The following is a 72,089-nucleotide window of genomic DNA, read 5'->3' as shown; positions in this document are numbered from 1 at the left end:
GTCCAGAGAACCTGGAGGTGTTGGTCTTTAATCCTGCTTTTCCATTCTCTTCCTGCAGGCTTCATGCAGCTTTTAAGGACAAACGATACATCTACATGGTCATGGAGTTCTGTGCTGGAGGAGAGATCTGGACCAAACTCAAAGAAGTGTGAGAAAACACAGACAACGACTCATTTCCTCATTTAGATGTGTGTTTGTTCAAGCAGAATATGGGTGTGCTGTTACTCAGGGAGATCAATGCTCAAAGTACAGTAAAGTTGCACCTATAGCTGCCAGTATCTGACAGAGAAATACAGTTGAAGCTGTTACCCAAAGAGCAATCTGCAGTGCTAACAATTAAATAAACTTCAGTTTTTCAGAGCTGTTAGTGCCCAGACAAATAAAGATAGATAGATAGATAGATAGATAGATAGATAGATAGATAGATAGATAGAAAAGTGATGGAAGGTAATGAATTAATTAACAAATTAAAGCGAGCAGAGGAGGAAGTTGTTGGAGAGGGGTGTTTGAACTTTCCATGTCTCTGTAATTTCAGAGGGCGTTTTGACGAGCCCATGGCTGTGTTCTGCACTGCCTGTGTGGTGGAGGCCTACGCCTACCTCCATAAGAAGAACATCATGTACAGAGACCTGAAGCCTGAGAACCTGATGCTGAACATAAAGGGCTACGTTAAACTGGTGAGTACCAATCTGTGTACAGTATGTGTGTCCGTTTCTTCAAGCTCGCTAGTGTTTTCACATGTAGGTGCTTACCTACCTGCTGGTATGATAATGTGCCTGTGTGCATGTGCATGTGTGTGTTTCTGCAGGTGGACTTTGGTTTTGCAAAGGAGTTGGTGCGTGGTGAGAAAACCTACTCATTTGTGGGTACTCCTGAGTACATGGCCCCAGAGATCATCAAGAACCAGGGACATGACTTTGCAGTTGACTTTTGGTCCCTTGGCATCCTGATCTATGAGCTATTGGTGGGAAGGTATTACATATTCACCTGCCCTTATTTGGAAGCAAGCATTTCTGCTGTCTCGTATGGTTCATATCTGACAAGCTTGTTTTATTACATGACCTAAGATTTTTCATTTTTAAGTAAAAGAATGATTTTATGTCACAAGAGGGTCACATCACAAATGTTAACCAGTAGATGGCAGCAGGGAAATATGACATCTGCACAATCCAGTATCTGCAGTCGCAGGTTCAGGTTGTTTTTTTTATGTCAAAACATTAAAACATCACTCTTCTCTCCTTTTAACTTGTCAGCCCTCCATTTTCAAGTTCAGAGCCTCAGAAGATTTATGCCAAGATTTTGGACGGGGTGCTTAAGTATCCACCTTACATGAGCGAGGCAGCAAAGTCCATTATCAGCAAATTGTGCAGGTGAGAAGATTATATTGACTGCATGTTAATTAAGATGTAATTTACTTATAATCCCTTATGAATGAAAATGAACTCAATGTGTTGCCTGATAACTTTCTAATAAAATAGAGATCATATAATATGTATGTGAAGATTATGGATTATTATGGATGTTTGAGTATATCATACAGTTACACCCAATGTGAATTATGAATTATGGAACATATCTGCACTGTATCACAATATGCACTTTTAGATGCAAATCCCTTGAAAAGTGGAAATAATTGGATGTAAATGTTGTCAGTCTGAATGATGTCTTGTGTTTTTGTATGCAGACCTCGGCCAGGTCAGAGGTTAGGAAACACCAAGAATGGAATCAAAGATGTCCGGCATCACAGGTAACCATGGCAACATGTCACATGTTGATTCCTCATAACCCTAGGGTGAAAAGGCACAGAAAGCACCAGTTGGCCTATTTTATTTATTTTTTGTTTTTGCTCGTATATTTCTCCACTGTTGACTGAGCTTTTGGATTTTAGTTATTTCTCACTCTCAGCATGTTTGACCTGTAATGTCCCTCATCTTTCCGTTCAGGTGGTTCAGCAGTATGAACTGGCACAAGCTGCGAGTAGGTCAGCTCGACGCCCCCACGGTCCGGCTCATACGCAAGGCGAGTCAAACCTAGCGGAGTTTCTTTTACTATTGTGCCAAAAGTGACTTATACCATTTGTTTTGGTTAAGGAAAACAGAGCCAAAGAACAGCTGGTTTACTTCCAGAGATGATTTTGTACAGTCACTTTTAGGACTTTTAAAGCCCTTTAAAACGTGGTTTCAAATAATTCCCTATGTATTTATAACATTGAATATGCATTACTAAATGTGCAACAATCAAAGTTACATTTTGAAATAAAAATCTTTGGCAGAAATGTCAAATAAATTGTGTGCTAATATTTTCATGGCCTTTGACTTTAATTTACATCAGAAGAAACAGGCTGGCAGGGACAGACTAATAAGTCACGGTTAACAAGACTGTGTGCATCTAATACATCCTCAATTTTCAATGAACTATAATCTTTTCCTCTTTCAGGGCCCCTGCTACATCAACTTTGATCGTTTCCCTCTGGATCAGACTAAAGCAGAGGAGGAGTTCTCTGGTTGGGACTGTGACTTCTGATATTTTGACTCCTGATATTAAAGGTTCAAAGGCTTCACGTGTTCAGGATAACCTCAGTTTAAAAGAAAACATGATGGCAGTATGAGCTTCATATTGAAATAAACATAACCCATTTCATACTAATTTGATTATTAAATTAGTGTGGAACAGCAGAGAATCACCTCTTCCAAAGTATGTATTTGAAGCTTCTCTGTTGCCATAGAGAGAAAACCATCTAGGTGGCAAAGAGCCAGATGTATGAGGAGGTGTTGAGAAAGCATAGGACATTCTGTTTCCAAATTCAGTACAGGGAGATTTGGTGCCTGATGAAGTAGTGTGAATAATGTCATGCATATGACACTCTTCACTGATTAGAATAAAACTCCTGTCCATGTGCTTGCTAGCTGAGAAAAAAAAATCGCTTGAGTGCTTTTGTACAATCTGTACAAACGGCCAGCTCTTACCAAGCCAACAATAAAATGGATACTGATGTCATATCTGTATTGTACTCCATAGTGTATTGTTCTTTTGGATCTGTGTTAGTTTTAGTGATGAAACATTCTTAACGGCTTTTAGCAAAGCTTGTACATGCTTTAGTATTGTTAAAGTTGTTGTTTTTTATTGTTAACTGTCACTTTCTTGAGGAGTTTCTCCTATGTTTTTGGATAATCTGACCCTTTTTGTGGATTATTTTGTGGATTATTTTCATGCACCTTGATTGTATCTTAAAAAGATCATAGAAACATTTCTACATTACTCAAGTTTACTAAATAAAAGTGCTCTTATTTGCTTGAGTTAGTGGTGTTTGTTTCATATTTCTTTTCCACCATTGTATTACAATAAAATCCCAAGTGTGAAACGTTGCACATTTATTTTGCTGTTATGGGCAAATTGCATAAGCAATGGATGAGTGAACAATACAAAAGGGGAAATATTGTGCTTATAAAGATATTATTAGAGAAGGAAACTATGTGGAACAGAGTGCAGCGTTTACAGGTTTAATCTAGTTGGTTGCATCTGTTTGTTTGACTCTGGAGGGGTACACCTGTCTTTAATGGCAGCAGGATTTAAGGCAGGAGGAAGGAATCCTTTTTTCCTTCCTGTTAGTGCCTGTAAATGTCCTACTGAGACTATTTTTCCACACCAGAAAAAGAAAACTGACATGAAAGCAATCATATCTTCCAAAGGGGAAAGCTACAATACCAGATGTTTCCCTCCTACAGAAAAATAGAAAACACCTTGACGTCTAACGTTTCATGCATTGACAGCAATGTCTCAGAGGATGTACAGTGTAGGACAAAATGATCTCTCCACAGTAGTGAACTGTGGTTTCCTGCTCCCCTGCATGTATCAACATTTGTTTGTGGACAACCTTGTTATACCTGTAGTGCCTGTGACATGAATGAAACCAGAGGAAAAAGGATTAAAGGATAAAGCTTGTGTAAATCTATTCCACAGGTTTCTTGCTGTTAACAAATCCTGTGAAAACACCAAACAAACAAACAAATTGTTAATCACTTTCTCAATCTCTGACTTCCCTTCTCTGTATGTGACACTGGCAAAGTAATTTCCTAAAACAGCTGGGCACTGTAGTTTTTAACAGTGGTTACTCAAGCAGAAATCAATTGTGTATTTGTTAAGGACTATTTTCAGCCACGGATGAGTATGCATTTGGTGCTTTTTGTGAGTATTTGCAGCACCAGGATGTTGTGTGTGGGATTAACTCAAAATAAAGTGCCTAGGTTCATTATAATGAAACATCAACCATCATGCATCATACAACAATGGAGCTCTACGGCACAGAAGAACAAGATATATCAGGCTTGGATACTTGCTGGGAGGATGAATTCATTGTTGGTTTTGGTGTTATAATGGTGTTTATTGACAATAAGAAAAACATTGACTATCTTTGGTATCTGCCTTGCTGAACACAAACAGTAACATTCCTATAAAAGAACCAAACAAAGGATTTAGGTGGTAGCTTATGTAGTGCTGTCAGCCCAAGAAGACAGCCCCGCCTGCCAATTACATGTACCTGCAAGAGTAGAGCAGACAAGGTGCAACCAAACAGGGTAGAGGGGCGTCACAATGAAAATAATGTGATTTTAAGTAAAGATGCAAATAAAAGATTTTCGACCAATGAAACTAAAATTTGAAGTAAGGATAGTGCATTAAGCTATGGATAAATTACCAAATGGGCAAAGCATGCTGTGCAAATGCTTGAGGTCATTTGAAGATCCCCAACATCATTAGAAAGGGTTCCATCCAAATGTAGCACAAATTTGAATGAATTTTCCGAAAATCTGCAAAATAAAATGCAAATGTATGCGCGTTGAAAATGAAATAAAAATGTTTACTGAGGTATTAAAGTAAGAAGTAGGTTAATTTTCTCATAAACTTCTATACAAGCCGACTTCTTTTTGGAGCCAGTGGAGTCGCCCCCTGATTTAAAAATTAAATAGAATGCAGGTTCAAGGCACTTCCGCATTGGCTTCACTTTTCAGGCCCGGAAGCATTGTGTATTATTTTTTACAATCTATGGTTGTATCATCATGTTAGCTGCTATTACCTTTGGCTTGTATCTATCTATACTAATATATATAATCAGTGTAAAAGCCTCCTGGTCATTGAACCAACCTAACAGTGAATGTGTTGACTAGACTGTCAACATTTTCACTCACAGAACAACAATTCAATCAAAGGTTTGATGGTGTTTGCTCCTGGCTTTCTTACTCTCTGTGTGGGACGTTTCTGCTAAACCCAGTGTGAAAGAAATGACTTCCGCAGCCTGAGGTTTGCTTTAGGATCACAGCTGGGTGGTATTTCAGAAAGCAGGTTTAGTGAAAACTCTGAGTTTGTTAACCCTGAGATGAGGGAAACTCTGGGTTTTCTGTTTCAGAAAGAGAGGTAACTTCACCTCAGAGTCAGTTACTATGGTAACTGAGCCTGTGAACCTAACCTGGTCGGGAGCAGGTTTTCTTCAATAAACCTCCAGTTTCTCTCAGTCTCCTCCCTCTGACACAGCACTCTTTCATTTCCTCATTCATTCATTCAGTCTGGATCAGGCGCATTTTAGCGCAGTTTGTTATCGGCATGAATAAAAAAAAATATGTTGGTTTATTAACCATGTTAGGCAGACTATAAAACATTTTATTTCTCAAAACATGGCATTTCCTTTTGTCTACGATCCCGTTGAAGAAGAAGCTGCTTTACTTCACAGAGAGTTACGTCGGGAGATGATATTGAAGCCCCAACATTTTAATTTTCAGATAACTTCCTATTTGAGCGGTAGCCTATCGTTTTTCTTCCCAGTCGATCAGTTATGTAGCCTACATAACCTTATCTGTCCTCATATCACTAACGTCACCCATCTAATGCTCTTACATCCCAGCAGATTCTTTGTGTCGCATTACGTTTTTTTTAACAGCATTTGTCTTTACAACACTGGTGATGCGGAGCATTTTAGTAAAGCCACTGTATAGTAAAGCGCCGTCAGAAGAGTGTGACTCGCTCTGAAACGTGTTTTAAACGTTTTTAAAAGGAGTTCCACAGTATTGCAGGTGAATGATGTAAACCCTTTGAAATAAAAGATTATGGATTATAATTCTGATAATGATGGTGCTGCAACCTCAGAATGGGATTAGTAGGACTAGGACTTTTTCGCCCGCAGGATTGCACCTGTTGAAATAGATTATAGGTTCAATACCATTTCACCAGTAATGTTAGGCTATACTTATGATTAAAAATGATGTACACTATATTGGAATATACACATTTACTCTAGCAGCAATTTTCTCCCACGCAAATTCTCTCTCTTTTGCAGCAGCCGCTGTTTTGCTTTTTTTTTTTTTAACTCACTGTATGTGCGCAGGAGTATTTCCGCCGACCAGTTTGTTTGTGGTTGTTACCATGGTGAATCGTAGAATCATGGCTCCATTCATGCTGCCTTTTTATTGTGGTGGTGCACGCGCGTGAACCTACTCTGAGTTGATTGAAAACTCAGAGTTTCCCATCTCAGGGTAAATCAACTCAGGCATCAGGGTTAGACTCAGAGTTTGTTAAACCTTCTACCTGAAATAGGGCTTCCTTGAGTTTTTTTCCTATTTGTTTTGTCACTATACTGTAGATGTTCTTTCTGGTTGAGGTTTCTCTGCTGAACAGTCTGGAGTTAATTAGACTCAGTGTTTTCACCTGTGTTGATTAATTATTGGTTGCACCTGTGTTCAGTCTACTTAAGCGCTGCTGTGTGCTTTCTGCCTGGGGCTACCTCTAATGTTCAAGAGGTCTGAGTGGGCATCTGTCTGTCCTTATAAACGATTAGCTAGGCTGCAGTGATTTTATTTCCCACAATTTCTGTCATTTGCTCAGCTTTGTGAGAAAGACTACAATACTGGCCATCATTTCTGGTTGGTCGAGTCTTCACAAAACGTCTTACACCAACACCATTCATCTTTCTACAATCTTTTCAAATGTCTCTTTTTGCTCTTATGCTGAGTTTTGTCTTTAAATTGAGCTTTTCCTTCTCAATTTCCAGCTCTGCATCATCACATTGCTTGTTTGTTTCCCCCATGTGGATTGGCATTTTATAACCAGGGTCTGCAGGGAAGCTGACATGTTTTTTTATGCTTATGTGCCCAAACATGCATGTTAATGTATCATTACATTGCTTGTGATATGCAATGAGCCTTATGTGTGTAGAGTGCACAAACCTGTTCGTGCTAAGCATCTTGTATAAATGTGCTTATGTAACCACTTCAATCAACAGTCTGAATCTGCATTCACATTTTATAGGACTCAAGCATAACAAAATATAATTTTCCTCTTCACACAGATGATTAAGTGTGGGAGCAGTAAGAAACCACCATGTTCGATGACTACATTACAAACAACACTTGTAAAGAGAGACTACAAATAATCTGCACACTTTTAACATCCCTCCGCTATCACTTAAAGTGCCCATATTATGAAAAAATCACTTTTTCTGGGATTTGGGGTGTTATTTTGTGTCTCTGGTACTTCCACACGCATACAAACATACAAAACATACGGTTTCTGAATGTGTCCTGCCTTCAGTCTCCGGTTGTTCAAAATCTGCACGGCTTTCTACGTAGCCGAGACGGGGGGCCTAGGGGGCTAACCGTTAGCATGCTAGCGCTAGCATGCTAGCTCGTTCTCAATGGCAAAACACTGCTACAACACACACAAATTCACCCTAATCTACAAAATAAATTGTATAGAACTACTTACATGTCCCTGTTCTGCAGGTATTCCACAAAAAGTTGGAAGTGCGCCCTAGTTTAGAAGAAGTCTCCCGGCTAATCCTGCCTTGTACAGGCCGAAGTTGGAGCTAGCTCCTTACCTAGCTACTGCTCACGTGCGACTGACAACAGAGATGTTACAGAAGTTAAGAGGTCTCACTTTGTAGCTAAAACAGAAACCTGACAGCGTGTGAAAGGAGGAGCTGCAGCAATGTGCAGTAGAACAAAAATATGGTGTTTTTTGAAAATTAAACCATGTAAACCTATTCTGGTACAACCTCAAAATACAATTATGAACCTGAAAATGAGCATAATATGGCCACTTTAATACCCCGTTTATACGTACATGGTTATTTTGAAAAACTGAGACATTTCCCTTCGTTTGTGCCCTTCGTTTGCAAGTTTGCATGTAAACAGACAAACGGAGGTTTAGGCAGCCGAGGAAGTGAGGAAGAGAAGAGAGAGGAAGTGATTCGTTGCTGTTGTTGCTATTTTCGGGATTCTGATTGGCTAACGTGGGCTTGAGCTTCTCGTTACACTGCCACCTACAGGTTTGGCATGCTCTTGACGGCATTGACGGCATACGTGTAAACAAACACTTTTCTGAAAACTGACAGCTGTTCACGATGTTATTTTTGAAAACGGAGAGGTTGAAATGTCCGTTTATGAAAATAGCTGGCCATGTGTAAACGTAGCATAAGACTTGATAGAGTCGCCTTCTGTCAATATCCCAAATGCTGCCACCAAATTGTCTGAATTCATAGAAAAGTAAAAGAAGCTAAATTATATCTGAAACCCTTTAAAGCAACATTTATTGTTTTTTTTTCTGGCGACTTGGGGACAGCGGAACACGACCTACTAACATAAAGGGAGGTTTTCCGGTTCTTCCCTACTTGCTAATACGGCATGAATGCAGCAAAAGTCCAATACAGTAACTACTCTATACATTTAGCTCTTTTTTTGGCCTCCACCAACTCCTGAGGAAAATATTTGGCTCTAGCAGCTAAATACTCCACTATGTTCACTAGCTAGTCCCTAACTTTGCCTCTCTGCTATTTTGTGCTAGCCAAGTAGCCTACAGTGGGTTAATCAGATGATAAAAGTTGCCTGCTGTGGCTAAAAACTAAGTTGATGAGATTGACCCAAAACAAACATGTTAGCTAAAAGATGCTAAAACACTTGCAACATCTTTCACATTACAGAGTAATTTGTCATTGTTAATATAAAAACACCAATGCAGCTTTACTGTGAGAGAGCACTCCCAAGTTTTTTCATCCATGCAGTAAGTGGGCATGTTCAGGAAAGGTAGTAAAATAATACTAGAAGGGCACTCTAAGAGTGCAGACATCCGCCTAGGCCAATAGTACAGTCTTCTATGATATGCAAATCTGCAAGCGCAACCACTATATATGTCTGGATATATATTTCCAAAACTATTAGAATTATGTCCAGAATTATGCCCCATGATGACTGCCTTCTGTTTGAAGTTTGGGTAGCCAACATGTGTAGGCTACCCCAGAGGATTACTGGTACCCGTGAATTTGGATTGTGCTATAAATCATCTTATTTCTACAATTGGCTATGTTTTAGCGCTGTTGGACTGTACTACCATCTCCTGGATTTTAAGATGTATGGCCAAATGCCCTGTCTCGCAATGTTAACGAAAATCTGCCCTGTGATTCAGATCGACTCCAAAAATTCAGGCCAATAGCTTTTTTGTTATCCTGTTGACAAAAAGACAAACAAACAAACCGAACAGAAACATAAGCTCCTTGGCGGAGGTAAAAATAGAACTTGAAAGATACATTTTGATGTAATGCTGTCTGTGGATGCTCTTCCTCGCTGCTCACTTCCCTTCTGTGTTTAACTGTGTAAAATCACCTGTTCCAGTTTACAGTTAGGACTCTCATCTTGTGTCAATTCATGTGTGATATTTCCTTAGAGACTTCTCTCTCTGTTTTTCTTATCTTTTTTTGAGTATTGAAATAATTGCAGTCTTGACTTAAACTACTTTTGTTTTGTGTGTGTGCTACGTTTGAATAAATGTCTCATTTAAGCTCTTCAGACACTGGTCACAATAATTGAGTTGCTCATCAGTGTATGTTTTCTGAGTCACTGTGTTTGCTGATTGACCTTCTTCTCTCTTGGTAGGTCTACTGGTGTGATTGTGTGTATAATGCAAGCGTTTTGCATGCTTCTGTTTTCCCAGAGGACAGGGAACAGTTATTTCAAATTTCCCAACAGGCCAAACCTTTTTGCACACCAATCAAAGTTACAGGAGTTTGGTCGTGCTTGAATTCTCTGTGTAGGAAGATGGATCTAAAGCTGCTTTCTCATTTGGCCTCAGTGATTGGTTTCCCTCTGGAACAGCTGCACTTATCAGTGCTTACAATGTCTTATTTCTATTCTTCAGCACAAACAAATTGGTTTACATACATGGGCTGAGGAGGTATACATAGAAAGTTAAAAGGACAGGAAAGAATAGCTCTGTTAATCATCCCAGGCTATAAAGGGCAGCTGCACATAATCAATGGGCCAAATTTATATTAAAACTCAAAATTGTTAATACATCTCGACCACAAGTAAAAGGGGACATAAGCATGAGAAAAAGGGGGGACTTAAAGATAGTAAATAGTTTGACATGTTAGGAAATATAGAAACAAATCTGATTATTACATTTTTTACTAAAAGTTAGATGAGAAGATAGTTACCGCTGTCATGTGCCATGAGCAAGGAGGTGCTTTGCTTAAAGGCTGGAAGCGGGGGGAAATGGCTAGCCTGGCTCTGTCCAAATTTAATTATACAGTATGCCTACCAGCATCTAGCTATAATTAACACATTGTTTGAATATGTGCTGTGACTATTTCTTGGCGAACTGTGGCCGGGTACCAGATGAAGTCAGTTTATTATATATATATTATATTATATAATATGTCAGATTTTTTTATTCTTTATAATTCATTACAGTCTTTATATGACATTTCTAGCTTAAATGTTTCCTGATCATTAGTTAATAAGCTCTGTGTCTCATGAACTGATACCAAATTAGATTTTTGAATTAAATTGGTGACCAATATCTAAGCGTTTTCCTTCACTTCAAGTCCAAACCAAGCAACCCTAATTATCCCTTACAAACTATTTTTATGATAAAATGAATGCAATCAACTCAAGACCCCTGGTAAGAAATCAATCGTCTAAATAGCTAAGAGATCTGTCCCAAGAGCACTTTTATGAATTGTTTAAAGAAGGAAGAACTGGAACCAGCTATTAATTTAACTTATCTCAAAGAGATAGTGAGACAAAGAGTACTTCTATACTCTTTGAGTGAGAGCCTCGCCGTTCCACTTCCGAGATTGCTCTGGTGCCACAGGAAATTCGGCTGGATCCATGTCTTTTCGTTTCCTTCTGCTTTCTTTGTGTTGGAATTCTAAACTCCGGTGGATTTATGAGGACTAACTGCTCTTCAGATCTCTGCATGGTAAATTGAGACAGCTAGCTAGACTATCTGTCCAATCTTGTTTTCTCTAGCACAACTTAAACAACTTTTGAACGTACACATTTTCCACCAAAGCAAGTTCCTTCCCTTTACAATTAGGACTCTCATCTTGTGTCAATTCATGTGTGAGATTTCCTTAGAGAGTTCTCTCTCTGTTTTTCTTATCACATGTCTCTCTCCTGAGTGCTTGTGCTGATGTGGTTGAAAGAATTGGCAAATATAATGTATTCTTTATGCTTTTCCCACCTGTTGTAATAGTAATAGTGTGACTTTACTGTGATTTTATATCCTTCTAAACTATTTGCTTCGCACTTGTAGTATAGCCTTTTGCCAATTGGTTATCAGTTGTTAAATACATTCTGATCACTGGTCTCAGGGGTGAAACTGAAAGGTTTCCTTCCAAACAAATACACAGTAGTATATCTGCTTTGCTGCCTATAATTTGCAACAGCTTGTGTATGCAAAGTATAAAGTACCTGCAGCATAAATATTTTGTATGCAGAGCCTCAACATACTTTGCTTTCCCACCAGTAATCATTGTATAACAGTAGTTTGAGTATTGAAATAATTGCAATCTTGAATTAAACTACTTTTGTTTTGTGCTTGTGCTTCTTTTGAATAAATGGCATTTAAGCTCTTCAGACACTGAATTATTTTGCAGCAGCTCCGTGCGGAGCTTAGCGCCGCCCATGTGTGATTGCTTTAAAGAAATGCCAATAAACCAGAGCACGTTTGTCTCACATCCCGGAATGCTGTGTGGACTAGCCGGACCCTCCTCTGCAGCGCTGTGAAGGAAGGTCTGGCAAAGGGAGACTAGCAAGTTCCCAATAAATGTCAAGGGCACAGAAGCACCCTGACATCTGTACTGTGCTGTCAAATCCACAAATGTGTCTAATGAAGTAGAAACCTGTCCAGACCTGAGCTTGTGAAGTCAACTTTAATGCCTTGGGCAATGCCTCCTGCTGCACAGCCTCTCAGAAATGCTTCAATCTCTCATTAATCATCATCAAATCTGCAAAATTGTGAGGTGAAATCAATGAAATACTCATGTACATGTAATAAGCCCTGACAACAGTGTATGATGATGGACTGTGGTAACACTTGTTTCTAAATGTACATTAGGAGTAATTTTGAGACTTTTTATCTTTCTTTCAGCAAATTGGGTAAATATGAAAATTAGTATTCAAGGTATGTTAAGAGTCATGGTTGGTTGGGTTGCTACCATTACTATTTATCAAGGACGCCTTCTCTAACTATATATATATATTCATGCTCCATGGGGAGAATTAATGCAGGAAAGGTCAAGATGTCACTTATCCTCTTAACGTGAGAGGATATCCTATCTGCAACACCCTGGACATGACAGGAAAATGCTGTTATATCCAAGATAAGGTTGTAAGTTCAAATCATTCCCCTCTGGATTGTAGAGTTGGTCTTTGCTGTCAGGTTGACTTTTAGACTAAACTTTCTGATATATGATTGAAGGGTCAATCATTATAAGGGGGCTTGTTTAATACAGGTTTTACTTTTCTTTTTTGTTAGAAGAAGCAGAGCTGAATACCAAACTGATTATTGTTTAGATATATTATTGTTTGGATCGTAGATGTGTCTTTACAGTAAAACACACAAAAAAAACGTAATCTAACTTCTAAAAATAATTCCACTAGTACTTGATTATATTTTTAAGGAATAGTTCAACATTTTGAGCAATATGCTTCTTTGCTTTCTTGGAGTTAGATGAGAAAATTGATACCACTCTTATGTCTGTGCATTCAGTGTGGAGCTGAAGCCAGGAGTCAATTAGCTTACAGTATCTTAGCATAAACACTGGAAGCAAGGGGAAATAGTTAATTTGGCTCAGTCCAAAGTAAAGGAAATATGCCTACCAATACCTCTACAGCTCACTAATCAGCACACATTGTATCTTATTTTTTTATGTGTATTTAAACAGAAATGTAAAAACAGCAATAGTTTTAGAGGGAGCTAAGCTAATGATGAAGGATCTCAAAAACTATTACAGTAAATGGATTGGCATGACATTTCGTAGACATTCATTCATGGACAGTGTCTCTGCATCAGGGCCAATCACACGGAGGGGACCACACATTTCAATTTACATCCATGCATGAAATGTTGACCAAACAAGGCTAACATAGGGAACCACCTGCCCTTAAACTGACGTTAGGAATTAGCACAAAGTACAGTTTACAGAGCCACTAGCATGACATGGCCTTGTCTACCTTTGGACGGAGCCAGGCTAGCTGTTTCCCCCTGATTCCAATGTTTATGCTGAGCTAAGCTAATTGACAAAAGAGTCGTGTCATTCTTCCAATCCAACTGTTTGCAAGAAAGTGTTTTAGGGTTGTACGTCTCGAAATGTTGCACTATTCCTTAAAAGCTTTATTGTCTAGACAAGACAGATATCGGTAAGCATTGATTGAATTACAAAGAACCTGCCTTTTCATGTTTCTGCAGTTACACACATCCTATTCAGCTGAGGTCAATACATTAGCTGGGTTCCACATACTAACAAGGCAGTAAATGGGTGCCACTGGGTGTCTCACAATGGAGGCAATCGAACAGTATTTTCAAAATCAATACTTAAAATGCAATTAATAGTGTGTTTTGTGGTGACAGAAGCTTGGCACAGCAGTCTGTAATAGGTGCAAAGAAACTAAATCTAAAAAAAGCAAAGCAAAGGAAAAGACATTATGAGGCCAATTATAAGCTGAATAATACTGTTGAACTTGACAGTGTGCAAAGGACCTGTCACATTGAGCCATCACACACACACACACACACACACACACACACACACACACACACACACACACACACACACACACACACACACACACACACACACACACAGTTCTAGCTCCCTCTCAAAGTGTGAGGTAACCGCCACTCTCATCATGTACCTCTTTAGCTCGAGAGGGTATTAGTTGGTGGCTGAGTCACCATTTTTATCTGATGCCACTGCAGACAGAATCTCTTATTATCCAGCCAATTTCCAACAGGCCCGGTTCTGTGGTCGCCTGTCTACAGGATACAAAATACTCTCTCTTTGCATCCATGTATGTCTCAAACAGCCATTTGACTGCATGGGTTCACTAATACAGTTATACATAGTAAAAGTCTTCTCCCTGCTATATGTACAACAAAACGTTTAAGGGTTTCACAAAACTCTACCCAAAATGAATACCTATGCTTTTTTAAGTTACCATATGAAATGAGTCTGTAGTTACAGCATATTTAAACGCTCAAAAAAAACAAAAACAACAAAAGAGCTCAAATGTGTTGTTTTTTGTGTCTATATAAAGCCAGTCTACAATCAACTAAGCAGTGAATCATACTGGCTCCCATTTGAAGGGCAAAGAGTCGTGGCTTGTGTCCTCTCGGTGTAATGCAGCATCTGGGGATGTGCTTATGGTCCTGTCTGTCTGTTGACAAGGCAGAGGCTGCGAGGTGACGGACAATGTCACTCTCTATCTTCAGCGTCATTAAGTAACCTGTCAGTTTGCATTAAGGAAAACCGTCACAGACCCTGATCAGAATGGGGGTTGTCTAATGGTTGCAGAAATAGGAATGTCGTCTTATACTGTACAAAGGGTTCAAAGAGAAATCCTCAAAACATATGAGGTAAAGACATTCAAATTAAGTGAAGGTGTCAATGCAGAGACTCCTGAGGGGGAGCCTTCTTGGTCCACGCTGTGCTTGTGAACCATGAAGAACATTTTGTAACTTGTGACTCAGATCAGTTTGTCAGCCCTGATTCATTGTCATGTCTGTCATTGTGTTCATGGAACACCATTGTGCTTTGTATTATTATTGAGCTGCACAGTGCTGTTTAATTCTTATGAAAAATAAGAGTTTTATGTGGGAACCCATCATTACAAATTACTTAAAACATGACAGCATAGGAATGCAATATGCAAGTACAAAACAAAACAGTTAGGATTTTTGTACATTTTAGTCCATACACACATTGTCTTTTTAAATTAGTAAGTCTTAGAGGATGAAGCTAGTGATATTATATAGCTTTTGTATTGCCAACAAACTCTACTGAAAGATCAAAACTAACATGGCCATTTTGAACATGCGACTGTAACACGGGACCGGGGTTTTATCATGTGACAGTTCTGTTTAAGGTAACAGTCGCACTTTTAAACGCGTAGTTAACGTTGTGAAAAGGAACTAAAAATACTTACGGTTAGCAAAACGTCCAGGGTTGGCTTAAAATGACTTAAGTAAAACTATTAAAATGAGGACGTAATGTGACGTCAGGGACTAACTAACTTCAAAAAGTAAAAGTTGACAGTAGGACACGAACCCTGGCCCCCTAACTCCTTATACTTTGTCACATCACTTTCTTATTTGGTCTCGCAATAATTACTACGGATACAAGAGTTCACCGCCTAACAACAATCGTAAATATGAATCGTTATGAGCTGCTTGCAAAATCGACCTATACAGTCGTTTTCTGGGTGAGGATGGTCTTGATTTAGGTTATTGTTCTGTGCAATAGGCATATAACTATTAAAAAAAGATAAATGTACCACATTGTTGCACTAAGTTACATGTTTCTTTATTACCATGAACATGAGCACTGTAGTTTTGAGTCAATCCCTGATAAACTGTCCTGCTACTAGAAATACTCACAAGAGCACCAAATGTGTATTAATCCGCCGTTGAAAATGGTCCTCAACAAATATACTATTTACACCTGTTTAAGTAACATTTGTTAAAATCCACAGTGCCCAGATGTTTGGGGCAATCTTTCTCATCCTTTTTTAGAACTGAAACAATAAATGTGTGAGCTATTTGTACCGATTTATATCTTCAGTAGGAACCTCTGGGCTGAGTGTATTCAGTGTAGTCAGAAAGTATTGACAGATGAACTTACACATTGTTTTTTTGGTCTTTCCATGGTATTTGTTGACAATAAGTAGAATTACGCCATATTTGTCCACGTGTTGAAAGAAAACAGTGACCTTCAGTTTTTTGCATATAAATATTTTATTCTAAACCTTCTGAAAAGTTTGTGAGATGACATACCCACATTAACATATTAACATACTAGAAACACAAGGTTGACATACCATTATCAAAAGCAAAGCCTGCTATTAAAGACACATCTGATCTATAAACATTGGAAGTAGCATTTGAAGTGGCATGCAAAACTTACAGATGGGTTTATTGGGAATTTAAAAATTACAAAGTAAACTGTTTATTTTGTTTGCCTTGACATAAGGGTCTTATTAAAAATATTTTCATGCATACATTTTAGAAAGTTGACCAAATCCAAAATTAATGTTGCGGTTTATAAAAGTTGGATCTGGATGTCACTGATGCACATTTTCATTTATGATTCTCTGAAACCAGATAACCCTGTTATCGATTATGATCATTAAGATGATTTATACATAATCATGTTTTTATGGCATTGTTTTTTTTTTTAATAAAATGAGGCCAATGGCTTTAAAAAGCCTGTAGTTGTTTTCACAGCATACCCACTGAGCTAATTGAACTCTACTTTGCATACATAAATCACAATGTTAAATCATGAATGTGCTTACATTCATAATGAGGCTCATCTCTGCTGTCACGGATAGGTACATTCAACATGCTTGAACTGGGATTTTAATGCAGCCGCAGACTTAATTAAAAACTGTCATCCTGGAAAAAGAAGCCATGTGAAGATGCCATGTGAAAATGCTGTGGGTGGAAATTAAATGAGTTTTGTCAATGCGCATTCACAGGTTCATTCATACACACACAGCTAAACACAATCGTGCACAGGTATCCTCACGTGTTCTAGCATGGCCTGACATATTACATCACGCTCCATCCACAGCACTCCTTGACTTTCTTCAGCACTGACAGCTCGCCTCTCAGTGGCTGCCAATCACAGGGCCGACTTCTCTTTGAGCAGCTGCACTAAGACATACAGTGCTTTCCCCCAGGCATTAATGCACTCATAGTATTTCTTTCTGTATATTGAAAGTCAGTACAACATACATATATGTCTTGATGTTTGTGATTGCTTTTTAGAAACGCAAGAATAAGAAAATGATAGTATTTTTTAGAACATGTTTGAAAGAGTCTCTTATCCTTATCTTATTTTCTTCACCATCTCTTTGTGACTCCGGTTTGACTTGATTACACATGGCAGCTGATGACCTTACAGTACAGTCAGTGAGTGCTCACACTTAGGACAACCTTTTTAAGAAAACCCGAGATATAGAACAGAAAAAGAGAGCAAACTTGTAACTGACTAATACTGTCGTAGACTGGTTTGCACCGGATTTGTAAATTCAGTTTGTGTGTAAAATCTTTCCTTATTTCTTAGTAACTGCTCGCTAGTTTCACACTTGAGTTGGAGTGAAGTCTTAACTAGTAAAGACTGTATTAATGTGCAAATCGGTTGCTAGGAAACATCTGTGATGCTTTCTAATCAAAAATTACAGTTTTAGCGATATTAAACATAACTACCGATCTTTTCTTAATGTAAATATTACTTTGTTTTATTTGTATATGCGTGCATGAGGAAATGGGTTTCAGAATTAATAGTATGTTTATGCGGTTTAGAATGAGTGGGGATAAACATCCGGCTATGCTAACCTAGCTGTTGTTGTCATTAGTCTGGCTTACCAGATGTACAGAACTGGGATAAAGCCTGGCATCCGGCGCGTCTCTCACAATCAATCAATCAGTGAATTAAATCTATCCATTTTTATTTGACACATGAAATCGTACGAGGTACAATTGCAGTGAAATCCATTTGATGTATCTGCTTCCGCTACCGCTTTCGCTATCTCCGCTATCTATTTTGCAAGGGCACCGTCGCTGCATCCAGGGCATAGAGCTGCCCAGGATGTTGTGATTGGCTTAAAGAAATACAAACAAGCCAAAACGTTTTTTTCCCTGGATCCCACAATAGATAAGCGGTGTAGCCAGACCATACTCCAGTGCTGACACAGCGCTGTGGTCTGTCAGTGTGAGACTACAGTATAATAAGTTTAACTGTATTGGTGTATTTTTTATTTTTTTTTACTTACAAAGGGCTGGTGCAACTGGTTCCTCCTGCCACACAAAACAACACTCTTTTCTACCTGATAACCCATACATTATAGACATTTGGTAAAGCAGATGAGTAGGCTTGGTTTGACACATACCGTATGGCATTCTGTTTTGTAAATTACATTTCTACTCTTCTTGTAAATATATTTTAGTGCTACAAACTGTAAATAGCACTATCAAATGTATTGAGAACATTACAGCATATCATTCTGGATAAAAGCATGAAATAACACTGTAAGACACACAAACCATTCAAGTGCGAGACACAACAACCCAAAATATCCTTGCATGATGTCATCAAAAGCAGTCCATCCTGATTTTTAAAAAGGGCCCGTTTAAAATTTGAAATAAAAATGTACACGCTGTATTAAGAATCAAAGTGAGATACTAACTGGGCCATGACATTCCTACCTTTTTTAATAATCTTTTACTTTCAATAATCAACACTAAATCAGCCGCAGAGAGGCATTTAATTAAACTCATAGACATCTAAAGTGTTAAAGGTCCCATGACATGGTGCTCTTTGGATGCTTTTATATAGACCTTACTAGTCTCCTAATACTGTATCTGAAGTCTCTTTCCCGAAATTCAGCCTTGGTGCAGAATTACAGCCACTAGAGCCAGTCCCACAATGAGCTTTCCTTACTATGTGCCATTTCTGTGTCTGTAGCTTTAAATGATATTGAGGAGGAGAGAGGGGGGGCAAGGTGGAGGGTGGGGGGTGTGGCCTTGACCAACTGCCACTTTGCTTGTTTGAAAGCCATGATGTCTCTCTCTCATGGGTGGGCCAAATTCTCTGGGCGGGCAAAGCAAAGAAAGTGGAGGTAACCTTGCTCCTCATGACCTCATAAGGAGCAGATTCCAGATTGGCCCATCTGAGCTTTCATTTTCTCAAAGGCAGAGCAGGATACCCAGGGCTCGGTTTACATTTATCGCCATTTCTAGCCACTGGGGGACCATAGGCAGGCTGGTGGAACGCATATTAATGTTTAAAAACCTCATAAAGTGACATTTTCATGCCATGGGACCTTTAATAATTTTGTCACTGCAGTGATAAACAGCAAATAGAGCTTTCTGGTGGTGTACATTCAAAATTGGCGAGGATCAAATCTTAATCCGATGACTTTATATCTCAAGGTAGTGATGAGAGCTGCAACATAAACAGCAGTAAGGGGAAAGATGCAGCTTTCTTTGCTACAGTACTATACATGCCGGGTTATAATATCAGCTGCAACCCCTGTTCTGTGGTATGTACTATTGGGAAAAAAGACGGTGTTGACACACCAAGATTTATGTTTCAGTCTCATGAAGAAAAAAAAAAAACACAACGGTGGGTTTAATTTCTAAAAATAACAGAAAGCACTCCTGGTCATTTGATCACACAGAAGACCTCTCTGATTCTTCTGTCAGATTCATGGATCATTACTTTGGTATAAGGGAGAATGGGGTCTGATCAGTGAGCCTGGCACTGAGTGGTTAATGTAACTCTCTCAACACATTAAGACTGGTAGGCAATGGCTAAATCACACTGGCAGACAGAAAGCTGACGTTTTCCCAGTTGTTAAGAAATTGTTTCTCCACTCGGTTGCCATGCATACTGTAGATTCCTCTTGAAATGAGTTAAATAAAAATCTCCATGTCCTCTCTATCCATTTGCTTCCTCTTCATACTATTTTTATTCCAAGATGCCCTCCTGAATATATGGATTTTTTTTTTTTTTCTGTGCTAATATAACAAGTATGAGAGCGTAAGTGGACAGACAAAGCGTATCTCAGTCCTTCATGCATCACCATCCTCACATGTTCAGTGTGGTTTTCAGTAAGGCACAAGTGGATTATTCCTTAGGGTGAAAAGCCAAATGTCAGTCTTTAGCGAGGGCAGACTGACCGGCGAATGCAAGGCATACAAGTTCATACTGGAAGAAGTGTAAACTAAAAAGAAAAATCCCCATTTCTTTGTGTTAGCACAGGACTGCTGCCTCGTCAAGAAAAAGCGTTCATTGTTGATTATGGAGTGTTTTTAGCAGTGAGGATCCTCTTTTTCTGATGCAGATTTCAGGGCCTCTGGAAATTCAACAAGAAATGAGCACAGATACATCTATTGCTTTCTAAGTTTGATGAATGTATTTATTTATGTGTGTTCACAGGCTTGTTTGTGGGCATATGTGAAGAAGAGGTGTTGCTACCTCAATATGGGCTTTCATTTCCTTCCTGCTCATGAGATAAGTTTGTTGAACGCATGCCTCTGATACAATCATTAGTTCCATTCTGGAGCAGGCTTCTAATTTGGCTCAATCGCTTGCACAGCTGTCGATCACGTTGGCACAGACACAAAGAAAGGAAGTCGGCTTCCTCCTCTGATTTGATGGGACCTGTGAGCGAGCACTTCAAATGTGTTTATTTGAGTTTTGACGATTGATCTGTGTTTAAGTCAAGCTTTTCAAGGTTTTCAATCAATGATTGGAGCACAATCCACTTAATGAATGCACACAGGTACCTTACCACAGATGCTCAAACAATAAGCACAAGAGTGGGCACATGTTTGTAAGCTCTGTCCACTAACAGATGCATGTCATTCAGCTTCCTGAATCTCATTTTCATGCCGCGTCTTATTTTAGATTTTCAATGATGGCGATCTCCTGCCGGTCAGCGTAGTCTGGGCTGAGGCCGTTCAGGTAGAAGCTGCCATTCCGGGCCAGGGTTCCCGTGATGGGATTGAGGGAGAGAGTCGAGTTGGGGCATGCTTCTCTGTCCTCATACAGGTTGACAGACAGCGCTCTTTTGCCAGGGGTCAATTCCTGGTTGAGGGTCGTGTTTATACCCAGCTCTGATGACAGCTTGCGCTTGATGGATGCAGCACGTTGGAACTTGTCATAGATGTCAACGCTGAGTCGCCGCCGGGTCTCTTTGAACTCTGCCGACACGTTCGCTGTCCACTCGGCTGCGTGAGCTCGAAACTCCCCAACCTGCAGGAAGAGACTTAATATTAATGCCTGCCAGTCAATCAAGCGCAACATGCTCCTACATTACAGTAAGCTAACTGGCTACTGGCTTTAGCCATTTTTTTACCAGACAATATGAGAGTGGTATCACTCTTCTCATCTTACTCTCAGCCAGAAAGCAAATATGCTTATTTCCCAAAATGTCTAAATCTATAACTTTAAGAAAGTATGCAGATTCTGTTCTCTTGCATTGTCAGACCTATCGCCACAGCGCTGTGTCAGCGCTGGAGCATGGTCTCGCTGCAGGAGTTTACATTCTGGTTGTTTGTATTTCTTTAAACCAATCACAATTGTCTGGGGTGGCGCTAAACCCCAGATGCAGCAACGGTGCCCCTTGCAAAATAGGTAGAGGAGAGAGCGGAAGGGGAGGATAAAGTCTGACCTCCGGTAAGCCAGACTAGTTCCCACATAACTTTCATACAGTCTCATCATTCAGGATAGAGCTTAGATCGGCCCAAAAAATCAAGCCCGAACCTGCCCGAGCCCGAACACGTTGCGTCCGAGACCGGCCCGGCCCGACACATTAACTGTAATTATGAGCCCGAGCCCGATTTAAACCCGACAATTTTTTAATACGTGGGCCGTTATAACTGACGTTCTCAACTACAATTCAGAGTTGTTTGAACTGCAGAAATCTGTTTAGAATAATACAACAAGGACGAAGCATGTAAACTGCGCTGTTTGTTTAGAATGGAACGGATCGCAAGTGGATCCGAATGAAGAAACGTAAAAAAAAGAAACAATGATGAACAACATATTGTTGTCACTGCCCACGACTTGTTTAAACTGCTTCCATACCTCCGACTTTCCTCCACACTTGCTCAAAGTTAATTCTCCTGTTTTTCTTTTTTTCTTTACATCTTCAAGCTCCCGGTGTGATGCGTGCGAGAGGAGGAGACTCTGTGCATGACACGTGCGGCATTTTGTAACTGCAGCCTAACTTTTGTACACATTTGTTACTTTTATATAGCCTATATATATATTTATAATATTTCTGATTATGGCATAGCTATCTCCCCACCAAAATAGGATAATAAGGTAATGGATAAAATAAAAAAAAAAAATTGCTTGATCAAGGGTCCGGCCCGGGCCCGGCCCGACCAGTCGGGCTCGGGTCGGGCTCGGGCTTGGGCCAAGAATCTAAACTCTAATTCAGGAACTACTTGCACTGTCATGAGAAGTTTGACTTACCTACCCATCACTGTTGAAGTTTATTCTAAAATTTACTGCAGAATCCTCAAGCAATAAAAAGAATAAATAAAAATAATAATAAAATAAATAAAGAGACTATGTAGAGTATCTGGTAGGCACAGTCTGTTTTTTTTATGGTCCTTGAGAGGCAACGGAGGGGAGAGGAATGAACACATCATTGATCTCACCTTTATAATGCATTACACTGTAAACCCAGATTTAGTTGTAATTAAACTTTTTAGTGGTCACTACTTATTCTTTCATGTTTTGTTGAAAACCATCTTCACTACTAAATCACATTAGTTGTTTGTAATAATCAGCTTAAGTATGCAGTGCACAGCTCATGTATAGCAGAGATAACTATAGGAGGGGCGGGGTCATTTGAACTGTTCTGCGCTGAAGCAGTACAAAGGCTCATGGGAAAAACTATATGTTGTGAACGGTTTCTGTCCTAGTTAAAGTGTGTTTTAATATGTTCTATTACTGTGTTGGGTGTGCATCTATATTATCTGTTGATTTAGCGTTCATGTTGCTCTACATTTATTGTTGCACCATGACCGAGACCCGGGGTGGGACTGATGGGGTCTGGGCAGTGAGCTAGGGTAAGGTCACTCAGATCCATGCAGAGTACTTTGGAAAATACAGTCTATGCTTCGTTATCCTTTCTGTTTTACTGGAACTAATGTGTTGAATTCATTGTTCTTAAAACTATACTGTTATAAAGACAAAAACATATTTATAAGAATGATTCCTTTTTATATTTTTGATAAGTAGAGCCTAGTGTTTGATATTTATTATATTTTAACAAAAGTAATTTAAGTTTATTAATGATTTTTAGTAATGACTAATAATGTAAACTTGATTTGTCTACTGCATCAACTTACTGCTCTGTGTTAATACAACTTGTTAAGTTTCACCTGGTGTAAAAACTTAAACAGTTTAAGGCAGCGGGTTTCCACGCAAATTTCTAGTAAAGTCAACTAATTCAGGAGTCTGCTCTGTATTTTCTCTGCACAAGAGGTTTGATCAACGGGCATAGTTACATGACGCTGTACACAATTGGATAGTCCTTCAACCAATCAGACCAACGATCCGGGTGACGTACTTTGCAGAGAGAGGCAGAGCGAAAGCCGGTCCGTAGTAAAAAAAAAGACGGTCGATAGTAAGGCAAACACATCCTTCTTTTGTAGGAAGTGTTCCAGGGAAGTTTCTGTTCTGTTTTCAGAGAAAACTTGCAAATCTTGAAATCTTTTAAAACAGCAGCAACAGCGGCATCAACGGGTTGCTGCGCTTCGTTGGCCGTCATGTTGAATGTAAACAAAAAGCTGCTTGCCTTCGCTTCTCTATCGTCATCGTGTTAAACCCGCCAATAGCGCGCCAGGTGGATAAGCCAGTTTGTGATTGGTTCCCGCAAATGTGTAACGGAAGCAGGATAGATAAACGTACAGGTTTCCAGCCTGAGCTGCAGGGCGAAATCAAATCGCCGGCAGATCGGGCTGGTTTTACCCAGTCTACTAATTCGGGATAACAGTGTAGGCTTCTTTCTCCAGGCTGTTTAATTGTCTATGAGGCTCTGAGTTGTGCATGTTTAAAGCAGACTTTTGAGCACTTAAGTTAAAATTGATGGTGTGTTTCTGTATGTGTGCGCACATTAGACACACAAAAACACTAGAGCACAAACACTTGAGTATGTGCCTTCTCCTTCTTATTTTCTCTTCCCGATCGTTCTCACCCCACTTCCCCCTCCCACCGACCTCCCACTGAAACATTCTCTCTCAGTAAGTGCTCACAGCCACCACAGCTGCACTCCCAATTATGTCTGTGCAAGGATTCTCACATGAGATGTGTATGTGGCTGGTTTATGCATGATATTGCATGTGTACAGTATATGTATGTGTGGTTCTCTTCATTCTTATAACATATATATAATGAACCTGCCAGAAGGGCAAGGTATCTTATTACCCAGCAGCTGCAGTCACATACAAAACACCAAATATTTAATCCAACTCTTGCACAAGCTGGCATTTACTCCACAGGGCTCAGCCAGGATGGAGATTTATCACTTCAGAATAAAGAGTGAACTTGAAAACGCTGTGAGGTATTACTCTATCACTATGAGGGGAGACGGATGTGATTACACCTGAACTTTCTGCAAATGGCCCTCCTCCTTCTTGTCATGGTGTCTTGTAGAGGGCCAAAGTCTGATTATAACACCTTTTTACTGTATTTTAGTTTATATTGTGTTCACTTGGTGGCTATTCCTAAAAAAAAAAGTGTCTGGTCAAATGGGAACAAACTAGAGATGCACTGATTACAATTTTCTAGGCCGATTTACGATTTTTCATTGAGTTTGACCTGCCGATACCGATTTTAGCCGATTCCGATTTACAGCACACACAAATATTTATTTTCTATCTTTTCTTTAATAGAACATTTTACATTTTGCATAGAACATAGACTTTTTTTTTTAACAGATAATCGATATAAAATAGAACTATATAAATTACTTTAACTCTAAAGTGCAATGTTATGGAAGAACCATTTCCTTCTTTTCACATCCAATATCCAACAAAACAAATTTGATATATTTAGCAAACTATACTTCTGTATGAAAACAGGTAGCAGCTGAATCCAGAATTAATGTCGGTACACGATCCGTTCTGCCTGCACGATCCGTTCTGCACATGCGCAAGATAATATTGTTTTACCGAGGATACGTCCTGCACGATCTGTTCCACGCTAGCCTATGGCTAGCCTCCACCGGGAAGCTAACGTTAGTTTAGCTAACAGCTAATTCGGCTAACCGCTAGCTGACAGCTAGATTCAGTCTAAAATAACGTTAACTCAAACGTAATGGGAAAAGCAGCTACAGCTAAATTAAGACTTCACAGTAATAACAATAAAGACAAGTATTGAGTGATTGTATTTTAAATGAGCACAAGTAAAGTAGAACTGACGTAACAGCTGTTATATATGTTAGGTGTTTGTTATATATGTCAACGTTTATTTTCAAGTTTTATTTTGAGGGTCTTTTAAAGTTATTACATGCTGTCTCAGCTAGCAGTTAGCCGAATTAGCTGTTAGCTAAACTAACGTTAGTTTGCCTGTGGAGGCTAACGGCAGACCGCTACAATCAGCTAGCGGTTAGCCGAATGAGCCGTTAGCTAAACTAACGTTAGCTTGCCTGTGGAGGCTAACGGCAGACCGCTACAATCAGCTAGTGGTTAGCCGAATTAGCTGTTAGCTAAACTAACGTTAGCTTGGCTGTCGACTGGAAGCGTGGAACAGATCGTGCAGTGTCGTAAATCCTCGTACAACCGCGCATGCGCGAACATTTTGCGCATGTGCAGAACGGATCGTGCAGGCAGAACGGATCGTGTACCGACAGTTATTAAACTAGGCATGATGAATGCGCATAATGGACGTGAGCAGACCCACGGGACTGCGCCCGCCCATGTCGCCCTGCACTGCGTATGCTCATATGACTGTTCTCCCGAGATCCTATAGCTGTAATAATGGATATAGCTAATGGTTGTAATTCACCATGTGTTCTATTAATACATCCATGGTATTATCTTATGATACATCCGAGGGATGTATGGATGTATGTAAGCTGTAAAGCCTGTAATGTGGATGTAACGTCATTAGCGTTTCCCAAACTGCCGGGGCTATCGGCTAGTAGCTGACATCAGCGGTAGCTTGCATGGGTGTATTAAGAACGGTAACACTGTACATAGCTATATGCCTAACGTTACTACAGACATAGTGATTACATCGCCTTGGTTCTTTCAAAACATCCATCGTTTATTTTGATAAGCATTACTAATTAACACATGCCAAAGTGAAGTGTTATAATTAATATTGTCGTTGACTGTTGATGTCAATGACTGCAGGCTAACCTTAGTAGCTAGCGCTAGCTAGTATCTAGCTAGTAGCACGACATAATGATTACATCTCCTTGGTTGGACACAAACATGAGCACTCTCATTGGAATGAACGGGGCTTCGCGCCAAACGCTGTATCCAGTTCTCTTAATACATCCATGATTTGACCGGCATAAAATCGGCATATGTCAGACTGACTGGCCAGTCACCGGTCATGGCCGATCATGTGAAAATCGGCCAGTTCCAGTCACCAGCCGGTCAATCGGTGCATCTCTAGACCAAACAGCTTCTAACCATGTGCCAAATGAGGAAACACAACTCTGTGCTTGTCAGATTGGAAAAATATCTTTGGTCTTGGAGGGAAAAAAGGAGGTTAATCAGACAGCTGAAACTTGGTTAATTAAAAAAAGCTCTAGCAACTGAACATAAAGCTACATAAAGCTTTTTACCAATTCCCCCGATTTTTACATGATGAAATACCCAAATCTGCCTATCCACTATATTCATTTAGAAATGGCCAGTGTGCAGTTGTTTGTGATTGTTTTTTTTCTCTAAATTACGTAGGCCTACTTGTTCCACATGTTCATTTGTGACTGAAGAGAGATCGACAGAGAGGAGCAAACACACACACACACACACACACACACACACACACACACACACACACACGGTGATGTGCCATTTATCTGCATGTAGCCTACTCTGCCCATGCTGCCAAGCCTGTGCATTAAAACGTTGAAATGGGTGGCAGCAAAAACAACAACAACAACCCCCACCTTGTATTAAGTTATGTTAAGTTAATTAGCTGATTGATGGCAATAGCGGAGGCAAAAGCCTGTGTTACACCAATACAGTTTGAATGGCCAATGGCCAATGGGGAAACACCAACACTGACGTCATCACACTCACTCTGACCAATGGTGGAGCTTCAGTCAGTGACTCAGTGACAGAATTTCCAGCTCCTAGGGCTGGTCCCTGCAGTCCAGCCAAAAACCTCTGAGGTAAAATTATAATTTTCGTTCTTTACCAGAGAGTGTTTTTTTTTATCTCCAACTTGCGTCACCTCTGGTGTAGTCTCGTGTTGCCAGACCTACCTCCACAGCGCTGCGGAGGAGGGTCTGGCTGGTTCACACAACATTCTGGGATAGGAGAAAAACGTGCTCTGGTTTATTGGCTTTTTTTTTTTAAACCAATCATAATTGTCTTGACGGTGCCACTGCAAAATAGCCTCAGGAAGGAACTTGTTTGGGTGGAACAAGTGTACATTCAAAAGTTGTTTTAGTCGTGCAACAGAAAACTCAGATTGGACAGACAGTCTAGCTAGCTGTTTCAATTTACCCTGCAGAGATCTGAGGAGCAGTTAACCGATAGTTCTCACAAATCTACCAGAGTTTAGAATGCCAACACAAACAAAGCGGAATGTGAGGGCCATCCGACCGAAAATTAGGGCCATCCGACCGAAAATTAGGGACATCCGGCGGAATTACCGGCGCCACCTGAACAATCTCGGAAATGAAATGTCGTCGATATAGACTACCTCTGGTGTGACATACAGCCACATCACCACGTACCTCCTCTTTAGTTTTTTTGGAGATGACTCGGAACCAGTCTCCAATCATACTGAGCACAGCGGCAAAGTAGGCAAGGCCCACCAGGATCCAGAACCACACCACAGGCTTGTAGTAGTTCAGAAACTCTGAGCTGTCTGACCCACCTGCAGAACCAAAGACACAACAAGTGAGTTCTACAAGTTACATGACCCTGGGTTACATGCGTTACTTACCAAACTGTATCATTCTGAGCGGAAGAACAAAAAAAGGCCGGATTGATTTTAAGTGTAAGAAGACCTGATGCAGTCAGTCAGGTGAGTAAAATGGGCCTTTAACTTTCATACTTTAATGAGCCTTGGTCTCTCCATTGTAGAGTCTGCAGATGTTTTTCTGCTGTAGTGCTGCCTTTTATTGCCCCTGGGCATTCGACTCAGTCCTGACTCTAAGTAGAACCATTTTGTAAGAATATATAGAATATAAAAAGGGGGAGAAATTGAGACTAAGTATAAAATTTCCCATATAAAATAAAATATTCACTTATCTTTTCCTGTAAATCCATTTGTGTGATCTTGCTGCTCTAATGGTTATTAAGCAACAATCTGCGAAAACTGTAAATGCATAAATACAGTATATTATAAATACTAGACAGTGGATTTGTTCCATGGGCCATCTAAATAATAAAGAAAATAAGTTCCATTTAGTATTTTCTTTTCTTTGTAACAGGGGATATTTTGTTATGTGAGATAAAAATAAAGACACAGGTTCTTTAATGAGATTGAATAGGCTATTCAAATATGAAACAAACAAAGTCAGTTACTTGGAGAAAGTCTTGATGAGGGAAGAAAGCCATTCATCAGGATAAGAGTTCAAGGATCCCTGTGGAGGTTTTGACCATGAGTACTGCATGGACTTACCTTAATAATATAAGTCCTATCCATGTGCAAACACATTTAAATGCCCTTTTGGCTCCGGCATGTATCAACTGTGTCTTTGGATGATAAATGAACTGGTATGATGCAGCGCAGTCCACTCACTGTGCAGTTACTATAGATAACTGCCCATTACAGCACCAGTTTCACTAACAGCAGTCCAGGTTTACTTTACACCACCTGTGCAAACCGCAGTAGATAGTCATTTATAATCATTAGGCCTGCTCATGGAAGTTTAATCTAGCAGCTAAGTGTTTATGATTTTTCCCATCTGCCTCTCCCTTTTTCTTTGCCAAGCAGGTCAAATCAAGCTAATACCACCTGTCAAACTATTCTTTTAAATGTTCGGGCTGGATGTTTCTGTTTGTTTCAGTCACACAAAAGAGGATTTATGTCTTATTATACATTTATAGCATTAGTTAAAGTATTAATTGCCCAAGATCATTATGATTTTTTTAAGCATTCCAATTCCAATGTGCTATTTTGATTAGTGAGTAAAAAAAAAAACTTTTTTTGTTTTGGAAGTATTGAGTATAGATTTCTGGGTCAACAGATGGGAGCACTTAACATATTGCAGGGATTTAACTGCATAAAAAAACCTGTGAAGCACAGAATGAAAAAGCAGGCCTATTGCTGTGGTGCACATGTGTTGAGTCAGACTGGCGGAGGAACAACTATAAACACACTGATTCTAAACTGGGTGTCTGACATAAAAATGAAAGATGGCCTGTAAATCAGAAAGAAAATCAAGTGACCTTTTTCACCGGCGACAAAGTCTCCAAAGCCGATTGTGGTGAGGGTTATGACGACAAAATAGATGGATTCTAGAGTGCTCCAGCCCTCGATGTGCTTGAAGATGATGACTGGCAGAGCCACGAAGATGAGGCACCCGAACAGAATGAAGATCAGCGTGGAGATGACGCGGATCTTTGTCTGGCTGACTTTCCACTTCTGGTGGGAGAGAAAAGAATTGTTAATACAGGAATACACGACTTCCACATACAGAAACATTAAACAGAGCAGGGGCAAAGAATATGGTTGATGGTTTTATGTTACCATGCAATGTGATTAGTGGTGTCATTTGTTTGTTAATTCGCCAACATGAACATTTTTTTTTAGTCCACAGGTATAAGCAATTTCTTGCAGACCTTTCCTGAAATGATTGTGAAGGAAATTGACATGCTCCCGAATGTCCCACAGGCTTTTATTTTTCTTGCTCACTTCACATTGTGATGAGTCACTTCCTTCGACCTCCTTTGAGGAATACATTTGCTGTTTTTTTTAACATCTCAAACATCACCCTGCCAAGCTCATGTGACATAACGTTTGCTGTCAGATGGCACGCCCACCCGAGCTGCAGAGAAGTAACACTTGACATGCCTGACATGCTTTAATGTTTTTGACTTCTGAAATATTCCACATGCCGTCATAGTAGCAGCTATCATAATGGATTCATTGCAGTTACAGACTGTGCTATCAACTGTAACTATGAGAGTTTAAATTTGAGGAGCCCCGCAGTCACTCTTTTGCATCACAGTTACAGACCGTTAGAATATATTCTGCATGCTGCTTATTTCTCTGCTTCCTTTCCACTGGAGGTGACTGCTTTCAGCTGGTTCCCTGTGTATCGTGCCCTTTTCCCTTCCAGTTATGTAAGCCCAAAGCACAGTGCCTCTGAGGGGAAGCATAAAGAGCAGGCAGACCTCAGATCACTGAGTCTGTGATGTCTAAATGTCCTTGCTACACTAAGCAAAGTACAGTACAGTAGTATACAGTTTGAAGAGACCTACAGTAAGACATACTAGACCAAATTAGCTGAAAACAAAGCATGCATATATTCCAAAGGGACTTTTGAAGCTGAACTGCTTCCTCAGCCAGCATCTTCACCGTATTGCTGCTATTTCAGCAGCTGCTGCAGTCCATTGTTTCAAGTCAGCTGCCAACATCTCTCCTCCTCCCCAGGGATGGAAGCCACGGAGCCAGCGATGAATCAAAATCATAATTAACCTGTTGCTACCAAGTATCTGGTGTCTTGAAAAAATGGCAATGGTTTGTGCTTTTATACTGAAAACGGAGGCTCTTACACTGAAATCTGAGACTGTTTTTGTGGACTTTAATTAGATTTTTATCACAGCATTACAGGTGTTTCAACAAATGACAACACGAATGCACGCAGATACAAAAGAACATCCTATGAAAATTAAATGATTTGGGGATTCTCTACCACTGCTACTGCCCAGGTGACTCTCCGCATGTAATTGTTATTTGCAACAGCAAATAGGAAAACAAAATGCCACCCAGGTTATGTATTTATTTATTAACATAATTAGGACTCAATGTTAACTGACATATTGTGAAATGTTCACTGACAAAGTATTTAATATGTTTTCCTAATATAACTGCTCTTGCAAAACTGTGTCTGCTCATAGCAACAAAAGCACATCACAATACTGTAACTGTTGCTCACATCAGGACTAAAAGCCTAATTTTATGATGCAATCATGTCATACTGCAACATCCTCCCCATCGTTTAATGGCTGTGTATAAATATACCTTTAAAAGAGAATCACATCTTGTCCTTGCTTGTACTTAGGATATTGTATCTTTAGTCACCAAACTATATTTATTTAACATCTGTAATTGGTACTTGTTTCCATTTTTTCATCTACAATCTTTTTCTTTATCAGCTTTTATTTTTGTGAACGTGTTGTATTGCATCTATCTGTATGATTAAGTCTATTATAGATTTTTGTTATTACAATTCATTATTATCCTTCCAGTAGCTGCACAGTCCATTTGTTAAATGATGTAGATTATATGAAGCACATTTTATTCTGGTACAAGGACAAGTAAAAAAACAAACAACAGCTATTAGTTTTTACTGTGAGCAGCAGATAAAATAAACTGCTGCAATGAATCTGTTTTAGTTGGGGAAACTATAATCATCCTAACTGGCGTGTGGATTCTGTAGCTGTTTGATTGCTTTTGTTTTTCAGGGCGAACCTTTCAGTTTCCAGGAGAAACTTAATAACTGTCCAGCACAGTCCATTTATACTCTTGGTGTCCAACGTGATTAATGGTGCCTTTAAACTGCTCTGGCACAATTGCTAAATGTATTTTCGCAAGCGTGTGTGTACTGTATGTGCTTGTAAATGGAGTGAAGTCAATGTGTAACTTTATGGGGTAACTATGCCTACCATCATTATTTCAAAGTGATCGATCTGTTTGTTGCTAGTTTATTCCACTGCCACAAGAAATAAGATGGGAACACAAACAACTCTTTTCTTTGCTGAATTTTGAAATATTGAAAAACTGCAATTTACTGTTATGGGCTTTCAGTACTAGTAAAAAAACTGCCTGCATTTTAGATTGGTTTCCAGGAGTCTGTTGACATGGCAACCCAAAGTCTTCCACACCGTGGACTGACCGTGCACTGACTGCTGAAGTCTGAGGAAAAATGAATCCTGCACTTTTGAATGTGAACCTTCAGCTGTGTTATTTAGGGGTGTTTATGTTGCAGTTCTAACTTTGACATTGTACTGTACATATTGCAGCTCTTTCTAGGAACAGCTTAGGCAATATCATTTTACAGCTGTTTGTGTGTTACCTGTATAATTAAGTCGCCAAACGTGACTGCGTTAAATGGCTCATTGCACACAAGCAAACATACAGGTGATTCAGAGACAAAAAAAACAAGCTCATATAAATGATGTAGCTCACCACAATCATCTTCTCTACTTTGGCGATGCCCTTCCCAAAAATGGTCCCCAACTGGTCCCCGACACCAGCCAATAAGAATCCAAATAGGGGAATCCCAAGCAGAGCATAAATTATACAGAAGATCCGCCCACCTTCTGTGTGAGGAGAGATGTTCCCAAATCCTGACAGAGAGGAGACACAGATAGTGCATTAGCTCAACAGCAGCATTTAATTCAAAATGTCTGTATAGATTAGCTGCAACATAACAAGGCAGCAGTGCTGTTGCCTATTGAACAGGACATTGTAAATTCCTGTACAGGTTGACACTTCCTGGAGTGTCATATTCCCTAAAATTGTTGGTACTGTTTTATAATGTAGAATGTGTACACTTTCCTATAAATAAGGGGATGTTCTGTGTACTTGTTTAATTTCAGAACTGTATGTGTTGCACTTTTGCACTGGCTTTACTTTGTGTTTTCATACTGGATCTTTCCCTGAGAAGGTAAACATCTTCTTCACTCTATTAAGCTTCTGTGTTTTTGCTTTATATGTGACTTTGGTTACTTAAAACAAACGTAAAGTGAATGAAATGATAATTTTACATTTTAATTTACATGCATACATCTGTGGATTAGAGGAGAAGTTTGCATGTGTGTGGCAACCTGCAAACTTCAGTGTTCTGTTGAAACCATGTTGGCTTGCATGGAGCATTTTGTAACTTATTTATATATATATTATGAGAACTTAATTGATCTTTTTGTATTTAATTTGTATATGATGCTCTCTTCCGCACTTTTTTGTTACGGACTTTTTCCTGGGAAACAACAGAAAGCATTTATGCTAGATGACCGTGTAAATGTTATTTTTTCTGCAGAGAACTTATGCTAGTGCCTTGCACTAAAGTGATCAAAGACAGCCCTGGGAAGTGTGATACCTTTTCTGTGTTGCACATTCTGTATCTTATTACATCGTATTTCATCAAAGCTGGCAGAAAAAGCCATAAGAGTTCAAACTAAAGTACAAGAACATTTTCCACAAAGCCTGACTGTGCTATAACATCACTGCAGACAGGCACAGCAGAATAGTTTTGAGCTTTGAGAAATGTCAGTAGTTAGATGGAAGTCGTGCTAAAGCACTGACTCAGACTACAGTCTATGATTCACATCCTCAGTCCTTCAAACAAATCTGATATGAATGAAAGGAGCACCAAAAATGAAAAAACGTACAGTACGCTGTAGGCCTTTGTACGCACACACGCACGCACGCACGCACTCACACACGCGCACACACACACACACACACACACACACACACACACACACACACACACACACACACACGCACACACGCACAAACAACACACTCTAATGTGAGTCCATCACTGGTTCGCCTTTCATCTTCTCTCTAAACTCATCATTTTGTGCAGCAGCTAGAAAAGCAGGTGGGGCTTATAGAAGTCCGGGTATGGATAATGAACATTTACATAAACATTTCTCTATAAATGCAGTCATCTGTCTCAGGTTACGAGCTGCAGGGTACCCTCTAATGACTTTTCAGTCTGACATTGGAGTGGGGTGATACTAAATCAGAGAAAAATTGTCAATCAAGTCTCAAGATTAGTTCAATGGGAAACCTGATGCCAGATTAGATTTATTTACCAGCTCTGGGTGATCCTGCAGAACAAACGAGACACAGCAGCTCTCTTATTTGAAGCTGCACTCACTTCTTCTTTTATTCTTTTTATATACTGAATTAAACAGATTCTTGTTTATATGCTCACCTCATCTTTGAATGCTATCGCAATAGCAGAGGTGAAAAGCAAGGTGCGCTTTGCAATCTCAAAGAGTTAGTGTCATGCACTAGAATAAAACGCAGGCATTCAGAGAAAATATACTTTCCTTTTTATTCAAACATAATGAATTGAAAAAAGCAGACCATTTCAGCATTTAAAAGTTGTTAAATATTGTATATTTTGAGAAAAAAACATGTGGGTTTGTATGTAATATGTAATAAAAAATATGGCTTTCAGCATTTAGATGATATATATTTGACAAAAACATTTTTTTTTTCTCAAAGGTTAAAAACAAAATGCAGTTAAATACCAATAAGACATTCAATTAGTTTTACACTTGACTTCAACATTGCCTGCATATATAATACATGAAACTTTAGATTTACACTTTATAATTCGCCAAAGCCTTGAAATTGACAAACCCATTTGTCAGTATGGGCCCCAAATCACTGCATTTGTGACACTGCTGACTCTGTTATCTAAAGTGTCAATGTCTGTTTCTTATGAAGGAAAAATCTAATTGCAGTGGACAACAAAAGCTCAATGACTTCCTTCTCAATTCATTCAGTGATGCTAGGAGAGAAAATGGCAGCACGACATTTAACTGAGGGACTTTATTAGCTTCTGTCAAAGACACAGTGTTGCTTTTGTTGTTTTGTGGATCATTTGATTGCGAAAAAAGACACAGCAGTTAAACTCTGGCATGGTGGTTTTTAGGTGGTATTAAAGTAAGCTGATTGGGGAAACATTGTCTCATTGGTATCACTGTAACTATACTCATATTTCCCATGTAGATTCAGAGTAAAGAAAAGAACTTTTCATGGTGATGTATACATCACATTAAATGTTGAAATAAAATAAATATCAGGACTCCTGTGCTCCACTGGAAACAGCTTTATTTGCAGTATTATATTTAACAGAGTCCAATAGGGAAAAGTTGGTCAAAACAAATAATCATGACTTTTCTTTTACGTGCAAGTGACAAAGAATTATTAATTTGAGATTCATTTGATCTACTTTATACGCTATAGGAAAAGTGAATTTCAGCAGGTATATAACAGTAAGAGAGACTAAGGAATCCCACGTCGGAAGAAATGCTGTGAGATTAATGGTTACTGCACCTCTTTTACTCCCAGGAGAAGGGAGGAACTTCATTTCATATAGAAGGAAAATAAGTGGGGGGAAAGATCATTCTTACTGCCATCCAATTCAAGGCAAACAAATCAATATGTGGGTATGAATCCTTGCTCATCCCCCTCAAGCTGAGGTAAAGCCAGAAGAATAGAAGAAAGCTGAGACAGGGAGCAAACTGTATGCCTGTTTTCCTTTCTGGACTCTATTGTAATCCTTCATAGGCTGGTCCATGACAAAGAACTTACACAATAGCTTTAGGAATAGCTTCTCTGAGCAGCAACAGCCACAGAACATTTTGTACCAATCAGGCAAAATGAGACAAAGCCAACAGACAGCACAGCAATTACGGGCTGTTTACACTAACAAGCATTAAAGGTGATAGTTTCTGCTGCATAATCAAAGCTTTAAAAAGCACTGTGCTATGTACCTTCACCTTGCAACCTTTTCTAGAGGTTTGAGTTAAAAAAAAAAAATCTATGTACCCACAGAGCTCTCTGTTGTCTCTGCGACAGCAATCAAACTACCGTGCCTCATTTTATGAGAAAACACCACTACATCATCAAGGCAATCATCAGTAAACCTGCCATTTGTAAAGAGCAAGCTCGATTAAATTACTGCAGCGCCTGAGTAAAAAAAACAGAAAGTCAACATAGTGAGTCTAAGGTGAGCAAAGGGAAAACCCACAGTGAAGCTTTTACACTTAAGGTTATAATGTGATAGAAAAGCACACATGTTCCAACCAGAGGGCAGAATCAAGTTATTGCAACGCTTGTAACTTTTTTTGATTGAGGATTGAGCTTCGACAGGATCCTGGAGACGTGAAGTGAAGCTCAATAGCCCACCAAACAGACACGCTGATGCATGATATGTTAAGGTCTGCTGAGATGAGCTAGATAAGGCTAGCTGTGTGTATGTGTGCTGTTGCTGTGGCCAATATCATTTTGCAACTTTGGGGAGAAGAGGTGCGAGCAGAAGCCTGGTGCAGTGCAGCAAAATGTGGAAATGGGAGCAGGAGTTAGCAGTTTGCAAGTGTAATGTCATGCCAAAATATTGACCAAGATTGTACTTAGGCTACATGTATTTTAACCCAAGGTATTGGAGAATGAACTCTGATAGAATGCTAGAGATGAGAAATGGAGCCAACAGCCCACTGAACAGATGCACTGAACTGTCAAGGTCTGCTTGAAAGAGCAAGACTAGCTGTCAGACTAGCAGTGTGTGTGTGTGTGTGTGTGTGTGTGTGTGTGTGTGTGTGTGTGACCTGTTCTGTTTTCCTGATTAATAAGTGCTTACAGATGGAGGTGACAGAGAATGTGCTACAGGCTGATACAGTTGACAGCTCCTAGATTATATAGTACAGTAACTAAGAACAAATTAGCACAGGCTCTTAAAAATCAGATCAGTGTCAGATTAGTTTAAGTTCTTTGGGCTACAGTTCTTGTTCAGTTAACCGGTTTTAGAAGAAGTTGCATTGAGTACTTGGACCCTGGTATTCCTGCTTGCAGGTCGATATATTATGTAGCTCATAGACTTACTTTCTGTTGTTTTGAATTGCTAGTAGAAAAACAACATTTTTGCTTTGTTGCTGAGAAACAGAGCTTAGTTTATGTGAAACTGTAAAAACTTAGGGTGCAAGCGAGTGTGGCCAACTAATTTTGGCAATTTTGGGGACCAGTCAAAGCGCAATCCTGGTGCAATGAAGCACAATCTGAAAAAAGAGCATACTGTATGCAGGTTTGAGGTTAGCAAGTGTAATTTTGCTATGCAACTGCAACTTCATGCTACAATGGTCATCAAAATTGCATTGTGCCCCTAACAGCTTTGTGATGAATGGACTGTGCTTATGAAGCCAAAAATGTTTTCACATTTCTTGTAAAAGTCACATTTTGTACACAGATCAAAGCATTGCATGCAACTAGAGTGAAGTATTGTCGGAAGCTTCTGCAAAGAGAAAAGAATGAGGACTAAGTTGTTAAAGAATGAGAAACTTACCGATCGTGGTAATAACAGTCCCAGCAAAGAAAAAGGAGGAGCTGATGTCCCAGAGGCTCATGTGGTTGGATGAATTTCCTGAAGGGTTCACACCTGCTCGGACTGCTGAAACCACTTGCTGGAGAGGAGGAAAAAACAGTTAGCACATAATGCACTGTCTCCCAGTGGGAGTGTGGTATGAGGTGGTCTGAGGAACATAAGAAAATTAGCGGTGTGCATCAATTCTCCTAGATAGATGTAGATATAGAATAGATGACAGCGATGATACATATCTAACTAAAACCAATTAAAGGTGCCCTGCCACACGTATTTCATTACCTTGTGGTAATGTCTGAAGTTCTACCATGGACTTTTGTGGAAAAAATACCTTGGTTACCTTGTTTCAAGCCATTCTAGTATGGTATAGAAAGCCTACATGAAGACTCAGCTCGATTTGTGCCAGTTCTCATTAAAGGGGAACTATGCAGTTTTTTTTAGCTTAATTTACCTTAACTGAACAGCTTCAGAGTCATTGGAATGGTTATATGACTTTTTTCGGGTTCAACGGTGGTCTTCTCGCTTCCCCCTAGCACCTGTGAGCGGAAAAATCGTATCGCATCGGACCTGCGTTTTCAGAATGGGGAGAACTGAGACAAACAGAATCCGATGCTGACCTGGCGTTCTTGCTGTTGCACTTGTAAGTATCTTTAGGATAAACTCTCTTTAATCTTTGTATTTATTGTGACCTCAGGATGTTTGCTATTGTCTGTAAAGGTTTTCATTATGATCGCTGTCTGTTACGGGTTAGCTAGCTTACTAGCTGTCTACCTCAGTGGACATGGCTCCGTGCATTCGCTGGCTTCTATGAAAACAAATGCACATGACCAGAGGGAGAAAATGGGAGGGGGGAGAGTCGCCAAAGAGTTTTTACAACAGTGTTGCCAAATATCTATTCCGAAGCTGTATGGGGAGCTCTATAGAGAAACCTGCGAGCAAAAAGCGAGAAAACAGCGAAGAAATTGCCAAAACTGCATAGCGTCCCTTTAATATTCAACGAGCTAAGCTGCTTGACTCTGATTGGCTAACAGCTAGCCAATGAGAGTCTGGCTATCAGCATCCTTTACCCAGCACAACTGGGCGAGCTCATGAATAGTAATGAGCTCAGGCAACACGTCAGACTGACCAGCTTTTGTAATTGGCCGGATTTCTCCGCTTATTTCTTTTCAGTGGCTAGAGCTGACAGAGGAGGTAGCAGTTCATTTTCCCATTCACGACATAACACAAACACATATGGACCTAACATATTTCAAAAAATGCAAGTAAAAACGGTTTTGTGTGGCAGGGCACCTTTAAGAGTTTTGAGAAACAAGAAGGAGGAGCATCTCGCTGCAGTCTGCGGGAAGCGGGGCTTGACATCAAGCCCCGCCCACATCCAAGTCAGTCATTTTTTTTTATTTTATTTTTTTTACCTACGTCGTCTCCCCATACGCTTGAACCATACAGTCTATGGCTCGAACGGACCACGACGGTAGCAAACCTCATATCCTCTTGTTTCACATTAGATGACAGAAACTGATGTAAGCTAAACACAAACGACATTTCATGCAACAACAGTGAACTGTAATTGGGCCCGTGTACTTTTTCGTTCATTTGATTTCCGACTTTGAAACGAAAAGAGTGGTTCGGAAATAACGTAAGACTGCTCCGGTGAAAGCCTTGTTTTCACGAGCTTCTGGGGCTAGCTGCTAGCTAGCTCGGAAGCTACATCTGATGGAAGGCAGGTTGCTAATTAGCCAATGCTAAAAAGTATGGAAGTAGCCTACTAGTTTCCCCTGCTTTCTATCAATATTCCTCAGTATTTGTCTTTTGGTGTAGTTTGCTAACATGCTCGTAGACATGTAAATGAACTGTTTGCGTGCTAGCTAAGTCAACGGTCAACACCTTTTATATTGTAACGTGAAAGCTCAGGCTGCGTTAGCTTCAGTTAAACCACAGCAGCAACTTGCACTGCCACGTTAAAATGCAACTTCAACCCTCGGATATAACGGTAATCACGTAGCGATTTTACTGTATCTAAACATCTGTATGTGTGTTCGACCTTTTGAAATACTTAGATCAGGTGTGTTACTGTGCAGGTAATATCCGAGGAGCATCTCGCATGATTGTGAATTCTACTGAACCAGACAGAGAGACCATTTAAAGACTCAGGAACCCTTTGCAGGTGTTTTGGATTAATTAGCTGATTAGAGTGGGACACTTTGAGCCTAAAATATTGAACCTTTTCACAATATTCAAATTTTCTGAGGGTTTTCATAAACTGTAAGCCATAGTCATCAAAATGATAACAAATACAGGCTTGAAATATCTCGCTTTGCATGTAATAAGTCTATATAATTAGTTTTACCTTTTAAGTTGAATTACTGAAATAAATGAACTTTTGCACAATATTCAAATTTTTCGAGTTTCACCTGTATGCTTCTGGTTCACCTGTTAATTGTTAAAGCAAAATCGCCCCTTTGTACATTTGGTTGTGACTGAATTCTTGCTGTTAATATGAAAGTCCATAACGAAACAACACACCATTCTACTTTTGAGGGCTAAATTAAATGAAATATGGCTCGTTTTCCGTTTGAACACATTGTCATCAATATTAACAAGGTTTAAAATGACCCACTTTTCAAATTTGGATATCATTTCAAAATCAGAAATCAGTAGTAACTACATGAAAACTTCACTGTTGCATGAAATATCGTTTGTTTAGCCTACATCATCAGTTTCTATCTAATGTGAATCAAGAGGCTCTATCAGCTTCGCTACCAGGCTTTTTTTTTTTTTTTTGTCTTCAAAAAACTTTATTATTCAAGTACAGATCCATAAACACATTGAAAACATTACATGCATACATACATACACGAAAAAGGGGCGCATAAGGTGTAATGCAATGTAAGGCATTGTAAATGTTCAGAGTCCGGATGGCTTTCTTATTTGTCAGTCCTTTTTTAAGGTTTTAAAATATAATTTCATGTCATTTTTAAATTGGTGACTAGCCTATTCGGTTTTCTTTCAGATCATTTATATTTATAGATATAAAATTTTCAAATAAAATTAAAAGATTCAAAATAAAAAACATGTCATTTATCCAAATAATTTTCTTCATAGTAAAAAAATTCTACCAGGCTGTCTTGGTCATGGATGTATTAAGAGAACGGTCTTGGTCCGTTAGAGCGTATGGGGAATGACGTAAGCAAAAAAAAAAAAAGACTGACTTGGATGTGGGCGGGGCTTGATGTCAAGCCCCGCCTTCCCGCAGGCTGCAGCGAGATGTACTTGACAAGAAGAGGCACATCAGGGTTTCCCGCAGCACTTTGCAGTTTAGGCGGCCCGCCTTAACAACACATGCATGCCGCCTTAACTGAGTCTTAAAGAAAAAATATATATAACTGCCATGTTACTCTGTCCTGTTTGAGTGGCTGTAATGTACACGTCGCATCAACACAGTCTGTAGGAAACAAGGTAACGGCGAGTTGTCAAGATACCACCAATCACAACGGAAAGAGCATTTGCTGGCGGTGAGTGTAACTGTCATTTATTGCCCGGTCTTTGAGACAAAGCAGTTGTCTGTTATCACTACACGTGGTTCACAATACACGGTTAGTTAGCGTAGTTAACAGTGAAGCTGTGGGCTGAGCTCTGTTATCTCAGCGCAATTTGTTTTGGAGAAGAGTTGTCAGGCAAAGTGGAAGAGAGCGTGTCACGGAGGATAATGGGAGCAATGCTAGTGAAATTGTTCACACTCAAACACTTCTTTTGAAAATAGTTTAATGAGCTTAAAATTGCACATTGCAAGTTTAGTGTAGACTCTGTACTACAGACTACCTGTTTCAAACTTCACTAAGAATTTTGAGGAGTAATTATTATTGTTATGCTTATTCCATTATTATTGTAAACTGCATATCTGCTGTGCCAAAATGTAAAGTTAAATAGCTAATGAATGTGAGGCTTAGAAAACAATTCTTCTGAATGCTGGAACTGGAACTTATCGGATCGGTTCACTGCAGTAAGACAAAAGGTCCAAGTGACAAATGAAAGAGAAATGCTTTGAGACCTTCGGGAAAAAGCAGACACTGCAACAGAGCTGTTGCTAATAAATTATAGAAGAATGATTTACTTGAGTAAAGCTTATTATTATCATCAAAATCATGTACAGCATATAACACTGCCCACAGTCCCTGGGAACTAGCACTGTCAGCCAGAGATGTTCACAAGTCATTTTTTGGAAGTCCAAGCCTCAAGTCTTTGAGGGGCAAGTTCAAGTCAAGTCTCAAGTCTTTTGCAACGAGTCCAAGTCAAGTATCAAGTCTCTGGCCATCTGATCTGTCCCTAACACTGTATTGTTAAATCTTATGAATTCAAAGCATGTCCTGTAGCTACTATACATACAGTAGGCCTACAGTATCAAAATCAGTTGTAGGATAACTTTATGGGGTCTACTGCAATACAATCTGATGAAACTGAAATTAAGAATTCTGTTTCAATTTCATAACTGTATTTTCAACATTTTGGTATCTGTGTCTGTGTTACTAACTGGCTGTAAAGCCCAACCTCATCATGCATTACATGTTTCAGTGTTCAAAGTTTGAGGGAAACATCTGTATTGAAAGTTAATACACCAACCATGGTGCAAACATGTGAGAACTGATACTTCCCGTATTGCTATTTAACAACAATCTGGTGAAATATTAACCTAAGTCTGTCACATCATATGGATACAACTATAAAGATACAATTTGCCTGTTCCCAGCATTAGCACAACACTTTGCGATGGTTAGCTTGTTACCTGTGATGATATATGCTAAATGTAACGTCTCTTTGACATTAGCAAGTGACTGACCTATCTGGGTGCGTTTTGAGATGCCTGATGAAGTTCGACGTTGTTGATCCGGCATCATTTATCTTGGTGCCACACACCTTGCATGTAGCTGTTCGCTTACTGCCACTGTTTACGAAGTTATTGAAAGCAAAACTAATGACAAAAGGCACAACTCCGGGAGGACTTGGTGTCGCCATCGTCAATGTATTTTTGATATGTGAGTGCGCGCACATAAGGCATAGCGCATGCATTACGTTGCTCATTATGGCAAAGGGCAGGGGACATGTAGCTCGTCATATGTTTCCCCAACGTATATGCGCCAATAAAAGAAAACAGAAATACATGAATGAATTTAGATTTAAAAAGCAATAATTGCATGAAAACAGGTTGTTGATGAGTCTCGAAGCTCGAGTCCGAGTCAAGTCTTTTGGGTCGAGTCGCAAGTCAAGTCTGAAGTCAGCTGTTTGTGCAACTTAAGTACGACTCGAGTCTCCATCTCTGCTGTCAGCTCACACACACACACACACACACACACACACACACACACACACACACACACACACACACACAGAGTTTAGGGTCACTGCAATGTCAGGGTGTTGCGATTAATCATAGTAAAACTAAGAGAGCTTCCATTAACCTATGACTGTTGAGTGTTATTGAGGCAGTAAAGGTTGAGTGTGTGAGAGCTGAAATGGATGAATAATGGATAGGAAGGTGAGGGAACAGGCACTAATGTCATGACATAAGAGTTATGATAGGTCAAAAAAGAACTGAGTGTTGCTTAATATCCACACAAGCTGCTGATGATTAAAGGGTTGGTTCAATCAAATTGGTTTATTTAAATTATACCTACTGGTTGTCAACATTAAGTGAATAAAATAGAGTGCCCTATATGTACTGTAGCAATGTAGAATATAAGAGTGTTAGAGTTTGCATCCAGTCACAGACCTGAAACTATCCTTCATCTTTTTATTAACTGTAACCATGATCTTTCCCTAACCTTTACCATACCATAGTTGACATGCACAGATTTACTGTAGGAAGTCAGAAATTTTAAAATGTTGGCATTGGATATTATCCAGGTATTTGCAGGATCGCCTAACATCAACGTCCTGGTGTGTGGAGTTGAACTACCTCAGGTGGTATCTAGCCATTTTGAGAGTTTTATTTGCAAATGTTTGGAGGTATCCTCCAACCCAATACAATGTAGATGAAAGCAATTTTTTTGCATGGTGCTTAAAGAATCAAAAGACCTCACTGCCAATAGTTTTCATAGGGACCATTTCTTTGGTTGAAAGTATTTCCTATAAAGGTGTATAAAGAAAACCAAAACTATGAGCATGGATGAATACCAATAGAGGGAAGTGAGCAAAATAGATCAGAGGACTAACCTAAAGCACGAATTATGCTTCTGTGTTACATGTAATACACTTAAAAGTTGTGGCAAACTTTGTATAACTGTAGGTCTCAACAATGCATAGTGCGGACCTACGCAAGCAGGCTGATTGGTTGAGCCAACATCATCCTGTTGTGAAGTTTTCTTTCAGAGTTTGGGCGTACTTTTCAGCATGGTACTGCCACTGCACACAATACTGTAAATAAACAGATTTGATCCAAGTTCTTTCATGTTGTGTCACTGCAGTGAAATTGATTTCCATTTCCTGATTTTCTTCTGTTCTTTTTTTTTTACAGTGTGGATTGCTAAACAAGACCAATACCACACAAAGGGGGAGAGGAGAAATTGACTTTTCAGCATGAGCCTGTCTCTCTCAGCCCCAACCAATATATCACTTTGTCTGCTGTACAACTGTCTTATAGGATATATTAGCCCTCCTACACAATCTGGACTGTGGTCATAACATCTACATCTTATAACTTATTCCCTGTTATATATTGTTCTTATTCTTATTCAATCAGTCAGTTAATATGTTAATGTTATTATGTTAATATTTCATAGTCATAGTTAATATTTAATAATAATCTATTGCACTGTTCAATCCCTGCACTGTTCACTTTTGCACTATCACCATTGCACACACTCTACCATAGCACCTTATCATGGTCATTGCATTTCTGTGAGTGTTTTTTATTATTATTTTTATTCTTATGTATGTGTGATATATGTGTGTATATGTGTTTGTTGTGTTATGGTTGTCTAAGCTACTGGATGCCTAAAATTTCCTTCGGGATCAATAAAGTATCTATCTATCTATCTATCTATCTATCTATCTATCTATCTATCTAAGACACTTCCTAATAAATGCATTATACCCCCAATCCATTACAGCTCGTTTCTCTGCTCCTAAGTGGAAAAGAATCCCAAACAAAACTAAAATAATAATTTAAAAAATGCCCAGAATGAGACAACTAAAAGACAAAACTGATTTGGTTACACACATGCAGAGGATACAAATGTATTGACATAAACATAATGAACAAAGGTGCACACATCAACAGTTTTTATCTTTCTATCTCACCATCATTTCAAAATCCCAACAAAGGAGATTGTTCAAAAAATATTAATTCTGAAACCCTACATCCATTATACCTCTAAAAGCATAATTTATCAAATCACACAATCAGATAGGCTTGGCTCAGTCAGCCCCTTTGTTTCCCAGCCAAAGCAACCACATTAATTCACTGTCTTGGCAAAATCCAACCATGGCCATGGGAAATGATAAGACAGGATAATGTGAAGACCACACTGGCTGTGCCAACCAGCCAGGAGAGATTGAATCGTCTGAGCTTTTTGACATCCCTCACTTTTTAATTACTCCCTCTGAGAGGCACATCTCTACTCCTACCACCTCTGCTGACTGGCTTTTGATCAGTGGGAGTCTACAAAGGTGTGTGTGTGTGTGTGTGTGTGTGTGTGTGTGTGTGTGTGTGTGTGTGTGTGTGTGTGTGTGTGTGTGTGTGTGTGTGTGTGTGCATAATTAAGTAAAATGAGTGGGGGGCACCTGTATTGAAGCTTTTTATCAATAAATCATCAGAAGAGAGTTACTTGGAAGGCTGCTGAACTCTTAAGGCTACTGTCTGATAGATGATGGGCAGAGCTGTTTAGTTGGAGTGTTGTCTTGTAAAAGCACAAAGATGGCAAGATCTGTGTCAGGTATGTACTGTACAAACTGGCACACACTCAGCCTTATAGCATTATGGAAGGATAAAGTGCTCTTAAATGTCTCCTACAGGCAAATTGCCCAGTTTTGTGAGCCAATAATTAATTTGGTTAATTTTACAGTTTGCTTCTGAGGCCCAGGACTTTGCCTCAAAACAAACATTCAATCGGCTAAAAAGACATTTTTGAGGACAGAGGACAGTTTGCCCTCAGTTAACTTTTAGCTTTTCTTAGACAGAAGCCTGAGAGGGATTTCGAATGTTATAGGGGCCATACAGTACAGGAGACATGGTTGTTGGCAAAGGTAAGCAACACCCTTAAGCTAACACTAAAGGGCGTACCACACTATTGTTCATCAGTTTTACAGCAGAATTTTTAAAAACACCCCAGGGTTTGTTACAAACTGATTTAATATCATAGATAGAGGAACTTGTTCATAGATTTTTTTTTTACCCTAGCTAGCATGCATGTTTGAGACTACTTCAGCACAGCAGTGCATTGAGTTAAATGCTAGCATGCTAACATGCACATGGAACATAAATAAAAGGGGTGGTTTGGATTGATTCTTGCTGCCTTCCTTCGTCCAGGGCTCCACATTCATTAGGTAAGTCCATTCCTGACACAAAATCATTATCTAACAGTCAATCTGATAGATGATCTCAGGACTGAACGCATCACCATCTTTGAATATTAACTCAGCATGTTAAAGCCAAATAACTGCCATCTGTAACCAGCCTTTCTTAATCAAAAACAGTCTCATTTAGATACAAGCTGTGGTAAACTATATAACTAAAATTATTCAATAGTAGTAAATCCTGTCAGCTGCAGTCAGTTTTAACATGGACAGAGCTTATTCTGTACATGTCACTGAATGCCAACACAGTGGGCAATAACTCCTGAAGTACCATGGTAAAAGAGATTCAACATCAGCAATGAAACTACAGTACCTACTTCATATTAAATTCAAACATGACTGAAACATCTAATTCATAAATATTTAACCAACAAGTCACTGTATCTCTAACAGCAAACCCAAAAAGGTAGAAGGCTTTTTTCATCATGAGACATTATTGAAAAACTACACCAATGCTCTGCCATAAGGAATAATGCAACGTCTTGAATAAATGTGAATATCAGGGCTCCACTGTAGTCTGAGTCGACTTAATCCCATCCCTTGCTTATTAATGAACATCCCTTGCTATGCTATATTGACTAACAACAGCAATTTCATTGTGTTTTTAGTCCTAAAAGGAAATGTTTTAGACATAGTCACTCTCGAGGTTTTCTCATCATTATGAGAATAATTTTTGTTATAATGAGATCTTTCTCACTTTGTTAGAACAACAAGAGAGATGCTTTGTGATGACAACGAGATACCACTCCATAAAAACTATGGCAGCTCTGCACTGCTGTACATGCAGTGAGAAAGTTGTGAGAAAAGATTTTTGGATCCTTGTTCATCCAAAAAGAAATCTGACGTCCAAGTGTGACTGTTACTGGTAAATGAATGTGGGAGCAGAAAAAATTATTTAAACCAACAATTATTGAAATACTTGCTGGTTTACTAATCAAATAGTCTTCAGCAGCTTTTGTAGTTTGTGAACATGCATATATTCATATAAGAGCCAATCATTAATCCTTTTGACCATATATATTACATTGTATATAATAAAAGTGTTTGACTTACATACTGTACAAAAAATAAGCATTTTTGTACTTCTCGGATATCCCTTATGCAGTGAGCTTAAAATACGTTTTTGTATTAGAAGGCATTTTTGGTGGGAAAGGGTTCAGCTATTATTAGAGGCCAAAATTCAAAGCGGTAGAAAAATCTGTTAGCTCTGGTACAATAGAGGAGAAAATAATGATCCACAAGTCCAAAATGCCAGCTAGAATTCCCTAAGAGGGATTGCTTTTCAGCAACCCTGACACGTTTGGTTGATGGTGAGATCTGCTAATCAATAAAGGAGGGAGGTCATGACATTTTCAGGCTTGATTTGTAGCAACATTTTTGAATTTGTTTCCAGCATGGAGGGATCACCAAACAGGCCAACAATGCACAGGTCCAGGGGCCCAAGGACCCAAGGGGTCAGGGGGCCCCTAAATGAAGTGGCTGTTATTCTTTTTTTTTTTTTCATATATTTTATTGGATACAGCATTCAAACAATATTTGCAACATAGTACAATATAAGTCTCCATTTTGTGTTTTGTTATTAATTTTTCTTGTTGGAAAGTCAAAGAGCACAGTCGAAATTGGAGACGTTATGACTTGACTTTGATTTTTTTTTTTCCTTGTCCCGATCCCGAAACTTTTTAGTGGTCACTACTTATTCTTTCATGTTTTGTTAAAAAAAATATTTATTACTAAATCACATTAGTTTTTTGTAATAATCAGTTTAAGTATGCAGTGCACAGATCATATTAAGCAGAGATAACTATAGGATGTTAAGTTTCTGATTGGGAAGGGAGGGGCTGTTTAAACTGTTCTGCGCTGAAGCGATGCAAAGGCTCATGGGAAAAAAATTTGTTTTTGTTTTTTTTATTTAGAATTCAATTTACAAAAATTCAGTCATCACAGTCCGTAAACATAAAACTATACATAAATAAGTGCAAATAATATAATATGAAGGTAAGTAATAATTTAAACAGAAACAAATGAAAAGATGTAGTAGAAGTAAAAAGGTGACAGACTTGCAAACTTAATTAATGATATTGACAGCAGGAGTTCTTAATTAAATAATTTTGAGTAGATATCAGTTATTAAAAAACCTTTCTTATTTGTTGCCAATTTAAGAGACTTAAAGTATATATCAGTTTCAATTTGGAATAGTTTAAAACATGGTGTTGATTTGGAAAATTTTGCTTTGTGAATAAAGCTTACCTAATAAAATAAAGAGATTTACAATATTACATGAATTCCTATCTTTACATTCAAAATAGGTAATAATATGTTTCCCTTCAAGTGTGATTGTATGTGTTGTTTTAGATACCATATCATTTTCAAAACTTTTCCAGAATGTAATACAGAATGAACAACCATAAAAAAGATGGGTTAACGATTCTTGTTCTGTCTTACAAAAACTACAATAATTATCAACAGGCATGAATTTTGAGATAAACAGGTTTGTAGGATATATATTATGCAATATTTTCAAATGTAATTCCCTAACTTTGTTTGTGATACAATATCTAAAAGGAACAAGCCACGCCCTATGCCAGTTAATATCAATAAAATGAGAATTCCAGAAAAAATTCCCACAAGGTGTTATTTTCTTTAAATTTAAAAAGCATTTTCTAATGCATTTTCTCATAATATCAATACAGTTTATATAAAGAGTAAAATTAAAACCAGGAACTTCATTTTGTTTTTATAACTTTTCATTAATTCTAATATGCCATTAGGTATAGATTTGAAAACTGAGTTATATTCTTTGAACGTTATCGGGAATGCCTTCTCTCTGAGAAAGGATTCATAGTTAAGTAATTGGCTATTACAATCAAAAAGGTCTTTTAAGAAGATAATATCTCTATCGATCCATTTCTGCAAATAGAGTGACTTGTTCCCTTTAGTGACGCATTCATTATTCCATAAGGTAGACTTGTGTGGAGAAAAGTTATGAGAGTGATGCAGCTTCCAGGCCAAAGGAGCTTGTTGATAAAATTGGGATAGTTTTAACGGCAATCTTGTAATGTTGTAGTTACATTTCAATAAAAATTTAAGACCTCCTACATTATTAACATTTTTATTGGGGATAAAGTACCATAAAGACTCTGGTGCTCTCAAACATTCCTTCAACCATTTCACCTTAAAGGTGTAATTCAAGTCCCAAAAGTCCAGAAGTTCAAATCCATCTTCATCCTTAGAACCAGAGAGCACCGCTTTTTTTAAAATGATGGTGTTGGTTGTCCAATACAAAATTCGTAAAAATGGGAAAAAATGTTCTGAACGGTTTCTGTCCTAGTTAAAGTGTGTTTTAATAATGTTCTGTTAATGTTTGGGTGTGAATTTATGTAATCTGGGTTTTAGTTTTGTATGGTTGATTTAGTGCTCATGTTTATCTACATCTATTGTTGCACCATGACCGAGACCCGGGTGGGAACTGATGGGCTTTGGGCAGTGTGAAAGTGTTCAGGGACATATACAGAGTTTGGAAATCAGTAACTCTGTCTTCTGAGAGAAATTTTCCATGCGGTACAATACATTGGAAAATTACAATGTTATATGTGTATTATTTTCCATTCTGTTTTAGAACAAATGTAGTCAATACATTGTTCTCAAAGTCATGCTGTCATAAAGTAAAAACAATAATTATAAGAACAAATTATTTCTTCAGTATTGATAAGTAGCCTGATGTTTTATATATATATACAGAGAGAGTTGTGGAGCTGACAGTCTTAATTAGCTTTGTAGCAACTCATTTGGCAATGGCTTGAATGTAGCGGACGTTCATTAATATAAACAAGTTACACACTAAAGCTTTAACTTAACATGCTTATTTTTGACAACATGACTCCATAAAAAAAAAAGTTTACTAATGATTTTTAGTAATGACTGCTAATGTAAACTTGATTTGTCTACTGCATCAGCTTACCGCTCTGTGTCAATACAACTTGACCTGTTAAGTTAAAAACTTAGACGGTTTAAGGCAGCAGGTTTCCACGCAAATAAATTCAACTAATTCGGGATAACAGTGTATACTGATTCCAATCTGATCTGTAGTGATCTTTTTTTTTGTTTTTCTTACATACAACTACACAGGTTATCCTATGACTACTGTAAGCCTACATTAAAAGTATGTAGCCTCGCTCTAAGAAACTACAGGTTTCTTTTGAAAGTTTCCTATAATCTTTCATTTAGTGTCCTATAGTATTTTGTATAATATTTATGGAGGGAAATTTAAGTGTAGATCTGCTGTGGAAGGCAGCTTAGGATAAAACTAATCCGCCAAATGAAACATTAAAATACGTCGTTATAACGCTATTGTTAAGGTTTTGTTTAAGGCACCAAACCAACTTCGTTAAGTTTAGAGAAACATCACGTTTTGGCTTAAAGTGAAATGAGCAGTGGTCTCTTGTGTTTAAATCTGAAGCACGCTGTTTTACTCCCAATCATTGTTTCCACCATTGGCCACAATCCTCAAACAAACTACGTAGAGCTGTCAAATGCCAGTAATAACCTCAGTATGTATTCAAGTATATATATGAGAAAATCTGTACCTACAGTGTATTTTCAGGTCCTGCCGAAGAGGAAAGATTTGAAATATTAATATGCAGTTGATGCTTCCACCCACCTTCACCAAATCCTCCAGCTCAGAGGAGTTTACGCAGGAGTGCATGGCCAAGAAGTCCAGTTTTTCTGCGAGGATGGCCAGCTTCTGGGAGCTCTCGTGGGGCTGCTCCAGCGCTCTGAACACTGTCGCCCCAATGATGAGGTAAAGCACCACCAAGAAGAAGATGGCTGACACAGTTTTCCACCTCATGACTGTAGTCCGGGTGTCACACTCGTCCTCTGGCGTATTCAGCAGCACCGGGCTGACCGAGAATGACAGGCGAGGTTTGGAGTTGTGGGCGGCAGATTTTGGGTCAAGAAGGTCAGGTGCGGCCACTGTGAGGATGGAAGTGATAAACAAGAGACTGAGTTTAGGCATACTAATCAATCAATCCATCCATCCATCCATCCACCCATCCATCCATCCATCCATCCATCCATCCAGCCATCCATCCAATATAGACATACAACATGAACCATGTGTTTCATTAAATTTAAGAGTAGGGCTGCAACAAATTATTTTCAACGCTGATTATGTTGGCGGTTATTTTCGCGATTAATCAATGAAACGTTTGGCCTATTAAAGCAACACTATGTAACTTTTCCCGCTTCGGTCCCCCTACAGGTTGTCTCATTGGAACTACAGCTCAGGTAGCACGAGCTGTAGTTCCAATGAGACAACCTGTAGGGGGACCGAAGCGGGAAAAGTTACATAGTGTTGCTTTAAATGTAAGAAAACACTGAAAAATAAGCATAGAAAAGTCCCAGAAAACAAACAAAACCATTCAGCTTGAAATGACAATAAAGCAGAAAATCCTCACATCAGAGAAGCTAGAACCACAGAATGTTTGACGAATGTCGATTATCAAAATTGTTGTTGTTCATTTTTCAGTCACTAGACAAATTGATTAATCCACAAATTGTTTCAGCGTTATTTAACAGAATGATGAATGCAAATAAGTTGTGAGGCAATAATGATTTGGAGAAAGTAGTTTGAGCACTGAACTTTAGGCCTACTTAAACTTGATAATTATTACAATATCGTCACGATGCTGTCAATATGTCACGGATATTAATCTCATACAAAGTGTTCCAGGGCAGATCTAACACCTGATCACTATTGAAAAACATTCTTTATAATAACCTTCAAATACCTTTACCATTACTTTAAAAGACAAATCAACAGCAGGTTTTCAGGTAATTCAGAAGTATTTGACACATGGGAACTTAATACTATCTCCTGTGTCATTACTGTATAGCCAATAAGCCCTTATGGTACTCTAATTCTGTTTTTGTTTGTTACTATTAGAACAACTTATAATAATCTGCAGCACTTTTCATTCAGTGCACTGTCGGCAACATATAGTTATCCAACAGCAGCATTTACAGTTATATCTGTACTTAAATGCATCTATTTCCATATAGCTTCCTCTTCTGAGCTGGATCTAATGAGGGGAATCCTGATTTCCACCTGGAATCAACTCATTAAGGCTTCTTAATAATAGAGTGTTCAAATATTAAGTTTGTACATTCAGTGTAATGAAAATAAATACATGTAAGATAATCACAATAAAATAATTATATTCTAATAGACCTATGTAGACTAGACAATATTGAAATTGTTTTATTGTTTTTAGTCTTGTTTTTCCGTATTTAATGTTTTATTTGTTTGTATCTGTCTAGTCAATAATAATGTCCTGTATAAATGTGCCGAAACTGTGTTCGTTGTTCTATGTTGCTGCAGAACAGGAACCTGCTGTAAACCAGTTTTTAAACTGAGTCAGGCCCGTTTATTAAATTAAATTTTACTGTATAATAAATGAAATGAAATGAAATGAAACAGGTTATATCTCCCTGCAGGAATTGTAACTAAAAAGATGTTTTTGATGTTGCTTTTTGGTCCCACAATACAAATGAATACAACGACTGAATGGAAGCTCATTAAAAATTAAACACTCGTTGTCACAGTCCAGTTTCCCCAACAGCTTGCTGAAGTAGACACAATTACATAACCACACAGTGAGCTCCTAATAGCCAGTATTTTACAGTAAACAACTCATGGAGAGGATCATTCACTGCTAAGCTGAAACCATGTAAAATAAACCCATAAATAGGCTATATAAATAGTTTTTTTCTTATTACTATATTTATAGTAGGCTATTATATAACTGCATGAGCATTTTCTTCATTCCTGTCGTTTGAATGGGGTTTCACACGCAGAAATATTGTACATTGATAATAAAAGCTGCAATAAAAGTATCAGAGATGAAATCAAATAGGAATAATATTGTGAGGCAGCAAAAGATGCCACAATTCACTAAACTGTACTAGAAACTCACTAATAAAAAACACAGAGACCTCTATTTCTCCTTAGCCTTTATCATCACTCTGTAAGCGCACAGTCATGCAGAATATTTGTAATATTTTCATCATTCAATCACTGAATTTCAGCTAGTTGTTAGAGCACTTACTTCTCTACCATCTCGTCTCTCTTTGTTTCCTCATCGACGGATCTTTTTCCTTCAAGAAGACGCAAATAATGATCTCCTGTTAGTGGGGCTTTATGCCTCCGGTGCTCCCACCAAGGGACGTGGCCGCTCTCCACATGGCTTCTTTGGCGAGCTGTGCTTCCCTCCACTTTACAATCTCCGGAGAAAATACATCCAGGACATCGCGTTCCCACCAGAAGATGCGCTAGGACGGAGCGTAAAAGGAACTAGTGGAACAAATCGCTTCCATAAAAGCCATGCGGGTGTTTGGAGACATTGTTGCCCCGTGAGGCGCCTTATGGGAGTACGTAGATGTTTGGATTGTACCGGGCGGACAGATGAGCTGTTCAGCAGTGTGACCTGCTGGATGCGCTGCCCTGCACTCCCACTGCTCTGGTGTGGACAGTGTTGCTCCTACTGTAAAAGAAAAAAGAGAGGAGCGTCAGCGTGCTGTCCAACACTTAAGTGGCTTCCACTCATTCCCGTGCTGCAACATTTCACACAACAGATGAACATAACGTTAAAGCTGCTCCTCGCAGTTGAGATAGTGCAAAACAGGGTTGTTAGTAGTTTGGCATTAATATGTCTTACATTTTTACAGTATGGGTATACATTATGAAAGACCACTCTTGTTCTTAGATTCTAATCCAAGAAGCTGCCTGCCCACTGCCTTCCTCTGGTGGCATCTAGGCAGCCATTAGGGTTTAAAGTGCCTGGCTCCAGAGCACACTTACAGATGCTGCTAAGAGAGAGTGCTGAACCACGAAGACCATGGTTTATTGACTTTCAGTAACAGCCTAGAGGTTATACAACTACTACCCTTGTGCTTTTTTTGTTCAGTTTCGTTCCTAAGGGCATTGTCATCCAGCATCCCAGTCGCAATTCCACATCTCACATCTAGCCAGTAAGTACAGTAGAAGCAGACTTTAGGTTGCAGTGGCTACATGAATGGCAGTTGTCAGTGCGTTAATTCAATTCATCCGAATTAGTGAGGCAGTCTGTACAGTTTATGTCCCTGATGTAACTTATTATTCATCATGGCATGCAGGTGTGACCAATATATGAATACACAGGGGTTTTCATTGATTTGCTTGCAAGTTGCAATTCAGCTCATTTCTCTTTCCTTGTGTGTGTGTGTGTGTGTGTGTGTGTGTGTGTGTGTGTGTGTGTGTGTGTGTGTCATTGTGTCTGTATGTGTGTAAAAGAAAAGATGTGTGTGCAGATGTATCCTCAATATTGATTTGCATGAGCTACTACTGCTAATTAAATTGAAAGACTTGCACAGCTGTGCTGTTTGGTGCTCTGACACACACACACACACACACACACACACACACACACACACACACACACACACACACACACGTAAAATCCTCCCTGGGTGAATGAAGCTATCTGAGTGCACAGTTATACATAATTGTAGGAATAACCCATCCATAATTCCCACATTTAAGACTTCCAGTAGCTGAGTTTGCTGAGGAAAGAATGCTTCTTCTGCAAAAGAAAGAAGTAATACATTGTACTCTGCAGTATATACACGTGTAAACAATTCCACACGCACTTGTTGCTCCACCTCTTAAAAAGGCTTTCTGTGGATTTTGTTCAGATTTCGACAAAGCACTTGTTCCATGATAAACCATCAGAAATAATCATTTTATACTTTGTCTTTTCCTATTTCATCTCATTCATTTCCTTTTCTGCCCATCTTACTCGCTTCCACTTTGAATCAGTGAAGCATCCAACGTGCACTTGCATGCCTAAAGAATGGCAGATTCATTTTGATAGTCTCACACATTGGGTGTAGGCAGCGTTTAATGCAATAGTTATATAACAATGCTGAATTATTTCTGTAATCAGTTTCAAGTCTTTGTTTTACTTCTTTATTCTTTTTATAGACACACATTATTAATCAAAGGGCTACAATGCGTTGACACTGAGTTGTTGAATCTCCTACTCCAGCCTCTGTCACATCATGTCACTGTCCACTCAAGAAGTCTAGTAGATACTAAAGATTTGTACAATATTAACTTTAACGTCATCCAAAGAACTAAAAGACTTTTGATAAATGGTTTGAGTGTTGGATTTGCTTCTGTTGCTATGGTTAGTTCTGCTGTAATTGTAGCAATGGATGCTGTAGCTACATATTTTTAGCTACATATATTTTTTGTTGTTTGCAGTCCTGCAAAGCTTTTGCTGTTGGTTTGTAAATTTCTTGAGATTGTTAGAAAAGATTATAATATAGTGTATAAAGATTATAAATATGTTAGGATGCTTCTCTGGCAGCAGCATCTAATAAGATTAAGAGCGAGAGAAAAATGGAAATGTCTCCCGAGCAGCACATTACAATACTACCAACTATCATTTTATACATAAGAGCCCCTAATAATCCCCTGAGGTAGAAGAATTTTTTTTTAATTTTTTTTTTATGTCCTGTCAGGTCAGAGGTCAGGTCAGCCAGGGAAGAGTCAGGAAAGGTGAAAACTCAATTCAATTCAATTTTATTTATAGTATCAAATCATAACAAGAGTTATCTCAAGACACTTTACAGATAGTGTAGGTCTAGACCACACTCTATAATTTACAAAGACCCAACAATTCCAATAATTCCCCCAAGAGCAAGCATTTAGTGCGACAGTGGTGAGGAAAAACTCCCGTTTAGGGAGAAACCTCAGACAGACCCAGGCTCTTGGTAGGCGGTGTCTGACGGTACCGGTTGGGGGTGTGATGAACAGTGGCAATAATAGTCTGCTGGGACTAATGGCTTCCTACCGTTAATGCTGCCATGTTTTAACAGCAGAACTATAACACTTCTGCAATGCCCGCGCTGAGGAAATTTGAAAGTCAGTGTTTCTTTGCTTTAGGGCTGTTTTCTAACTTTTGCTCTACTTTAGTGAGACACTTGAGATCAGTTTTTTTGTTACTCATACCATTTGAATATCAAGTGTGTTTTTTTGAACCATCTAAACCTAGTGGATAAAGATGCTGGAAATTCATAAATATGAAATATTCTCTGTGCAGTTTCTGTTTCTTCTTGCTCTTAATTATTTCCAAGATTTAGTGGAATTTTAAGTGAGACAACACAATTGTATTTCTCATTAAGATCAAAGGAGAAAAAAATTAAATTAAAAGCATCTACTTCTTTTGAAGAAGCTATTACAGCTTGAGACATATACGCTATATAATGACACACCAGGCTTATCTCTGAATTACCTTCCAACCCATTTCAGTTTGCTATCTATTACACTGTGTGGTGAAGTCCCACATAATGAAGTGGAGTGTAATTTGCATACATAGATAGTTACAAGATAAATGACCTGAATTCCCATTGACTTTGAAAGCGTCTTATCTATGATAATGATGTAGCTGTGCAAAATTAAATCAGAGTTGACTCAACATGACTGCTCTGATGGAATGAGCCTGAGTCAGGCTAAACTTTGTTACCCATTCAGATGACACAGTTTCATTGTTGTGTCTTCAACTTTATGTGAAGAAGTTGCTCAGGAGGACTTCTATGTAGGTGTTTTTGGACAGAAAACTGCTTTTATAAAAAAATAAAGGCTTTTGTCTTTTTGTCCTCTCATAAATAGTCTCCTCATGAGGTATAAACTCATGCTTCAGCATCTCTCATCCTAATTTGCCTCCATCCTAGTTTCCCTCGCACAGGACGTCCCCTGCAGCAGGGACATATGGCTTTTGTTACATGACTGTAATCATATTATCGGTGACATTGTTGGTTAATGGCCTCTATTACCATAATCTCTCCTAATGTAACAGCAAAATGCCAGACACTGGTAAGGTAAGCCATTTTACAGTTCCCCTGTCACGTTTGATAAAAGGTGGTTTTCTTACAGAAATCTGATGTTAATTAGAATTTAAAATTCTAAGCTTTTTGACTTCATCTATGAATATATTATATTAAAAAAACAACCTCCAATTTAAATGTTTTACATCATATTACTGGATAATTTGAGGATGCTGTGCTTGTTATTGTGGATATTTTCTTTCAGTGGGAAGTGATAAAAACCCCCGCAAAATATATATTGTATCTCATGAATAAGTACTGTAGTTTCTAAATGCTTTTATTCTCAATCTAGTGCCTGACCTGTTTATAAATGCAGAGCCATACAAACTCTCAGAACACAGATAATCCACGACATCAGCAAACAGAATTGCTGAAAGTTGAATGTGTCTAATGTGATTAAACATGTATATTTTATACTCGTGTCTGCAAGCTTGCATTGTAAAGACACAGAGGGTCCAAGGTACTACAAACAAATTGCATCTCAACACCAAATCCTGCTGAATCTACCTGAATCATTTCCTCTGAGGTTGCAGTTTACTTGTCCTGCAGAAAATCATCAGCAGTATTTATAGCAACAGGGGCCTTTACTAAATATAGAATGATTACTTTTGGATTGATCTATAATCTGTAATCAAATTGACATACTATATGACAGTGGTGTACAAATCCACACAGGTAATTGTGTGTGTCATAAAAAAAAGATGAATCTGTGAGGCAAGAATTATAAAAAAAAAAGTCTATACTGACATGGTGTTACCTCGCTAAAAGTAGCTGACTGTCGGACTGGTTGTGGATCAGAATCTCACTCCTACATGGCCATGGTTTGACAGTGGACAGACTTCCCATGAAATGTTCATCTTGAGAGGGTTTTGCGACATGTGTAGATGAAAGTGTTTGTGTTTATAAAAAATTGACTCCATTAAAGACCAAATGGGGAGAATTTTAGAAAAGGAAGAGATGGTAAATGATGTCTTTAATTATTGAGAGCCTTTAATTAGTTGTCAAGACAACAACCTTAATGACAGACAGGGTCTGTGGTAAGGCTGCAACGATTTGCCGATATGGTGATGGATTAATTGTTATTTTTCAAGCAAAAGATTTTCTGCTTTTTATTTATTTTTTTATTGTAAACTGGAAATCTTTGGATTTTAGACTGTAAAAGTAAAAGCAAGATTGAAAGTAATTCTCCTCGGAGTGTTGAAACAATTGCTAAAGAGACAAACTAACCTACTGAGTTTAAGGTTAGTGAGTGAGACCATAAATTTAAGAAAATCCATCCAAAAAATTTTTTATGGTGTCCAGTTAACTGCAGCCCTTTTTCCACAAAGATCAGTGACTCTGATTGGGATCAGTGGTGAGAGCAGATTACACATTGTTTCATTCACAGTAAACACTCATGTGGAAACAGTCTTTATAACTGATGCTGGTCTCAAGCTTCTCCCTCATTAAGCTGTGTTTAACACTGCGTGCACGTTCCATTGTTAAGCTGCTGGTTCTTGATAGATGACAGCGCTCAAAAAGAATAATTGTGGTTTCAAGAGTCTTTCATCTCTGACTCATTCAGCCCTGTGAAAATCAATCATCACAAACAACTGAGCAAACTGAACATGTGCAATGTGTATGTACCCTGCAAACGCACACGCACACACACACACACACACACACACACACACACACACACACATGGCCATTAAATTAACACAGAATATGAAGTCGCTCTGGTGCCTTTGGTCGGGGATGTGCTGCAACCATATTTACTTGACAGTCTTCAATAGGTTTTCATCAGGCATTCGAGGGAACCTTTTGCACATGAGCATCTATCAAAGAAAATAAATGAGAGGTTGAGGTCAACAGTATTTCACTCGATTATTAAAAGTGTTGCATTATCCTCTCCTGACAAACCAACATTAGTGCTAAGTGGCCAACGATTTGCTCAAATGCTTCTCTATGATAGATGCAGTATCATGCAGAACTAAGTGCTCTTGTCTACATGGTTGAATCAATGTTCATGTAATTGATTTTCAGTTCTGCTTAAAGTGACAAACTGTAGGTTTCTGAAGAGCCAAAATGAAGCTCAAAGTGGGTGGCTCCCAGTGGCTCTGGTCGTCGCCATCTTGGCAGTGACTGACATCCCTTAACTCCTGGTTAATCCAAATATGAGCAACGAGGTGGAGCGTGGATGGAGCTGAGGCGGGACAAATGGAGCCTACAGCCTCCTGTGACGGCAGCCACCTGTCAGAACTTTAAATAATTTAAACAGGTGAGTTATAAAAAAAAACAATCACCCACAGTTGTCATAAAGGGGGAAATTAGCTAAAACAGACAAAACGTTTTTGTTGTTTCAGTGTCCAAAGTGTAACACTGTCTATTTTTGTCTGTTCTGTAAATAAAAAAGAAATTTCAAATAACACAATCCCACATGCAGGCCTCTTGCATAACTGTTGAAAATAGTTTGAAGAGATCAAAACTCCAGCAACACTTGTAGTATCAAGAACAACTTTATAGTGAGACCAATGCATTTAGGTTTGTGGCATTTATCTTCATCATCATGATAAACCACATTAAAAAGAACATTTAAATGGAATGAGCATGACAGAAAGACATTTTAAAAAGGTAATATATATATATATATATATATATATATATATATATATATATATATATATATATATAAAGACACCCACTCGTATAGACACAGATATAAATACATACAGTATCTGCCATTTGGACACTCACACAGGGCTTAGTTTTGTATGCTCATAGGCCAATCATATGGCCTAATAATGGATATGATAACCAAATGTTGGTCCGTTAACTAGAGAAATGCATCTATGCGGCACCTGGTTAGCTCACCAAAGCGCACGCCTCTGTACAGAGGTTCACTCCTCGACGCAGCGGCCGCGACTCCGACTCCAACCTGCTGCCCTTTGCTACATGTCATTCCCCCTCTCTCTCCCCTTTCATGTCTTCAGCTATCCTATACAAATAAAGATAAAAAAGAGAACCTGTGATGAGAAACATTATAAAAGCACAAACTGGTGAAAATAGTCATTTTGTCATTTCCTTTAACAGTGATACTTACTGTGGCAGTGAAGACGCTGAACTAAACTTCAGGCAGTCGAATGTCACAGTTGGAGGCTAACACCATCAATGGTTTTAGACATGCTGTGGGCCTTAAAGGGAATAGAGAAAATGGAAATATTACTTTGGTCTTTGGTTAAAAAGGCTACCTAGTACCAGAGATGAAAACTGCACAGTCATACTTCTATCAAATAATAGAAATAGATAATCACCCTGTACAGCAGGTTTCTATTGTCTGGGCATGTTTGAAGGTTTCCTAGTGACTCTCAGATTTTCTCTCCACTCCTTTTGTTACATCAGACTTTGACGGTGTCCCAGTGTTCTTCACCACCCACTGAGATGTCAGTGTCACCTATCCCACCGGTACACCTCAGCCACGGGGGGGGTAATAAAGATTAATGTAGAGGCTGACAAGGGTATTGCTGACTAAGCTGGCGCACACACACACACACACACACACACACACACACACACACACACACACATATACCTCTACACACATTTTACTATGCAAACTGGTGAGAGGAGATAACCACTGGGCTGTGAGTGTGAAATGCAGTAATATCCATGAGAGCGTAATTCAGCTAAATAAGATGATAAAGCTAAAATGTTAATGTTGTTCTCACAGGGCCTCTCGAGTGTAGCAGATCAGACACTTTTATTTCATCACAAACCACATAAGGGCCATAAACTACAGATTGTAAGTGAATGTTGTGTCTGTATAGCTTGTCCGTAGATCATCCTCATTCTTGACAATTCCTTCCTCAATCCTGAAAAGGTCGCTTGAGACTGATATTTTTCTTGAGTTGTATGACGAGTGACCATGGCAGTGCTCCATGCAACAATGCCTGCAAGCCACAAGTTACAATAAACACGACAATTGTAGTTTATTCTCTTTGCTCGTTAGACGTGAGGAGGTCTACCTGACACAAAGAGAGAGAATAATAATGCTAGTTTATTGAGCTGTTGATCACAGTGAAGGAGTGAATACCAGTACAAATTGTTTTGTTTACTGTTCGCTTGCATTTAAAATTGTTATCCAATATCTCACTGTTGATATTAGTGATATACTTACTTGTTTACTTGGCTTTGGTCTCTTCAGGGGAATTATTTATATTAGGCAACATGATGTCACACAGTCACATAATTCACTTTCCCACAAAAAATGGCAGCTCTACAATAATATTAACCACATGTTTCATGTGTTGTTCTATTCATGATGATAACAGACAGTATAGGCTCTTCCTTTGTAACCAATGACTGCGCTCTTTCCAGCCTTTTCTTCCTTCTGCAGGATCCAAGATTATTATAGGATCAGTGTGCCATCCTGTCACAAAGAAAATAAGGAACTTTTCCTTGGGGGTTGATTGTTTGACAGGGAGGTTTGCAGAGTGCAAGACATACGCGCGTGCGCACACACACACACACACACACACACACACACACACACACACACACACAGTGCTGGCAGCCGCAACAAACAACACACAGAGTGAGCTTTTTAAATAATAGCAATTTTAAGACAAACAGCAAATATCTATTGAAAAAGCCTTGTGTTTTAAGACACCAGGGAAACCTTTGAGTGTGAGTGTGCTGTAGCATGTGAATGGGGTTTTGCACCTTGCATAACAAGCTCTAGCCCAAAGACATTATTATGTGGTAGGCTTTGATGAGAAAGCACCCATAGAAGTCCTCCGTCTCCTCCCATCACAATGACTTTGTGGTTACCCATTTCCTTTTGGAGCTTTCAACCCACAGCATCCTAACGGCTCATTATCTGGATAACACACTCATCGCGGTGGAACATACTGTACTTAGAAGGCGGCTTATGTATGCATGTTTGTGCAATTTGCACCACCCAAGCTTGTGATTAGGTTCTTTCTCCAACAACACCATCACTGCATCTTTAAAAAAAAACTATGTGAAAGTTACGTTATGTCTGTAAAAAAAAAAAAAAGTTGATTTGGGTCAAAAACACATAACATATACTCTAGTCCTACAACTCTCTTATAAAAATGAGTTGAAAGTGCTGCAGCATTGACCAGCCAGTTTTATTGCTGCTTTTATAACACTCATTGTGCTACACATCAGATGAATAGCGTGGATGTAAGATCACATTGCTCCCTGCCATGTACGTCACAGCAGATATAGCTTACTCTGTCGCTCACAGACACAAAGAATAGGAATGGACGAGCAGTGTTTGCGGTTCATCTCCAGGTGCTGCCTCGTTTTGTTGTGTACTTTCTACAATCTCGCCAGAAAGCAGGTGCCATCTGTACAGAAATTATACTGGCAGGGAACGGATATGGGCTAACCAGATGTTAATCCATCGCCTTCTGTTTACCTGCATCAGGCAACATATTAGACTAGTCTACAATTATCTCTTCTTTGACACGGTCGCTACAGTGACACTGTTGTTTTGCTGCCAGTGGATCAAGTACCTGCTTATAATATAAATTAAAAGATAAGTCTGGTGATATTGTACATTTTTCTATTTTTTCCAACTTTATATTAATCCTATTAAGAAGTAATATGTAGTCTGATATAGTATAGTATACTTTAAACCTCCATTAATGCCCAAAACCTTTCCCGTTGCACGCATTGACGTGTCTCTTCATTACAACAAACATGGGCAATGTACATTTCTTTTGAGTAAAAGAAATAATTTGCTGCAGAAAATAATCCCCAACAAATACACTATTTATTTCTGTTTGAGTAACATTAGCTAACACTGTCTACATATTTTCATTTTTTTTTTTAAATGAAAGTATGTATGTATGTACAGCTTTCAGGTATGAATGTGTAACTGTGTGAATGTGATCAGGGCGTTCCTGCAAAAGAGAGGCTGCCTCTCAGTGAACCTTCCCTGAATAAATAAAGGTTAAATAAAATAAAAAATAAATTCATGACCTGTTTACGTCTCCAGTAGAGACTGATGGGCTAAGTGCCACAGAGAGAATAGGGAAGTCAGAAAAGTATTGAGAGACAGACTATCACATTGTTAGTTTTGGTCTTTTAAGGGAATTTGTTGACAATAACAAAAATATTTTACATCACAAGGCTTATCCTATAAAATCAAAGTGCTAACAATATTGTTAGGGCAGACACAGGTTTACTGTATAAGGATTGTATATCATGTTTCTGGGTGAGGGATTTTCTACATTGTTAACTATAGAGACTTATAATATTTGGGGTAATTCACAAAACATTTTGCATGAAAGCAAACTGGTAAACAAATTATCGCTAGTCAACACTAGCATAACAATTGAAAAACGCACCGAAAGTAATGGGATGACTCGGCTTACACCCTAAATCCCCCCACAACTAGAAAATTATTTGAGCTGGGGATGAAATATGTGTGTCCTAAGACCAGTGCTGGGATCCATGGAACTCAAAAGATCAACTTGTTAAGTTTTGCAACTTTAACTAGTAATTACTAATTATTTTTGATAGCCATTTTTAATACTTTGACACCAACATTTTGGTGGAGTGAGGACACCAGTATTACTATATGCTTAGTGTTAAGAAGGCATCCATAAATAGTTGTCGTGTCTGTTTATGAGTGTGAAATAAGGACACGTCAGCCTGTTGAGCCAAAGCCTTTCTAGAATTCCCCATAAAACACACAGAGATTGGTATAACTCCTGCTGTTACCAGACCTTTCTCTAATATGGCGTGTCTGTGATATAGTTGGCAAAAAATATGGATATCCCCGTCTCTATTTTTTTCCTCAAAACTCACCATTCTTTTTTAAGTGGATCATTTTTTACATCCCAGAAATGTATTGCAATCTGTTATGCTCCTGTGGTTCCATGTGTCTCCCTGCTCGTAGCAGCTCAGTAATCTTTCTCATGTTGTTAAACTTGAATGTTTAGGTGCAGACAGTTCAAAGAGAGAACTACAGAGGTTTTTTTTTCTGTTTTTCTTTTACAGTGAAATTTTAGTCATCATATTCAAGTGACTGAACAGACCTAAGAAAAAGTCCTGGTGGTTTGACACTGAGTCAGATGAGGGGGAGCATACAAAAGAAAAGAAAAAGAACTCTGCTGCTAAACTTACTTAAAGGGGACTTCATTATTTGGTGTGTTGGGTGTGGTGTACAAGGATGCCTGTGAGGCAGGCATAGTAGCAAAAAGAAAGCAATAATTTCCACTTCTTTGGCTCATGGTATTATCTACCTACAGCTACACGTGAAGAGGAAAGAATATTTGCCCTGGACCTTTTTGTGGAAGTATACTGTCATACGGTGAGGACACAAAAAGCTTTTCACATTTTGATAAGTTGCCTAGAAAGAAGACCTAGTGGTGCACAAAATATAGGGATTCAATATTCAGTGACTGAAAATAAGTATGATCTTTTCAGGGATGATGGTCAGTTGAAAGTTTGCTCAAAGGAAAGCGTTTATCATTCTGCCTCTATACCTCTACAGAAAACATCTTCTGATTGCTGCAGTTCAAAGAACAAAAATATAGTTTTTCTGAACAATCACTGTCTGCAGATCCCACAATCTCCTCACACGGCTATGAAACATAAGTGCTGTCGGCTGTTCATTCTTTTGAAGCGTAGCTGACAACCTGGAGAGCAGCTAGAGACCAGATGGCTGCAGGAATAGATATTTCAAGGCCGGATGACTTTCGTAATTCTCAGAAGGGCTTCTTCTTTATGCCTCAAGTGTTGCGTGATGAGTACACAACATTTTATTGCAGTGAGACTTGGATGTTATTTAAAGCTCTGCAGCTAATGTAGCTGTCTTGCCAATTACCTATGTCAATTTCCAGGAAAAAACATGGTTTGGACTGTAATTGCAAATGGTTCCTCCCCAGACACTGCAGGTATCTCAAGCTCCATTAGCTGAGCCAGGGCGTGATGTGAGATTGAAAAATGACGTGCAATATTGTAAGGGAACTACAAGGCACTCTGGTTAATGAGTTTACACTTATGGTTACTCATAAGCAGTCATTTAATACAAGTGATCTCCAATCCATTCTGCTTATATGAGTTTGTCTTCTTTCTTTTTTATAAAATATACACATTTTCAACATATTAGGAGTTGAAAGGCATTTTAACATAATGTGTATCATCTTGCAGAGACTACACAGTGTTGAAAAGTGATATGCTATATATTTTTTTAATGTCAACCAATCCCATGAAAAGACCAAAACCAACACTGAATTGATACTACTAACAACTAATGTCACATTTGAAATAGTCTGGCATTGCCAGACCTATCTCCACAGCGCTGTGGAGTAGGTTCTGGCTACACCACAGATACATTCTGGGATAAAAGAAAAAAACTGCTCTGGGTTGTTAGCATTTCTTTAAACCAATCACAATTGTTTTGGGAGGCATTAAGTTCCGGACACAGTGATGGTGCCTCTGCAAAATAGTCTCGGGAAGAGTGGTGGAACATTTGCAACCTGCAAAAGAAAATGCCACATAAAATATTAAATGAAGTTAACTGTTCACACGAAACAATAACGTGAGCTATTTAAATTAGATGGATACATGGTTATCACTGTGTGAACATTGTCCACAGCAATCCCCACCAATCGGCCCCAAAACGTCCCAGTTAGATAGTAAATGCTGTAAACATATTCTATTGTAAATCTTTACCATCATTCTCCGAAAGAACCAAGCTGGCATGTTTATTGCACAATCCAAATTTTCTTCAAAACTTGCCATTTTCAGCATGTGCTTGCTAGCTCGAAGTTTGTTGTTGTTTCCCGTAGCAATGGGATTTTGAGAACAGCAACACACAGAGAGCAGAAGGTGAGAGGCAAAGCCTTTATCCTGGAAATGTACTTACGTTGATCCAGACTACATTTGACATCACATTACGTCCTCATTTTAGTAGTTCTACGTGACTCATTTTAAGCCAATCCCGAATGTTTTGCTAACCCTAAGTATTTTTGTTGCCTAAACTTAACTAGTTCCATTTCACAAGGTTCACTACATGTTTAAAACTTTGCCTGTTATATTGAATAGAACGGTAACATGACTATGTGGACAAATAATTAAACCGCCACCGTGCGGCAATAAATAGAAAATGTGTAGTTTTAGGAGTTTTTGGAAATTGACTTATAATGTTGTTTGGGTATGAGGATGTATTGGCCCTGCTGCCGTAAAGACTTACTAGAGCACCAAAAGTCCGCTGCTCAAAATAGCCAACTGTTTCTGTTAACGTTTGCTAAAAACTATAGCGCCTACTTGCTTTAGGAAACTGATGAGCATTTTGAGAACATGAAATTATATATTTGTAAACCTATATATTTGTGAAGTGAAATTCCTACTTTGCTTCTGCACAACACAAGAGCCACAAACTCACATTCCTGCTAGTCTCCTTCTTATCTAACTTACATACTTGAACACGCCTTGTCCTGCACCTTATCTTGTTGAACGAACCAACAATCAAATGTTCACCGTTGTAAAGCGCAGGCTAATTAGTTGCTCAGCTGCCACACAGTAAACAACATGTAGCCAAAAATAGGTCTGCAAATGTCATTTTGGTCCAGTGAGACGCTAAAGTGACTCATCAATATCACTAACAACACGCTGTCAATAAAACACAGACACCGACGTAGAGACAGACCGCAACGTGCCATACTCTGAAAGCCACTTTGGATCTTACTATGTGGTCTGATGAGCCAGATCCTTGGCCCGAAAGATTCTCTGGTGATGGATAGTGGTGTAGTCTAATGTCTAGTGGGTATACTGTACTGTATATATATATATATATATATATATATATATATATATATATATATTGGCCAGAATCTGCCTTTGGGGGGGATACCATAGTGGTGGGTCTGGGTTTTGAGCATTAACGACTTCAATTCCTGTATTCGAATAAACTTTTATGCACCAATTTACAGTGGAAATACCTTTATTTAGCCTATGTGAAGAAGAAAAACACAGATGACAATTCAAAATATATCAAAAATATAATGGAAGGTATGTTGTTGTGTGTCATTGGGCATTTTTAAGTGGGTATATGGAAATCCTGGAGCTTTCTTAGTGGGTATACTGCGTATACCTGCGTATCACGTAGACTACACCACTGGTGATGGACACAGATTTTCAGCTCTGGATTGTCTAATGTCAGAATCATACACTCCGTCTATATTTCACACATGTATTCAGCATCTTTCTCAGGATTATTTGTGGACTGTGACAAAAAAAAAAATCAGTAAAAAAAAAAATCACAACCTCCTACTGCAATTTGTCAGCCACTGATTTGCCACCAAGAACAGGAGTTTGTTAAAAAACAAATATTACCAAAATAAGATGGACTTGTCTTGTTTATTAAATTAATCTCATCATTTAAAAAAAAAGGGTGAAGGAATCTGGCATTACAACACATATTGGAGTAAACATCCACACACACGTTATTTTAAAAAGAAAATGCCCGAGGCAGCACTAAAACATGCAACATTTTACTTTATTTGTTACATAATCTTCTCTACATACACACACTGTTCTCGAAACAGCCACTGCAATGTAGAAGAGAGAAAGCCTGTCACACCAACAGTAGAAACAAAAGTATGAATAATTAATAAAGCTATCCTTTATTAAAATCAAATTGAGAACACTTGTAATTATTTTATCTGTTATTTAATGGTCTGTCAAGCTGATGAACACATGACAGTAGGTTTGAGTCTGCAGAGAGATGACAGCCTTGCCCTGAGTCGAGGCTCCTGTATTTGTTACCACGAATGACCCCTGAATTTGGAGAAATTAAATTACCCTTCTCATTTGGCTGAAATACAATCCTTGATTTAATTCAAGGATATGATTTTCATTATCTTTGTCTCGTGCCTGTAAGCAGTGGCACAGGTTGTGGGCTTTCTCAAACGAAGAGGGAGACTCCCAGTCTCATAAAATTGGGAGAAAGAGAAATGAGCATGAACTCTGAAACTGACTTATTTGAATCCAATTGTCTCCTAAGTCACTTTTGATTTCTTCCATTCTGACTGCAGGCTAGACATCAGATGCTGCTGCTGTTGTGGAAGGTTACATTTTTCCTGCTTTAATGTAAAGTTGTTTCACATAACAAAGTGACAAAGCAAAGTGGATTTATGGCTTATATATACTGTATCATTTCATATATATAATCAACTATATGAGAACAGTTCAGTGATGTTGATCTTCTACACGTTAGATAAACGTCTTCTATATGAGTTACATTAATGCACATCTTTTGGACTATTATATTGTACATTGCATATTCTTTTTATTCTTAGTACTGTACACCTTTGCACATACCCTAGAAAGTATTGCACATTCCTAGGTAGCTCTTTCAATTTAAACAGTTACATTGTACACATTTTTAAATTTCTAAATAGTATTTTTTATATTTTCATTGTAATTCTTTATATTTTGTTTCTTGTCTATGCACTAAATACACCAAAGCAAATTTGTTGTTTGTGAAAACCTACTTGGCAATAAACCAGACTCTGATTCTGATGATTCCTTTAATTAAATCACACTTTTGATAAATAAGAGGCACATGTCAGACCAGTAAGTTAATCATAAAAAAATGTTCATTAGTCATTTCACTTAGCCTATATTACCTAGACCCTATAGCTAGCTAAGGTTTTCTCCCATTTATTTGCAGCCAGTGTAACGTTAGTAAAAGTAATGTAATAATTCACATTAACTGAACATTTCCGTTGATGGTGACGTAAGATGAGGTGAATAGGACTTCTTTTGTGACTATTTACGTTGACGTTTCTGTCCTCATTCATCTCGTTTCCTGATTGCCCAGGTGCTACAGTTGACACACCTGTAAACACAATGTTGCAATGTAGCTAACTACCGTTATTGTCCCTATTTCTGAAGTTACTGCGTAGTGATCATAGACTGTATATAAAGTTGTAGCGATAGGCGCTCCCCAGATCTGCTGCAGTCGCCTGGTTTGGACAACAGGATCTTGCTCCACTTTTACACACTTTTTGTCACAGCTGATAAATTAACTGGACTTCTTTCTGCGGATTGATGGATGTCCATCTAGAGAGATCAGAACTGCGTCCGTGGCAACACTCTGCTATACATGGCAACGCTCTGTTATGTTTACCAACGGTCTTTTATACAGAATTAGCAGACCACAGAATGCTGTGATTGACCAATCAGAATCAAGTATTTAACCAAGCAGTGTAATTAACACCTATAATATTAATTATGGGACCGTCTATGCATTTCTTTTCCGCTGATGTATGAAGCAGCAGCTATTGTAAAATTACTTTGCTTTAAGTAAATTCTTTCAGTTTGTGTGCGTAAAGTGTAAGTATTGTCATTACAAAGTGGCTTATTTGGCTAATGTTAACGTATACTAGAAAGGCAATTTATTGTTAGCCATTAGCTTTAACAGTTAATCTAGTTAGAAGTTGGGTTCCAATGATGTTGTACAGCTGAAGAAGTCAGAGCTCATTCACAATGTATGAAATGTTGTTATAAGTTATTTACCTATTCTCTGTTTAATGCATTTGTAAAATGGGTTACTGTCCTTTATTAAACCACACAAAGATGTGTTTGCATTAAACAAGAATGATTTAGGGACTGTAAACTGCATACATGAGTGGAGTAACATAACGAATGCAGATTAATGCACGAGGGGTCATATTCAAATCATATCCTATGCACCAGATCTTAACCCAGTTAAGGGGAATTATATAACAGAAGACTGACTAGAGACTTGCATGAAGACACTGTGTATGAAGGCTACCTAAAATGCTCAACATGTGTTTTTTTCCTTATGTCTCAGTAGAAGCTTATCTGTGCTTAGAAGAAAAGGTGCCTACATTTAACTCTGTGTTAGCTGCACCAGAAGCTTAAAATATATCCTTAAGAAACCCTGTCAATGCTCAATGTTCTTTAAGCTCAACAAGCTCCCTGAACAAGACACTATTTGTTTCTCAGTATGGCACTCAGCCAAAGAACAGCAAGTTCAACTTGTTGAATAAGGTATGAAAAATTATGAACATTGTGTCAGGCGACCTGGGACCTTGCTTCATATAGACTCAAACTAGAAACCGACTAACCCTGGTCTACCATACTGCAAAATAAATCACTTTAACAGTTTCATACTGCATATTGTGTTTGTCGGTAGTATGTAGGCAGTTTCAACTACAGCCTAGTCTTCTTTTATTTGACTGTACTGAAAAGCACTATACAAATAACTTGCATGACTTGCACTGGTGTTAGTATTGACTTTGCATTCTTTAAGTGGACCTGAACCAAAATGACCACCTTTCAAATATTCCTCCTTTACTCTTTATTTTAACAACACATTTTTTATTCATACAATTATGAATCCCTGGTTATTTGTTATGCTAGTTATAGATTCATTCTGACAACCACATAAAGCATGATCTCATTTCATCATGTTTTACTTTAAATATAGGATTTAACATGACCTCAATGTATGATGAGTCATTTATAGGATTCCCAGCTATTACTGTAAGCAGTAATTACTCTTGTTGCTAGGAATGGGGATACCCAGTAAAAACAGTGTAATAGCCCTAATGGTTAGAGGCAGCAGAATCCTCTAATTACATTGCCAGGCTGCAGAATGGCCAAACATGAGCGTGCACACACACACACACACACACACACACACACACACACACACACACACCTTCCTCTTGTCATTATTGTTATGCAAATGAAAAAGAAAGCATGCCACTGTGATTAGCACACAAAGTGGGCAGAGAGAGAGCTATGGTTTGATGTTCAGTCTGACAGATTATGGAAATTCATCACTCACTGTCAGTCAGGAAGGACAGCATGCATCATCTGTAACCTGATGTAAATATCCATCCTCTGTTTTTCATTGCTTTATTTCTTTTTTTTTACCTTCATCCGAGCAGGAAGGAGACTCTTTTGTCTCCACAAATGACCATGCATCGTTGCCATGGTTACTAGGTCATAACAGGCAAAATGTCATTTGTGGATGGGTATTGCCATAGAAAGTAAATTTGATTCATTGAATCCATTTTATTTCTATGGGTATTGCATTTGTAGACTCATGGCATATGTTCATATACTCACTGAAATGTTTGTTACAATTGGAGTTTATCAACAGGTTCTTTTAAGCCCAGTGAATTGTTCAAAAATACAGTCAACTGTGATGTAAGTAAAACACTGCAGATCCATTTTCACAAAGCGTCAGTTACCTTAATTGTAGCAATAAATCATTAAACTCTCCCACTCTGCCTATATTGTTTTGGTCCAGTCTTGCATTTCCAAAGTCATGACAACATGTGTTTGTGACAAACACAATGAAAGAATAAGAAGGGAATCCATATTAGGTCCTCATTCATTTTAGAGTCTGTATAAGAATTGATTTTAAATGGTGTGAACTCAAGCTTTGCGTTTCTTGTGTAGGGAAATGTGCATGGTAACTGAAAATGAGGAGAAATGGCCATTCCTCTTTACATGTAACTACAAACTGTCATTGTCTGCATTGAGAAAATCTGTTGATCATTTCGAAAAGAGAACTACTTTAAAACCCACTGCATCAATCCTCAAATGCACACTGGTCAATCTGAATATCTCCCCCCCCTCCTCCCCTTTACGTTATAAAATCTGACATCTGGGAGAGACTAGGTTTTCACCTTTCTACAATGTCATGCTAATTAGCAGGATGTTCGATGCAATGCTCGGAGCCTGCAGAGAATCCACTTCTGCTAATACAGCTGCTCTAATTCAGTGTGAAAAACACTGAAGTGTGATTTAGCACATTCAGTGTGTGATTCAGCATTTTCATTCACAATAAATACAATTACTTGACACTTGATTAAATAAGACTCTTCAAGTGGGAGTCATCGTCACAGCTCTGCGGGGCTCAAGAACATCACAAAAAGTAGAAAAACAACACCAAGTGTATCAAGTAATCAAACAGAAACTCAGTGAGGTCAGTGTGACATCAGTAAGAGAGAAATCTGCACAGGAAAGACAGTGGAACAGAGC

At 38.6% G+C, this 72,089-nt stretch overlaps 2 protein-coding genes across 2 annotated transcripts in view; one reads left to right on the top strand and one right to left on the bottom strand.

Moving 5' to 3' along the window:
* prkg3 (protein kinase cGMP-dependent 3) overlaps window positions 1-3,291 on the top strand; it is an 11,530-nt gene extending 8,239 nt beyond the window's left edge. The window contains exons 16-22 of the mRNA XM_031322586.2: window positions 59-148; window positions 536-677; window positions 809-972; window positions 1,254-1,370; window positions 1,685-1,747; window positions 1,944-2,019; window positions 2,437-3,291. Coding sequence (XP_031178446.1) covers window positions 59-148; window positions 536-677; window positions 809-972; window positions 1,254-1,370; window positions 1,685-1,747; window positions 1,944-2,019; window positions 2,437-2,523 — 739 coding nt within the window. The 3' untranslated portion in view covers window positions 2,524-3,291. The remainder of the gene's footprint in view (window positions 1-58; window positions 149-535; window positions 678-808; window positions 973-1,253; window positions 1,371-1,684; window positions 1,748-1,943; window positions 2,020-2,436) is intronic.
* A 17,118-nt stretch (window positions 3,292-20,409) lies between these two features.
* On the bottom strand, window positions 20,410-53,826 carry LOC116066397 (potassium channel subfamily K member 2-like). The gene is made up of 7 exons (XM_031322433.2): window positions 53,222-53,826; window positions 50,773-51,086; window positions 37,512-37,629; window positions 32,615-32,775; window positions 29,650-29,845; window positions 27,987-28,129; window positions 20,410-21,304 (listed from the first exon to the last, which is right to left on the bottom strand). Coding segments are annotated over exons 1-7 (1,290 nt in total). The 5' UTR covers window positions 53,223-53,826; the 3' UTR covers window positions 20,410-20,947.
* Between the last annotated feature and the right edge of the window lie 18,263 nt (window positions 53,827-72,089).

Source organism: Sander lucioperca, chromosome 19 (assembly GCF_008315115.2).
Source record: "Sander lucioperca isolate FBNREF2018 chromosome 19, SLUC_FBN_1.2, whole genome shotgun sequence".
In the NCBI taxonomy this organism is placed as follows: Eukaryota; Metazoa; Chordata; class Actinopteri; order Perciformes; family Percidae; genus Sander; species Sander lucioperca.
This window is presented reverse-complemented; position numbering and strand designations above follow the sequence as displayed.

Bases quoted from the DNA above. Each gene is read 5' to 3' on its own strand.
- LOC116066397 (XM_031322433.2), bottom strand. The intron at 32,776-37,511 runs GTAAGTTTCTCA...CCTCTCTGTCAG, and splicing joins GACTGTTATTACCACGATCG to GATTTGGGAACATCTCTCCT. The intron at 21,305-27,986 runs GTACGTGGTGAT...CTCTTCCTGCAG, and splicing joins CCAAAAAAACTAAAGAGGAG to GTTGGGGAGTTTCGAGCTCA.